The sequence below is a fragment of the Arachis hypogaea genome, chromosome 18 (genome assembly GCF_003086295.3).
Source record: "Arachis hypogaea cultivar Tifrunner chromosome 18, arahy.Tifrunner.gnm2.J5K5, whole genome shotgun sequence".
NCBI lineage: Eukaryota > Viridiplantae > Streptophyta > Magnoliopsida > Fabales > Fabaceae > Arachis > Arachis hypogaea.
In genome coordinates this window covers 17,430,556-17,502,644 of record NC_092053.1, presented here as the reverse complement: position 1 = coordinate 17,502,644, position 72,089 = coordinate 17,430,556, and the positions used below count along the sequence as shown (strand labels likewise).

Below are 72,089 nucleotides of genomic sequence, written 5' to 3'. Positions count from 1 at the left end.
TTATAATGGTTCAATATGCTTAATTGGATTTAGGGTAAATTATACTAACTTCCTTTTCCATGAGATAGGTGATTGGATTCCTTGATTTAGTGTTTAGGAGAGACTAGTGTATAATTTTGCAAATAGAATGGTGTTTGCATGTAATATTGCGTAGCTTGTGTGGAGTTCAGTGTAATTTAGACTAGTGAGGGCTTATAGTTATATATAGTTATTGTTTTCAGCTATAATATGGGTTTTGCTCGCTGATAATATGATATATGAGTGATGATTGATGAGGAACTAACTAATGACTTCCAACTAGCAAGTGTTGGTATTGTTGCGCATAATTTTAACCGAAATTGCTAGTTTTTGGACTTTTAGGGTACTTGTTTTCGACTCATTTGATGTTGGAGAAGGATTTTCTAGAAAGGGAACTTAAATATTTAATCATGTGATGCTTAATCCACTCATAATTACTCATTACTCATTAGTTCTGTTACTTACATATATGTGTTTTTAAATTTCAAATACCATCTTCAGCAGAGTTATCGTTTTGAATTTCTTATTATTCATACTTTATCAGTTAAAAATGAGTTGATTCAGGTGCTAAAATCTTTATCTGGCCTGCTTGGCTAATCCTTTTCTCTTTGACAATGTCAAATGTGTTGAATTTCTATATGTCTTTAATTTCAGGGCTTAACAAACGGACGACATCCGAACGCCTACTCCAAGAATTTTCTAAGTTTGGTGAAGTTGTTCGCAGTTTGTCCTCTTCTCATCTCTAAGTACTAAGTAGATATAACTTTCATAATGTTCTGCTTTTAACACTTTGACACCTCTGTTGTTTTTGTTTCAAGGATCTGCATAATTCATAATGGTTTCATCTGTGTTGTTTTCAGCTAGGGTGATGATCGATAGAACAGGTTGTTCTAAAGGGTACGGTTTTGTACAATATGCCACTATAGAAGAGGCTGCAAAGGGCATCGAAAACATGAATGGAAAGGTATGCTGGATTAAGCCTCTATGCTTAAACCTGCGATCTATGGGGGGATAATAAAGAATTTGTTGTTGATAACATCGTTGTTGCCTTACCTCGAATGAATGCATGCATATTTCATACAAATTAGGTTCCAATATGACATGTATTCGTGATACTAAGTGCTAATGAATGTGGCAACAGAACAATATCTAGAAGATGAAAAGGTCAAATGTCAACAATGCTTCCATCATTCATGAAAGCATGGCTTTAGACACTTTCAAAAATTTTTTGTAATGAGCTTTTTTTTTTCTAGCTAATTCATGCTGATGTGATCTAGGAGCTAAGTTCCTCTTGTTAATTGTTCTGCTAGGTTGATCTCGCATTTTGCTCTTAATTAGCTCTTTCTTTGTAAGCTTATTTCTCTGGGTGTTTGCTAATTATTGTTTCTCCATTCTCTACAGTTTTTGGATGGTTGGGTTATATTTGTAGAGTATGCCAAATCTATCCCAGAACCTAGACAGCAATGTCCCCGGCATCTCCGGCAGTAGAGGTCCGTAATTGGCTAAGACGATAAACAGGCCAAATCGTGGTGGTTTGTATTGGTGCTTCAAATTCTAATTAGAAGCATTAGTTTTTGTAAAAGTTTTAGATTGTTGTAGTTCAATGGTTCTCTTTGGATGGCGTGATGTTTCATAAATTTGATTTGTAATATCATTTGGTTGAGATGAGAGCCTAGCTAAGATGTTTTCATATTTTGATCTGCTAGTTTTTATATAATCTTATACGCACACACACGAGAAGAGGAAGAACACACACACACCATTATAACTTGTAAGCTGAATCTGTTTCTTATATTAGTGAGGACTTTGTTATTGAATTTTTTATATATTGAACTTATTAGTCTTAAAAATTGGGGCAAATCACAATAATAAGCCAAGGGGAGTAAAATTTTACACAATAATAAGCCAAGGGGAGTAAAATTTTACACGAATCAGCCAAAACGAAAATTGTTTCATGAATCCACCAATGTACGTTTATATGTAGTTTGAACCAGCTAAATTCGAACTCCATTCTTACATTGGGTTCGAATTATACACAAACACACGCACACACTACTTCGAACCAGGTGGGTTCGAATTATACACAAACACACGCACACACTAATTCGAACCAGGTGGGTTTGAATTACACAGTAATTTCTATGCTGTTAAAAAATTAATAATTTATTAAAAAAATTTTATTAAAAAATTTATTAAAAAAATTAATAATTTAAAAATTAAAAAATATATTTTTTATTTCATACATTGAAAAAAAGCTAACAAAATATTTAATTACGAGACTTCTTTAAAATATTTGTGATCTATCAATTCGAATTTCATACAATACTCTTTTTTTTTTCAAAGATAGTAGGTTATATTTCATTAATTATTGAAAAATGAAATACAAAGATGTCCAAAAGCAGGACAGCATAATGAAAAGTGGGGATTTCCCAAAAGTACTACACTGAAGGTATTCATTCATCCAACGGTGCGTGGTCGAAAAACGAAAAAAATCTTAAAAAGAAAGAATGATAAATCAAATTGAATGCAACTAAGAGCTTGCCTCATGGAGATGACGACCTAAACTGGGAGTTCTTTGGATTTCACGGAGCAACTTGACAGAGCTTGCTAGAATGGCAGACGGCATTGAAGTAGAACCTTCAAAAATCAACTGGTTGCGAGCTTTCCAGCAGTTCCAGCAAATGATGGCAAGTAATTGAGGATTACGGTCAGCATTCTTCAACGGGTTAAGCATCTTTGTTAATGCAATCCACCATGTCCAAAAGTCGTTAGGACTCTGAGGGGGAAGACAGTCACGAAGATAACTATGAGACCATACATCTTTAATTCTAGAGCAATCGATCAAACAATGAGTGACTGTTTCGGTTGCTTCATGACAGCAGGGGCATATTGGTGATATAGATGGGATGCGGTGATGAATCTGAGCAAGCACCGGGAGCCGGCCATGGAGAGCTTTCCAGATAAATAGCTTAATTTTGTGAGGCAAGTTCAACTTCCATAGATCAATCCACGGCTTTTTCTGTTGCATATAGTTAGGGCAAAGCTCTAGAGGCGGATGGTAAAATAAATAGCCAATTCTGTAACCTGAAACTGTATCATATTGTTTGGATTTGTTCAAATCCCATTGCAATTTGTCCCTACTCTGCTGAATTTTAACTGACAAAATCCTGTTTGCAACGTCTTGGGGAAATAATTCTTGAATAAGATTCTGATTCCAATTCCTATCTTCAGTAATTAGATCTTTAACTCTTGGAACCAACTCAGAGATAGCTTGTCTATTTGGCATGTCAGAAATCTTTAAAGGATACGGAGGAGGCAGCCAAGGATCCTCAAAGGTTCGGATATTCTCTCCAGTACCCACAGCCCAATTAAGACCTTTTTCAACAATCTTTCGGCCTTCCAGTATGCTCCTCCATCCCCAAGAAGGTAAGACTCCAATTTCTGCCGTTATAGCATTACCATTACTAAAGTATTTACCTCTTAGGATTTTGGATAATAAGGAAGTAGGCTGTGTTACAAGTTGCCAAAACTGTTTGCCTAAAAGCGCCAGATTTTGGATTCTGAGATCTTTAAATCCAAGGCCTCCTTCTTTTCGTGGGCGAGTCATAGTGGCCCAGCTAATCCAAGCCATCCGCCTTTCAGAACCTTTTTGTCCCCACCAGAACTGAGAAAGTAGAGAGTGAATTTCTGAGATTAAACCATCAGGCAACTTGAAGCAAGACAATGTATAAATAGGAATAGCTTCTCCCACTGCCTTAAGCAATACGTGTCTACCACCTGACGATAGAAGATTGCGCTTCCACTCTTGGATTCTTTTCCGAACCTTTTCTTTGATCATACTAAAAGAAGCCTTTTTCGATTTAGAGACTGTAGAAGGCAAACCAAGGTATTTATCTTGAGCCCCAATATGATTAATATTCATAGAGTTAGCCAGTAGTGTACGAGTAGTGGAGGGAGTGTTGTGGCTAAAGAATACAGCAAATTTATTAAGATTTATCCTCTGGCCACTGATGCTTTCATAAGAATTCAATAAATGCAGGATATTTGAACATGCTTCAGGATTAGCCTTACAGAATAAGATGGAATCATCAGCAAAGAGGAGGTGGTTGACCTTGGGACATCGCCTATGTATCTGAAGACCCTGAATTAGTCTGTTTTGTTCTGCCTTGTGTAGCAAGAAGGAGAGACCTTCTGCACAGAAAAGAAAAACATAGGGAGATAGAGGATCTCCTTGTCGAATACCTCTATTTGGTTTGAAGAAACCATAAGGTTGTCCTTCCACAATAACAGAATAAGAAACAGTTGTCACTAATTCTCGAATCCACATGATCCACCGGGAGTCAAAACCAAACTTCTCCAATATAAACCAAAGGAAGTGCCATTCCACCCTATCATATGCCTTACGCATATCTAGTTTTAGCGCCATTCCCTTTTTTTTGTTCTTCAAGTAATGCATACACTCGTGAGCAATTAGGATATTATCAGAGATTAATCTGCCTTTAATAAAAGCACTCTGCGTAGGACTAATTAGTCTATTCATCATACCCTGAAGTCTATGTACAAATACTTTGGAGATAATCTTGTAAAAGACTGAAGATAGGCTTATTGGTCTTACCTGAGTCATATCTTTAGCATCAGAAATCTTGGGAATAAGACAGATTTGAGTGTGATTAAAACCCTTCAAAATTCTGCCCCCTGAAAAGAAGCTCTTAACTGCTCGAAACACATCACCACTAAGTATGTTCCAGAAGCTTTGAAAAAATTTTGCTGTCATACCATCATCTCCTGGAGCACTTTGGGGATGAATGCTAAATGTTGCACGTTTCACTTCCTCCATAGTCACTGGTCTTTGAAGCCTACGGTTCATGTGAGCTGTAACCTTAGGTTCAAAATCAGTAAACAGAGGTTCAGGGTTCTCATGACAAGTGGAGAAAAAGATGTCCTTGAAATAGGATTCAGCCACAGAAGCAATACCAGCATTTGAAGTAGCCACTTCACCGTCACTGCCAGTTAGTTGCCAAATTCTATTCCTTCGGGTTCGATTTCTAAATTTCTGATGGAAGAAAGCTGTATTCTGATCGCCAGATTTGAGCCATTTGACTCTAGACTTATCTTTCCAATAAGATTCCTCATTTTACAATGCTTTTTTAAGTTTGTCCTCTATTTCTGAAATGATGTCGCCTCCATGAATTCCTGCTAAACGAAGTTCCTCTAATTCAGACTGTAGTAAATCAATCTCCACCTTCAAACTAGATCTGTATTCTTGCTGCCATCTGACAATCTTATGTCGACAACGCTTTAGTTTTTGAGCTAGGATATACATGGCTGAACCATCAATCTATTCGTGCCAAACCTCTTTAACAATCTGCCTTATTTCATCATTGGAACACCATCTTTCTTGGAATTTGAATCGGCGTTTAGATCTCTCAATTCTTGGATTAGAGTCTAAGAGAAGAGGGGAGTGATCCGAGCCTAATTCTGACAGTCTAAGAACCGTTGCATTGGGATAGAGTTGCTGCCAATCAACTCCTACCAGGAATCGGTCCAGTCTTTCCTGTATCAACTCATCACCTCTCCGTCTATTTGACCAAGTGAATGGTCTTCCGTCCATACCAATATCAATCAGAGAATTATCATCAATAAAACTGTTAAAGGTTTCGATAGAAGAAGGAGATTTAGCACCCCCACCTGCTTTCTCCAATTGACTAGAAATGGCATTAAAATCACCCATTAACACAACCTTACCATCAAACTGTTACGTGACTGAAGTTAATTCAGCAAACTGAGCCATTCTATGTTGATCATTTGAACTGAGATAGACACCTAGAACACCATAGGGATCATTAGAACCAGCTGTCAGAACTGATGCCGCAATGAAGAATCTACCATGCTGCAAAATCTAAACAGTGCAACCATCCCTCCATGCCATTGCCAAACCCCCTGATAATCCATCCGGATCCACAATAAACCATTCCTTGAAACCACAAGATCTTAATTTTCCTTCAACTTGTCGAGATTGATTTTTTGTTTCACAGATAAAACCAACCTCGGGGGAGTAGGATTTGCAAATCCCTTTAAGATTGTGGATTATCAGGGGTCTCCCCAAACCCCGACAATTCCACGAGAGCAGTTTCATATTTCTTTGGGTGCCACTTGAAGGCTGGCACCCTCCACCGTCATAGCATCAGAGACAATATCATTGAGACAAATTTTCTTTGAAATTTCTTCAGTACCATTACCTCCACTCCTCCGTTTGAAACCTATCACAGACTTTCTGGCAAGTTGTTTCAGGTTTGGCTTTTTCTTCTTCTTTTTAAGCTTGGATATGACGTTGTTATTGTGTTGGACATTATTCATGGGATAGGATATCTCCAATAAAGCATTAGAAGAAGAATTAGTATCAGTAGTCGTACCTGTGTTTTCTGATTCACCCTCATTTTCTTCTCTAGAACCCGAATTGGCAGCAATTTTTTCATTATTCTATTTTTTCTGATCATCTTGCACACATATTTTTGAGAAACTATCAAAAAGCCAAGCAGGTGGAGATTTTTTCTTCGGTTGAGCTGGAATAGAACCATCCCGAGGTTGGTTAGGATTGAAGGAAGCTCTCTTTTCAGTTAAACGCCTACCGACTTGATCTGCCTTAAGCCATTCACCAACTTTATCTTCCTTGATATTGTTTTGGGCAGAATCATCAATAAAACATTGGCAGTTCTTAGATTCATGCCCCAATTTTGCACAATAAATACAGAACACACCTATACGTTCATACCGTACTCCAATTTCCAGCATTTTCTGATTAGGATCAAGCAGTTTCAGTGTATCCCTCACTCTTTTATCACCGTTCAGTTCCACTTTAGCCTTCACTATGCGTGTATCTTTGCCTCTAACTTCAAATAGAGCAACATCTTCAATTTGACCAAGTCTCCCACCCAATTTTCGTCCAACCTCAAGTGTTTTGTATTGTTCAGGCAATCCCCAAAATTGTGCCCATACAGGAAAAGAAGAGATGTGATTATCCTTCATGTTTATTGACTGCTTCCATCTGCGAACATGAATGACAAAACTCTTGAATAACCAAGGTGAACCTCTCTCAATTTGAGTCACATCAGAGTCATTCTCAAAGAAGAAAAATTGAAACTGGTTCCTGGATTTTTTGACTACTCTGAATCCTTCTGGTTTATTCCATATTGCATAGAGAGCTCCTTCCATGGTACCTACGGAAAAGATCCGATCTGAGAAAATTCTTCCAGAAGAAACATCTTCATAAGCTAAAACGATCAAGTCATCCTCCTGATCACTATCAATTATATGAGAGTTTTGTGTCTCTGATTTGTTGCTCATGGTATAGAGAAAAACAGAATTGGTATATTTCAGAGAGAAATAAGATATATGGAATGGGTGAATTAGAAAACGAAATAAATTAAAAGAGGAATGAATTGGGAGAGAAAACGAAAATTAGGGAACTAAGTGGAAAAGAAATTAAGAGAAGAAAGTAGAAGAAAGACTTTGACGAAGAAAAGACAAAGAAAGGTGTAACAATGGAGGCGGCGCAGTGAAACCCTAGCAGAGCGTAAACGAACTCATGGGGCGCTGGATGAGGAGTACGTACTCCCGCTAAAAATTGGATAAAGTAATTAATGATATCTTACTTTTTTCATACAATACTCTTTTGTCCATTTTTAATAGCTCATGAGTATTTTTTAATAAATTCTTTTAATAAATTTATTTAAATTATACTACAAAAAATATTTTATCCTATGCAAAAAAATTTAAAAAAAATAGCTTAAAAAATGTTAGGAGTACTATAAAAATTTGTAATGTTCTAATAACTTAGGTAAATACATGCATGTAATCAAATTTTAAATAAAATACTCTACAGTCAATAATAATTTAGAAATGAAAGAAAATATTTTATTCCATACAAAACAATTAAAAAAAATTTATTCTAATACAAAATAATTTTTAAAAAATGACTTAAAAGATGTTATGAGTACTATAAAAGTTTGTAATATTCTAGTGATTTAGGTAAATACATGATAAAAATATTTTTTCTTTAAGATCTAAATTATTATTGACTATGTAGAGTATTTCTTTAATGTCCTAAGTCATTAGGATATTAAAAATTTTTATAGTACTCCTAAATTATATGGTGATTCGAATTATACTCTATATAAAAATTTGTAAAAATTTTTATAGTACTCCTAAATTATATGGTGATTCGAATTATACTCTATATAAAAATTTGTAATATCCTAATGACTTATGACATTAAAGAAATACTCTACATAGTCAATAATAATTTAGAAATTAAAAAAATATTTTTATCATGTATTTACCTAAATCACTAGAATATTACAAACTTTTATAGTACTCATAACATCTTTTAAGCTATTTTTTTAAAATTATTTTGTATTAGAATAAAATTTTTTTAATTATTTTGTATGGAATAAAATATTTTCTTTCATTTCTAAATTATTATTGACTATGTAGAGTATTTTATTTAAAATTTGAGTACATGCATGTATTTACCTAAGTTATTAGAATATTACAAATTTTTATAGTATTCCTAACATTTTTTAAGCCATTTTTTTAAATTGTTTTGCATAGGATAAAATATTTTTTGTAGTATAATTTAAATAAATTTATTAAAAAATTTTATTAAAAAATATTCATGAGCTATTAAAAATAGAAAAAAAGAGTATTGTATGGAATTCGAATTGATAGATCACAAATATTTTAAAGAAGTCTCGTAATTAAATATTTTGTTAGCTTTTTTTTAATGTATGAAATAAAATATATATTTTTTAATTTTTAAATTATTAATTTTTTTAATAAATTTTTAAATAAAATTCTTTTAATAAATTATTAATTTTTTAATAGCATAGGAATTATGTGTGTGTAATTCGAACCCACCTAGTTCGAATTATTGTGTGCGTGTGTTTGTGTATAATTCGAACTCACCTGATTTAAATTATGTAGAAATAGAGTTCGAATTTAACTAGTTCGAACTACATATAAACTTGTATTGATGAATTCATGAAGTAATTTTTATTTTAGCTGATTTGTGTAATTTTAGTCTGTCATTGACTTATATATATTTCTTACCCAAAAAAATTGTATATTATATTCCAGATGTTGAGTAAGTTTATTCCTTCTTTTTTCATACAACAAAGCCTTCCATAAACGGATGAACCAATGTATACACAACTTCGATTAGTATCATTATAACCGGCAAAACATTTGGATTCTCCCTTAACTTTTGTTAACGAGTAATGCATGATATCTAACATAGGGATGGCAACATGTATTCTACCTGCTGATATTTAATCTGATCCAACTCGGTCGAGTAGAGTTGTTAATCTAATTCGCAATGGGTATGGTAGAATTTTTGTGTACGTTGGGTCGGGTGCAGGTTGAGTCTCAACCCTACCCAACCAACCTATATCTTATATATGTATATGTTATACTTATATAAAAATATGTTTCAAGTAGATGTTAACCAAAGATTTCTTATTAAATGCGAAAAATTCTTAAGAGAAGATCATTAATTGATAATTTAATACTTTTTCTTTACATAAAAGTTAGATCCATTTTAAATTATTATCAAATTATATAATAATATTGTATCTTTTTGGTAATCCGTGAATAAAATCGAATACCCACAGATTAAAAATGGGTAGAGCTAGGGTTGGATCCAAATTCTATCCTATTCATTACCACCCCTAATCTAATTAACAAGAGATGTGTGATTTATTTTAATTTTATTTCATATATTATATAATATATTGTATCAATTTACTTATTTTTATTCAGAAGATGTGGTGAGATTTACATGTGAAAAGTTGTACAATCTATTCGTTGACAAAAGTAGGAGTAAATTACTATTCAGAGATTATTTAAGTTTGACAAACAAACTATACTAAATATAGAAAGATGTATTCAGAAAAAAACTTAAAAGTTAAATTTTGACGTGCTTTTTTTCAAAATTGTTTAAAAAATATGCGATGATGTATAGAAAATACATGAATACTAGAAGTTCCAGCATTTTATGCAAAAATCATTCTGAGAGTAGTAGTAGCTACCAATAAATGGTTAGCACAAGACAAAAAGTAAAAACTTAGGGTGCCAGCGCATAAATCAAATTCAATGCTAGACACATCAAATATTTATGAGGCAAGTACATTACTTGGATTAAGTGATGATTGAACGCTCCCTTTCCATTTAGCAATGTGCCAGCACTATCGTTGTTGCTTTCATATCTAGCTGCATACTTTGAACCCGGGCCATTCCACGAGTCATTTTCTTAATTTTGTGCTTCAGTGAAACGGCTACGTGAAGTTGTCATGAGCCCTTGATTTAACACAGAAAATACAACATAACAACAACAACATGGTAGATGGAATCTTTCGTGTGAAAATTTTCTGTTGAAATTTCTTGCATAATCTTTATTAGATCTTCTTCATTAATACTCAAACTTTTGTTTTTTGTTTAGTCAGCTTGGATAAGCAACTTATTTATTTTTTTTTGAAAAATAAGTTTATTTAAGTTTTTTAAACAAAAATGCTTATTTTAAAAGGACAATGATTAAAAAACTTTTTATTATAAAAAAGTCACTATTTTTAACTTTTTCATAAGCATTTTAAATGACTTTTTAAAAGATCACAAATTAATTTTAAAAATTGTACTAAATATTAATGTTGTGATTTTTTAAAAATTACAAAGAAATTATTTATGAACCTATCCAAATTGATTAATGCATGAGAATTACTAAGAGAATAAGTTATTTTTGCAATCAATTCCAACAATTTTTTTTCTTCTTATAACTCTTCTCCTTCTTCTTTTTTCAACTAAAACTTTAGTTATCAATTTTTAAAATTATTAGACCAATTTAATTAAATTTAATTGCTAAAATGACTTGGTCAAATAGCATCATCCTTATAGTATTTGCCACAATTTGTATCTAAATGCATCACATTTTCAAATGTATTTTGAAAAACAAAATGACATTTACCTTACGGGGTAACATTTTAATTAGTAAAGGTATGCGGCCTCGATCTTTGGTTCTCATTAGGGGGTATTCCAGATTTGATCTGGTCTAAAATTTGATTCGGACACAGAGAATATTTTTTTGGATTATGTTGTGAGTAAATTTGATCCAATTTAAAATCATATTTTATTATTAAAATATATACTTTGCACTGAAATTAATAATAAAATATGATATATTTTTATACTTTAATTAATATTTATTTATATTATATGATATTATTTTTATTTTAAAATAATTTATTTTCATATAACTATTATATAATACTTATTAAAATCAATCTTCAAAGGTTAGATTTATTAATTTATTATATAAAATTTTTAAAATTATATACACTTAAGTATGTATGAATAATCCACCTAATTTAACCTGGTTTATTTGGGTTAATTTAAGAATAAATTTGATGTTTTAAAATAAATCCATTTAGCTTAAATTTTGGTTTGATCTCAAACGTGTGTGGACCAAACTTGCATTAAATTATTTTAATTTGTGGAGTAGATGCGACTCCTTTAATAAAGTTTGACTCAGACTTTTTGACTCTGTGTCGAAACATTGCATAGAATGAATAACTTTATTATCATTGGCACAATCTTATAAATAGAATTTCTCAAGTGTTTGAATAAAAACAGGATCAAACTGAAACATTAACTCGAAGTGAAGTTAAAACTTGAAAGAAACAAGTAAATACTGGAAAAATAGTGAAATAACGAATAATATTTAAAAAATTGAAAGACGATCGCTTGTATTTTAAGTACGTACTTATTATGCTATATCTTCCATTAGATTCATTAATTTGTAAATTGTGTCTAAGTTTCCAAATCTAAATCTAATGAGTCGACGAATTCTCAAGAAAAGTACTCAAAAACCTCTTTCGATCTTATTTATAGGTCAAAATCATTTTATACCTTCTGAGATTACTTTAAATTTTATTCATGATGTCCTATCTTCTTGTGCTCTAGCTCGAACAGAATCTAATAAAATATTTAAATCGAGTCCAGTTTTAATTAAATTTAGCTTAAATTGGTTATGTGTATCTTTAATTATTTCTCATTATCTTAATATTATCTACTAGATAGTCTAACGTGTATATCAAATAAGGATCCGACTCCTCTAAAGTTATATTGTCACTTTAAAAAAAAATATATCATTAATCATTTTTGGATTAAGATAATATAGATCACAGATAATAAATGTTACAAATTTAAAGGTGATTAAAATATCACTTTACTACTTTACTAACATTGTCACTTTAGATAATTTTTTTCCGCCAAACATATATTTATCTTTGATTTGTATTATAAAGATTTGACTCTTGTTTTTTAGTATTTGGTAAATTTAAGTATATAAGGATTAAACAAAGATCAATTCTGCAACGAAATATTATGATTTTATTTGATTCATGTAATTGACTCATCCAATAGAATAATGCGTTGTTATAGTTGATTCTTGAGGATTCACACATAGATGCAATTCCATACAATGACAAGTGACAAGGGACAGACATAAACAATTAATACTAAATGCACAAATGGGCCAAAATGAAGAAAGGCCTATGAAATCAATTCCGGAATGTACCAATGGTGTGAGACCAATACCCTATTGCGAAGGCAAACTCAAGAGAGAAGATTCAAGTTAGTGAGAGCTACGAAACACTGGATATTTTTCCACTTAAGTGCTTTGTCACCATATTTGGTCGTTATTATGTGGTGAAGTGGAGCCTAACGAAGAATGACATTAAGCCATGAAATTGAATGCGGTTTCGTTTCTCAGCAGCTTCTAAGAATAAGACACAATTTCGCCTGCTATTTCTGTGTGGGCCTGTTGGGCCCAGAGTTGCCAATTTTCTTCCATAACACTAGGAAACAATAGAGTTTTCTGGATTGCAAAATTTGCTACTGACATATACCATATGATATTTGTGGTCGATATTGGGTTATGATTTATTTATGAATGTGCTACTTACTACCAGTCTACCAGGCACCAGCAGCCGGTACAGGTGGGAAAGTAGGAAACACGACACTTCACTTTTTCTTTTTTGTGTGGGGAAAGAATCTTTTTTTTTTCTCCCTTATTTTAATTTATTGACTTCTTATTTTCTTCATAGTGAAAATTTTCTTACATCAATAACAAATAAATTTAAAATGGCTCACGATAATTAAACTAAAAGGAATAATTTAAATAAAATACACTCATGAAGACTCAAGAATTCACAATAGTAATAAAAGAATATTATACATCATAGAACTTAATTTTAATTATTTTATTAGTTTTTATAATTTTACTAAATTTATAATTAGATTCTTATACTTTAAAAATTTTCAATAGTTCTTACATTAATTTTAGTTTATAATTAAATTTTTGTGGATCCAAAAAATATTTATATTGACAAAATATTCTTCTCCAAATTAATCAAGATTCACATTTAAGGACTAAATTCCTAATGGTTAATCTCCTTTCATATCCAAAAAGGCCAAAAAGGCAAAAACCCCTCCCTCCTTTCTCTTCACATTTTGACGATACAGATCCCTCCATCCATTCTTCTCTGCTTCAGCCTTCACGCTCTATCTTGGACAAAACATGCCTCCCTCAGTTCTTGCCTACTTCATGCTTATCTTTTTGTCTGTGTTTGTCGTTGTTAAAGACCCACTTTGCCTTCTTGTAGTTAATGAAAATTTTTTAATTATAAAATTAAAATTAATGTAAAGACTTAATTTAAAATTTTTAAAATATAAAAATTTAATTACAAATTTAATTTAGATCGTGCATATTTTTTGTCTCTCTTTTCTTTTATTTTTTTTCTCTCTCTTCTTCTTTTTTTCTTAGTCTCATTCTTTCTTTTTTTTTTTTTTTAGAAATTTAAATTTGAAATTTAAATCTAGATTAAATAATCTCTTTGTAGTATTTTTCTCTTTTTTGTGGTGTATTGATTTCTTTATGCATGTTTTGAATATGTTTTTGTAGGTACGAGATAAAATATAACAAAGATCTTTTTATCTGTAAAAATATTTATAGCTTTAGACAATATTTAGACAGATTTTAAGAAAAAGAAAAGATATATTTCTGTATTGCAACCCTTTTTGTATAGATTTAGAAATAAAAAAAATTGTATCTGTTTCTCCTGTATAAAAAAAATTTATTGAATTTTGTGTCTTTTTTCATACTATAGTTTAACATAGAATTTATTTATTTTCTTGTTTTTTTTTTTTTGGTGACTGAAATAAATTAAACAAAGAAAAACAAAAGAAACAAAACAAGGAACTGCTTAAATAGAGGGACAGTCCCGTTTAAGACTACTCTTAAACTCCTCCCAAGGTGAAAGAAGCTCCACATACGAAAGTTGTAACTTCATCGCCATCTTTGCCATAGTATCTGCCACCGTGTTTGCATCTCTCATAATCAAACGAAAGTCAACACGCCAATTCCAATGCATGATATCTCTTATTTTGAGCACCAGTGGATCAATAAACCCAAAACCATCTTGAGTAACAAGATTAAATGCTTCCACACAATCTGTCTCACAAATAACATCTCGTTGACCCACATCCCAAGCTAAGAGATATCCTCTCCAAATAGCAAACAATTCTCCTTGAAGAATACTATTACTCTCAATCATTCCTAAACACCCCCTTTGCCAGCTCCCATTACAATCTCTAATAACACAAGCAAAACCAACACTATCACCCGAACCAAAATAACTAGCATCACAATTAATCTTAAAAGTACCAATGGATGGGGGATTCCAAAAACCATTTAGAGTAGAGGGAAGGGACATACGTTGTAATTCAAAAATATTTCTAAGCTCCTTTTCTAAAGTTAATGCCAGACAAATGACTTTTTCCGGAGGCCAAGTTTCGTGGGGATTAAAGATGTCGTTATTCCTTGCTCGCCATATCCACCAAAGTCCCGAAAAGAACTTGAACGGGTGCTCTCTGCTATGATACAAGAACCAGTTCTTCAAATCTAAAGGATGACAAGGAATATCCAACCTTTGCCAGACAAGCTGAGCTTTTGGACAATCCCGAATACAATGTATAACCGATTCCTGGCTAGAAAGACATCTTGGACACCTATCCGATGACGACATCCCTCTTCTAAAGCGAAAACTTGCAGTAGGAAGAGCCTCCTTAAGACACAACCAAGCCAAAAACTTATGCTTTTCCGGAACAAGCTGACGCCAAAGCCAAAGCCAATTCTCCCTCTCCTCCCAACCAAACAGCTGCTTACACAACCACAAGTAACCATTGCGTGAGTCATAGACTTTGGCAGCAGACCCACTCCAATACCAACCCACTTCCGGACCTGCTTGTTCATCTGGATTGTAAGAGAGAATATTATCTTTCAGATTTTGAGATAAAGGAGAATAAAGAGTATCCAAATGCCACCTACCAACCGACCAAATATCCTGTATCCGGAGATTCGAATCAGAAATGTGGACATAATCCATCTCATTAGATAACCGTCCTTCTCTCCTCCAGCTAGAAAACCAAAAATTCTGGTTCAAATCTCCAATACACCAAGCAAACCCATCCTTCAACACTTTCCAAGCCTTGCAAAGACACCTCCAAATGGGAGAGTCCTTGTTCTTAGGATAACTAAAACAGTCATATAGAGATGATCGGTATTTGGCATCCAATAATTGGACCCATAGCTTGTTTGGCTGCTGGAAAAAAGTCCAAACTAGCTTCCCAAGAAGAGCAATATTTACACAATAAGGATCTCTAATCCCCAAACCTCCATATTTTTTTGGAGTAACTAGTACCTTCCAACTAACAAGATTCAATCCTCTTCCATCAACTTGTCCTTTCCAAAGAAAATTCCTCATCATAGACTCCAATTTACTAATGATTCCTTTGGGAAAAATAGAGACCTGCATCTGGTACGTGGGAATAGCAGCGGCAACAGAATTAACCAAGCAGAGTCTACCAGCCCGATTGAGTAAACTCCCTTTCCAGCTTGCTAGCCTACTCCGAATCTTATCCAGGACACCATTGAAAGCTGAACGAGTCACCCTAGAATGGCTAAGGGTAACTCCAAGATACTTGCCCAAATCCTGGACAAATCTGATAGAGGATACCCCAGTGAAAACCTCTTTCCTTGTTGCAGAGACATTCTTGGAGCAAAGCGCTTTAGACTTCTCCACATTAATCTTCATCCCAGATGCTTTGCAAAAAGTCTCTAAAACCAACATCACATTTTGCACTTGTCTCTTTGTAGCTTTACAGAATAGAAGCAAGTCATCCGCAAATATTAAATGGGATATTCTTGGTCCCCCTCTAGAAATAGCAACCGGCTCCCACAAGCCCAAATCAACCTGATGACTAATAAAGCATGCCAGTCGCTCCATACACAACACAAAAAGATAGGGTGACATAGGGTCTCCTTGTCTAAGACCTCGGCTAGGAGTAAAGCCATTCAGACGACTCCCATTCCAAAGAATAGATAAGGAAGAAGCAGTGACACAATTCATAATCAAATTAAGTGTAGGAATAGGAAAACCAAAGCTCTTAAGCAGTGACGGACCCAGAAAATTTATGGTAAGGGGGCAAAAATAATTCACATTATTATCAAAAGATATATTAATTTAAATTTAAAAAGAGCTCTTTTATAAAAGCATTACTACTCGCACTATCAGATTTCATAAGATAATAATAGAGATAAAAAACAGCATCTTATGAAATACTATATTCCAATTAATTGCTAAATTCATCAAACCAATCAGCATTAAATTTACCAAAAAAAGTCCCAAAATATGTTTGTAGAAAATTATATTCTCTTGGTTGACAATGATCTTTTCACAAATAAATTTGTCTAATTTCATCTCTGTCATTTATATCATAATTTAAAATTTTGGGTCGTTGTTCAGGATCAACTATGAAACTTTTTACATTGAATTTTAAAAACTTTTTTTTATTAGAAGAGACTAATGAAGTGACTTCAGATTCTAGTGGTAGCTTTCTTTTAAAATATTTTTCCATTATTATTTCTAAAAATAAAAAATATATATTCTAAATTAGTAAATTGATCGATTCACTTTAGAAATTTATATGCAACATAATTATATATAATAGAATAGAATGAAAGATAAACAAATAAATAATAAGGATCACTAAATCAAAAATAAAATAAAATATATAAATTCATGAAGAGAATATAAAAATAGATTAATACCTAAACTATAATTGTTTGAATTAAAATTTGCAATCGAAAATATGAAAAGAGAAACAATAAAATTGAAAAAAAACATAAAATCATAGAGAGCTGTATAAAACAAAATAGAGAATTTAAAATTTACCTGTTGATGAAGACAAGATGACCACTAAACAAGGAATAGAAAAAAAATGTTGAAAATATGAAACTAAGAAGAGAGTTTAAGAGAATAAATGAGTGACGACTAGGATTTGAGAATGAGAGAAGACTAAATTTAATTAGGTTAACTCATAATCAAAATGATAGCAAGATAAAATGGATTCAAGGTTTTAAATAATTAGTTTAATTTATTTGTAATGGGATCATTTAAAATTTAAAATGGGGGCATATTATATATGTATATATTTTTTTTTGTTTAAAAAAATTAAATGAGAGTGGGGGCAAGTGCCCCCCCATGGTTCCATGTAGGTCCGTGCCTGCTCTTAAGGGTATGAGCTAAAAACCTCCAGTCAACTCTGTCATAAGCTTTCTCCAGATCAATCTTAAAGGCCAGTGTGCCTTTCTTTGATTTAGTCTTCTTCATAAAGTGGAGGACTTCTTGAGCAATAATGATGTTGTCAGGAGTTCCTCGTCCCGGAATAAATCCTCCTTGAAGCGGGCCAACAATCTCCGCAAGATGAGGACGAAGCCTATTAACAAGGACCTTCGTGATGATCTTGTAAACTACATTGCAGAGACTAATCGGCCTGAAATCTTTCATAGATACCGGTGATTCAACCTTTGGAATGAGAACCAGTAAAGTCTCCAACATTCTCGGATCAAGAGTAACACCGGAGAATGCCTGCTTAACCATCTTCCAAACATCAAGACCAATGATCTCCCAATATTCTTTGAAGAAGAAAGCTTGAAACCCATCCGGACCTGGAGCTTTAAAAGAGTTCATGTGAAAAACAGCTGTTTTGACTTCCTCCATAGTAACTGGTGCCGTAAGATTATTGCAAGCTTCCTCATTCAGAGAAGGAAGAGGCACATCACCAAGGCAACCCAAATCAACATCATCCAAATGACAGAATAAGCTTTTATAGAAAGACTCTGCTTCTTGACTCAGAACCTCTGGATCAGTTTCCCACACTCCATCCTTGAGAAAAAGGCCATGAATCTTATTATGCTTCCTTCGCGCAAGAGTTTGAATATGAAAGAATCTTGTATTCCTATCCCCGAACCTTACCCACTGCTCTCTGGACTTTTGGAACCATAGGAGCTCTTCTTGCACTAGAGTATTATTATAATCATCAAGCAACTGTTGCTCTTTCTGACGCAAATAAATACTATCCACCACTTCCAAACGCTTTTGTAAATAATTAATCTGCTGCTCTAATTCACATTTCTTAACAAAAATGTTACCAAATACCTTCGAGTTAAACTCTAGTGAATTCTTCTGTACTTCTGAAAGCTTGCCATGAATTCCTCTATTACCAGACCACCATGACTGATTCACAATATCTTTATACCCAGGATGAGTAGCCCAAGCAGCAACAAATCGGAAAGGTCGATTCCCTTTAGGCTGAGGACGACCTTTACAACGCACCAGAATAGGGCAATGATCAGACTGAAGCCTATTTAAAACTTCTGCATAAGCCTCTGGAAAGATAGATAACCAACTACTATTTATACAGACTCGATCAAGCTTTTTTGCCACATCAACATAATTTTTCACCCTCCTGTACCAAGAAAACTGCCTCCCGATAGTCTTCAGATCAAACAAACCACTATCCCCTAATGAAGTAGCAAACATGTCTGCTCTTTGATGAGAAAATTGACAGCCCTTAGATTCATGAGAAAATTTGACTTCATTAAAATCACCAAGAACAATCCAAGGTCCTTGAAAAACCATGGATTGTGCAACAAGATAATCCCAAAGAAGAACCCTTTTATTAAATTGAGGACTGCCATAAATACCACTACACCTCCAAATTAAATTATCAAAGTGAACCTCAACAGTAACACCTTGATCAAAAGCATCAATGAACTTACAACAAACACCCTTCATAGAGGATAGAAACCAAATACCTCCCTTATGCCCCTCTGCCTCTACTATACCAACAGAGTGATACCCCAACCTTTCCCAAAATAATTTTAAATGCTGAAAAGGGGAGTGAGTTTCAACCACAATAAAGAAAACAGGTCTAAATTTCCTAACAAGTTCCTTACAATGCACCCGGGCTAACTTATTAGAAGCACCCCTAATATTCCAAACAATCATATTTAAACTATCCATAAATAATAGGGACAGAATAAATAAGAACATAAACTCTAAACAGAATCACCAACCTCAATAGGTGGTTTGTCCTGCGGTACTGGCACACTCTGATCCTCAATAATTGCCACCTTTGGACCCCCTGACACTGCATTTGCCATGCTTCCATCTACTAAGGTTTCCTCCGTTGTGCCACCATTTTTATCAACTGGCGAGTTCTGCAAGGAGGAAGGCCGAGGACGCTTCCGTAGAGAAATTCCACGACGTACAGGAGTTCTGCGCGATGGAGATGGCGCAATTTCATGTTTTTCTTGCTTCCCCATCCTAATGCCAGTTGATTTGCCTCCATCACCATGCAAATTGGGCCTTGGAATCCTTCTCGAACCAAACTTGTGCTGCTTTCCATCTTGGTCCTTCAAACCTGATGACTGGCCCATTGTAAATTTTTTCTTACGCAGCACTTGTTGCCAGCCCTCTCCATCATCCATGCATGCCTCATTAACAAGACCATCAGACACGTGAGGAGCCAATGATTCCGTAACCACATCCTTCCCTTTAACAACTCCTAATTTCTCACCCAAATCACGAGCTTCTGATTCAGCCTCTTTTTGAATCTCATGATTGTTGTGTGGCACTAGTGTTGGGGCTTCATTATTTTTTCCATCACCAAAGGAATTTATGTTTCCTTCCAAGGACTCCTTCTCCATGCACAGCGATTTATCATGCCCATACCGTGCACAAGTAGCACAAATCAACTGTAAACTCTCGTACTCCACTTCATAAGTCACACCCTCCACTATAATATGTTTGATTACAGGCAACTCAAGATTAATTTGAACACAAGCTCGGGCATATTTTCCTCTTTCTGCAAGCTTAGTAGCCAAATCTACTTTCACCGGAATCCCAATTGCAGAAGCAATTCGCAGCATTGCTTGTTCCTGGTAGCACCAAATTGGAAGTCCCGAGACTCGAATCCATACCAGCGTTGATCCAAAGGATTTTTCGCATGGCCTAAAATCCACATCCCATGGCTTTACTGCAACATAGTGACCGTCTATCAACCACGGGCCACCAAGAATGACTTTCTCACGATCCCCAGCAATATCAAATTTAACCAAAAAATATCCAAATCCCACATCCAACAAATCAAACCCTCCTTTGATGCGCCATACTATCCGGAGCTTATGCATGAGAGCCGTGTAGCCATAATACTTATCCAGCACCTTGATCACGATGGCTTCCTTATAAGGTTCAGCTAGACAGCTCTTTGCCTCCTTGGTAAAACTGACACTTGGTGGACGAGAATCACCCTGCTTACCTGTCACCGTCGCGATACCATCCTCAGATAAAGACCCTACTAATGCAAAGGCCTTAGACTTTTCTGCACCAATGACTTTATCTCTAAAAGAGACCTTGGATGGCTTTCCTAACCCCTCTCGAGAAGAACCCTCCTTAACACCGGATGCACACCCACCCACGCTCTCCCTCTTATCTCTTCCGATGGCATGGCCATCTTCCTCACCGTGTTTCACCCTCAACCGCTCGCCCCCGCTTTCTCCTTCTCTCATTCTCTTTGAGTACGGAGTACGTACTCTTTCTCTGCTAGGGTTTTTTCTTTTATTTATTTTCTTGTTTAAATATAGATCTAATATTTTTTCTGTAATATGTAAGTGTTGTTTGACTATTTTTTTTAAATAAAAGTTTTTTTCTATTAAAAAAAACGATTGTTTCATGAGAGAATTTAGGATAAGGCAGCATAACTGATTTTTTTTTATGGAGGACAAAAATATTTTGATATTATGTTAAAATTTATGATACTGTATTTTAATAGCTAATTTTTATATAAAACAAATAAAATATTTTTAAAGATGAAATAAAATTTTTAAGCAAACTAATAAGCCAAATCTTAACCATTTCTTGATATTCTCCAAGATTGGCTGGTTATCATTTTTAGCTAAAAGAACTTCCACATCCTCTTTGGCTTTTATAATAATTCAGCAAAATAAAACTTGAGTCCCTGATGGTCATTGAATTATTGACGCATATAAAAGGTTAGGTCAATTTTTCATTAAAGTTGTGTGTCCGTAGTATCATTTTCTCTTTTCAATTACCAAACAAAAGCATTTTATTATTGGCTGAATTTTTTTAATAGATTATATTTTAGTTGAGAGAGATATGCCACGGATATTAAATAGCAAGTGGTTTTTTCAGAGATTTGATCTTGCCTTCAGCAATTATTCACGTCACGTCATTTAGATTATGAGTTATGCTATACATACAAATCTTTTTGGTTTATAAGACTTATAAGTTGGGTTAATTATAAATTTAACAAAAATTACGTTCACCCACAAAAGCATGCTAACATATGCATCACGTTTCCAAAGCACTCTTTTACCATTATGAGTGACTCTTTTTTTTTATTATTATTTTTTCTTTGTATTTTTTCTCCTCCTCTTCTTTCTTCTTATTCTCCTTTTTCTTTGTATTTCTCCTTTTTTTTTCCGCATGTTTCATCTTTATCGTCGTACTAGTATTTTTATCCGTAATATTATTACGGGAATATAAATCTTTTAAAATTACGTAAGTCCTGGTATTATAGATTATGACACGAAAAATTTATAGTATTAAACTACTTTTATAAAATGGTATTAAGGGACAAAAGTCCCCGTCGGCTAAGAAGACCAGAATCTTAAACAAAATTAAATAATAATTTTTTTAGTTATTATTTTCAAATGAAAGAGTTTCATTTTTTTACTTAATTTTAACATTCGTTATCTAAAATTTAAAAGAATTTAACGTGTATATTTTTATATTTGATTAGGTATTAAGTTTGTTGCACAAATAGAAATAATTAATTTTTATACTTGTTATTTAAAAATAATATTTTTTTATATATATAAAAATATAATTAGATATTAATATAAAAAAATTATATTTATAATTATAAAATTAACTCATTTTTTTTAAAACAAATGAATCTTGATTCTAACTTTTAATCACTAACATTAGTATTTTTTTTAAAATTATATGTAATAAATATTTAAAAGAAAAAAGTAAAAACATATATTAAAAAGATAAGCAGCAAAAATTTAAATTTAAATAAAATATATGTATATAATAATATTTTTTATTTAAATTATATTATGTTGTTAATTTTATTTTTTGTAGAACATAAAGGTAGAAAAAAATAGAAAATGAGAGAAAAGAGTGAGAAAGATAAAGAAGAAGAATGAGAGAGGGAGTTTGTTAATTTTGGAAGTCAAGAAAATTTTTTATTTTAATTATAATAAAAATATCTAGTGACAAATTTTAATTTGTCAAATTACTAATATAAAATATAAAATATCAATTATAAATTACATATAGAGTAGGAAGGATAGAGAGAAATAGAAAAAAAGAGAGGTAGATAAGAAAATATAAGAAGGATGTTTACTAATTTTAGAGGAAAATATTTTCTCTAAATTTTAATAAGAGAGTGTCGTATGACCCATTTTAGTTATTAAATTAGTTAGTAATATATAAATATAATATAAAATATAGCTATATTTCAATTTTAGTATTTTAATTTAATTTAAATACAATCAGCGAATTATATTGTATATTTTGATTGTCAAATTCGTAATTAGTCATTAATAATGATAATGATATATAAGAGAGATAGAATGAGTGAAGGAATGAGAGAGATAGAGAAAGAAAGAAAGAAGAGGGGAGAGTTTTTTAATTTTGAAGGGAATGATTTGATTTCAATTGCAATGAAGGTGTAACATGTGGCACATTTTGGCTTTAAAATTAGTAATATATAATATAGCTATATTTTAATTTTAGTATTTTAATTTTAATTTTAATTTAATTTAAATACAATTAGAGAATGTTGTGCTGTATATTTTGATTGTCAAATTCGTAATTAGTCATTGATAATGATATATAAGAGAGATAGAGTGAGTGAAGAAATGAGAGAGATAGAGAAAGGAAGAGAGAAGAGAGGAGAGTTCTTTGATTTTGGAGGAAAAGATTTGATTTCAATTGCAATGAGAGAGTGACATGTGGCACATTTTGGCCTTAAAATTAGAGATATATAATAGATATAGTGCATGTTTGGGCGCCATTATTTTGTTAAAAAAAGATCTTTTTTCAATGAAAAAAGATCTTTTTTTATTTTTTAATGTGTTTGGCAAATTTCTAGTAGTAAAAGTAAAAGCACTAGTAAAATAAAAAAAAGATCTTTTTTGAGAAGCTGTAATTTACATCTTTTTTTAAAAGATCTTTTTTTCTTAAAAAAAGATGTTTTTCATGTAATAAATAAACAAAAAAGTACTTTTATATTGTTATACCCAAACGTAATTGATTGATAAAAAGACCTTTTTACATGAGATATCCAAACATAAAATTACTTTTACTTCTCTATAAGATCTTTTAAAAAAAGATAACTCGAAAAAAGATCTTTTTTAAAAAGCTCACCCAAACAAGCCCATAATATAATAGATAATAGATTTTAATTTTAATTTAATTTAAATACAAATAGAGAATGTTATGTTGTATATTTTAATTGTCGAATTCGTAATTAGTCATTGATAATGATATATAAGAGAGATAGAGTGAGTGAAGAAATGAGAGAGATAGAGAAAGGAAGAGAGAAGAAGGGAGAGTTCTTTAATTTTGGAGGGAAAGATTTGATTTCAATTGTAATGAGAGAGTGACATGTGACACATTTTGGCCTTAAAATTAGAGATATATAATAGATTTTATTTTAATTTAATTTAAATACAATTAGAGAATATTATGTTGTATATTTTGATTGTCGAATTCGTAATTAATCATTGATAATGATATATAAGAGAGATAGAGTGAGTGAAGAAATGAGAGAGATAGAGAAAGGAAGAGAGAAGATGGGAGAGTTCTTTAATTTTGGAGGAAAAGATTTGATTTCAATTGTAATGAGAGAGTGACATGTGGCACATTTTGGCCTTAAAATTAGAAATATATAATAGATTTTATTTTAATTTAATTTAAATATAATTAGAGAATGTTATGTTGTATATTTTGATTGTCGAATTCGTAATTAGTCTCGACAATAATATCTAAGAGAGATAGAGTGAGTGAAGAAATGAGAGAGATATAGAAAGGAAGAGAGAAGAAGGGAGAGTTCCTTAATTTTGGAGGGAAATATTTGATTTCAATTGTAATGAGAGAGTGACATGTGGCATATTTTGGCCTTAAAATTAGAGATATATAATAGATTTCTCCTCCTTCTTCTTTTGATTTTTCAACATTATGTATTTTTTTCTTTGTTTGATTTTTTCCTCCCAAAAAGAATTATGAAAATATGAAATAAGAAGATGAAGAAGAAGCAGCAGCAGAAGATGAAAAGGAGGAAGATAAAGAGTTTTGAATTATTCAAAACTTATAAGAATAAAAATACACCCAAATATCTTCGTTTTACACTCAAATATCTTCGTGTTACACCTAAATATTTTCGTTTTACACCCAAATTTACTGCAAATACAAAAATGAGTTATGCTGCGTGTATACTAAAATCAGCCACCAGTATAAAATACATACTGGAATACAAATATACATTGAAAATAAATTAAAGCACACATGTATTTATACACAAATATATTGGTGGCTAATTTTTGTGTACAAATAGCATTTTGGTACAGAAAATATTTTCTCTAATGCTGCATTTTTTCTTCTTCTTTTCCTTATTTCTTTCTTTCTTTTAGTTAAATGAATATAAGTTCATCATCTTTCAAATAATTTTGCAGCATTATGTGTTTCTTCTTCTTCTTTGTTTGATTTTTTTTTTGTTTTTATTCTTATTAAGAGAGTAAAACAAAACGAAAAAGATGAATAAGAAAAAAAAGAAGATGGTGATGATGATGAAAAAAAGTAGCAGCAAAAGATGAAGAGGAGAAAAAAGAAGAGTTTTAAATTATGCAAAATTTATCAGAATAAAAATATACCCAAATATCTTTGTTTTACACCCAAATATCTTCGTGTTATACCCAAATTTACTGCAAATACAGAAAAATATTTCTTCTAATGCTATATTTTTTCTTTTGAATTGAACCACACCTCAGCCACTTAATTGGATTCAAAAACAAAAATTAATTTTATTCTGATTCAATTGACAATCTGAACTTGAATTATTCATTATATTCAACAACGAGATAATTGGTGATGGAGGAGAAGGAGAAAAAGAAAAAAAGAAAAGAAAATTCAATGAAAAAAGAAGGAGGAAGAGGAGGAATAGGAAGAGGTGGTGTTGATGTCGACGATAACAAAGAAGAAGAATAACGAAAAAGAAGAAAAAGAAGAACGTGCAGTAACATGAGGAAGAAGAAGAAGAAAAACGTGCGAGCATTGATTGAAAAATCTGTTAAAGAGGAGTGTAAAACATATATGCCATAAGAAATACGTTTTAGGAGTAAGTAAATTTTAAAATTGTATAGCAAAAAAACTTGTATATGAAGATTAATTCTTAGATTATATATATATAAAATAGGCTTGGAAGATGATAATAAGGAGTGCATTATTTTTTAAAAATTAATTTGTTATTAAAAAATAAAATATAACACAATAACTCTAAATTATAAATTATAAATCTTTAATTTTAAATTTAAATTATTAATATAAATATAATGAATAAAAAATAAATTTTGTTTAATTAATAAAAAATACAGCACTTCTATTTATTAAGAAACGTTAGTTTAATGATGAGCTGGTATAGACATACAATATAATGTTTTCAAATAGAATTATTGATTCAATTTTAGAATAAAATGTATTAAGAAATTAAATTAGTTTGAGTATACTTTTCCTAGTGACGAGGAGAGAAAATAAATAAAAAGAATAAAAAGAAAAAGGAAAAGGAAACAATACTTATATTAGATAAACCTTTTTTTTCCCCTTAAAATAAGATTTCGTATGATATATAAGTTAGCTTTTATAAATAATCTTTTTGTCAAATATTCTGATTATGTAGGTCTTTCTAGTTATGCCACCTTTGCTCTTACTAATATTGTACTTTTTTGGAAGACAAAAATACTATATCTTCGTATTGTTATTGTCAACACACACATTAAGGAAGCACTCCACTATAACAACATTAATGAAATTCAAGCTTATTTTTGCAACACTGGCCCCATATATATGACCAGATTTAATTTTATCAAAAGTCACAACCCGCTCCACTATTGATTAATTAGTTGATTTTGTTAGCGAATCAACATATTTCAACTAATAAAGTAGTGAACGAAAAAAAAAAATTAAACAAGTGAAAAATAATTTTAAAGAAAAAATATATATTAATTAAAAAAAAAAGTTGGTTCTCAATTTTTTAATCTATATCCGGTCCAATAATAGTGCTTCTATTTGAATTAAGCATGTTAATAACATAACAACTAATTAGTGATGCCAATTGTCTAGTAATCTAATTTTCAGTCTTGTATAGATTTAGATTAAGATCGAAGAGAAAATGGCTTGCTTATTAAACAATTGTAGGTGAACAAAGCTTTGTAATTGAGAATTAGACATTATTAATTAGATATACGATTTTTTTAGGGTCAACGGGGCTGCGAGGAACACAGTGACCTAGCCATCTTTGTAATTGAGCAGTTTTAATTAATGGACAAGAGAATAAAAACAGAGAGATTTTTATTATAGTTATTATTTGCTGTTTTTTTTTGGGGGTTGTGGTTTTGTTTGAGGCCATGACAACAAAGTGCACCTCGTGGAGATTTATTTATGCACCCACTTGTAGACTTTATTACTACTAACAAGTTGAGATGCATGAAGGATTTGCACTTTCATTATTTTGCTAAATGTTTTTTAATAGATATGGTTTGATTTGCCACTTTTAAGAATGATGTTAGGATAGGCGAGACCTTAGCATAATGTAAATATGGTTTAATCTAAAGTGATTAGTCTAATGAAAAATATATGTGATAATTATATTATCGGAAATGTTTGGTAACCAAAGAAAATCAGCCAAAAACAATCATAATTTGCCTTATTTAACATTCATTAATTGTTGCGATAATTAATTAATGCTAAATAAGACAAGTTCTGGCTATTTTTTTTGTCTACCTAATATTATCCATTATTAGATGATTTGATATATTTTATTAAATATAATTAATTAAATTATCAAACCGTTTATAATATCATTTTTATATGAATTTTTTTTTTTAGATTATTCGGTATATATTCGACCTAAAAAAAGAGAAACAGAACTAATCTATAACCATTATGTATCTCTTTTGATATCGTCATTAAGGATAACATAACCTCCACAAGGTGGTTTCAAACAAAAAAACAAAAAACAACTTAATTTAACAAACAATACATTAAAAACAAATTAAAATACAGTAGAGCAACAACCAGTAATTCTTTTGACCACAAATGTTATCATTGAACCCATTACTAACTCAAATTGTTCAGGCCATATCTATACAAATCTATTTACCTTTAAATGTCCACATCCTACCTGTTGTATTGAAGTTGATTAGCATATTATACCTTTTTTATATTATCAAAGTTAACTTGTTATTTTTTATGGTGATACTCCCATGAAGATATTATAATTGTCTTCATGTGATGATTTTTCTTTTTGACCCTTAGATAATGGAGTGTAGGGTTAGATTTTGATATGTTATAAAAGTGTTGTTTTTATTTGAAGTGTGGCCAAATCAATAAATCACACTTTTATACAAAGCATCTTCATAAAAAGATATTTTTTGCATCTTCATTTGAGTAGCTCCCATTTTTTATAGTGTCTACCTATTCAGTACTTTAACCTAGTATCGTCTTCCTTCAAACTACCCACTCGATCTAATTTCTTTCATTTTCCAATTATCATTCCTTTCCATTGTTGTTGATGATTAAATCTTTGCTTTTCTTCATTTCTTCATGTATTAATTTCACATTCTTGAGGATTTGACCTTCATTCCCTCCTATATTTTTTAGGAATTTCTGGTCCCATGCATTATTCTACTTCTTATTTTCCTATTAGCCAAGCTACTGTACCTTTGTTCTTTATCATTACGGTAGGGGTGTTCATAAATTGGGTGAAACTGAATTTGATATGATTTAAATTCGACCCAAAATATATACCGGACCTATTTTTTATACCCAAATTCGGTTTTAAACTCGATAAAACCTATATACTTTCGGGCCAGAATTATACCGGATAAAAACCGGGCCGTTAACATTACTTTCTTATAAGCTAGCATGTGAAAATATCTAAATTTCCAAAACTCCAACTATTATTTGACATGATAAAATTCACTTAGAAAAATATAACAAGAACCAACTATTCTCTAAAATTAAAGCATAACCACAATCAATATTAATATTGTCTAATAACACCAAATATTTAAATCAATACAAATAACACAATATTATACATTAGTCTAGTTAGTCTTATACATTTTAAACATAAAACATTAATTTATAATATTATAATGATTAATAACACAAGGTTTACAATACTTAAATTTCATATAAGAATATGTATCATATCCATCACTAACAACACAAAATATTAATCGTATATGATGATCGGACCACCGAACCGTATTCGGATGACCCAAACTATGGCTCGGACCCAACCCAAAATAATGACTGAGTTTATTTTTGAGATCCTTACTCGATTCTAGACCTAGTAAAATTACACTAAATTAACCCCTAAATTGTTCGAAACCGAGCCGAGCCGAGCCGGCCATGCTCACCCCTACACTATGGTTATATCTTCTTTTATGTATGCTTCTTTCAACAAATATTAGAACTCCATTTGAATCCCTTTTAATGGAGCATTCCTTAATGAAATTTTATGTGTTATTTTATTTCTCCTATTAAACAACATAATCTGTCTTTCTTATCAGTCAATTATTCGATCCTCCTGTTATATAAAAATTTAAATATGATCTATATACAGCACAACACCATCATGTGTATTTTCTTTGATATTTATATATGTTGTAATTTATTCATTTCTTTGTTATTTGTATCTTTTTTCTCTTTTTCTTCGTTGATTTATTAAGGTCTTAAATTTTTTTTATTTATTATCAACACTTGCTTCTTTTTTCTCAAACACTCTCATATTTTTACGGATTAAGTATAATTTTGACCGAAAATTTTATTCGTCTCTAATTTTTTCTTGTATTTGAATTCATTTCTAAAGTTTAATTTGATTTTAAAATCGTCCTTCAAACAATTATACTCTCACTTACTGATATCACCAATAAAAGCATCAAGCACTCCTTAGCGATTGTGAACACCGTTGAGCAACCCATGGCTTATATACTCCACCCATTCAATCAAAAATAAAATTGTCTTTAAATTTTTTGTTTGAAAGACGATTTTAAAGTTAAGTTAAATCCTAAGAACGAATTCGAATAAAAAAAATTAAAAACGGATAAAATTTTCGACCTATATTTTATTTTTAAAATAGTACTTTACTCTATCTTTACAACTTAAAATTATTCATATAATAGCAAAAAATTATCTTGACAGTCATCGTAAAATTTATCATCTTAATCAAAACATAGCAAAACGGAAAAGGAGACTCTAATTAGATTGGCAAGGTTCAAACATTTGCCCTTGTTTTATATATATATGTCACTGCTGTTCATCAGTACTTTCACTTCCACCTTTAATCAACAAATACACAATCATAAATATCCATAAAATTTATCCCCACAAATATCTCATGATTTTCTTAAGTTTTCGAATTTGTAAAATGAAAAACATATGAGCATTAAAATTATTCTATGCCTACTGCCTAGGCTATGGCCTATGGGGCTTGTGGGGAGAGAGCAGTGACATATTTAAGCCAAAAAAGCCAAAATAACATATTATCGGATATACATACAAAATAAAGGGACCCAAAACCGGACAACGGCGGCTTCAGGAATCAATCTCTTTGTACACTTTAGGTGAGGGCTCTTTGGCAAATGGCAATTTGCTATAGCCTTAACGGATTATTATTATTATTCTTTGTTTAATTCCATCATCATCATCCACTCATTTCTTTAACCAGAAGAATTACACAATGAATGAACTTTTATTTGGATGGCAATGTGAAAATAAATAGAGAAATTCATTGAAAAAGTTTCAAATTTGATTTTTGAGTCCGAAGGAAGACGTTGGAATGTCTTTTCGAATTTTCGCTAATGAATTGGGTCTTTTTAGTACGATCAAAATTCAAATATAGATATTTTTATATTGAATTGAATAATTAAAATTAATTAAAAAATTTAATATATTTAATCAATTTATTATTTAACAATTTTTAATTATTAACTTTATAAAAAAATTTTAATTTTTTGTATAAGTCTTGATAGAAAAATTAATTATTTGCGAATAACATCTACTCATCTCACATAAGATTAAATATCTTCTGTAGACAATATTAAAGTATTATATTAAAAACTATTTTGAAGTGAATACTTAAAAAATAATTGTCTAACATTATCTTGTAGTATTAAATAGACATGAATAGATATTAATATTAACGCAAAATTAAATGATTCTTCTAATACCGCATATATATAAAAAGCTTTTTTTCTTATCAACAAGTAATCATAATTACTATTTAATTATTATTTAACATATAAAACTAAAAATATTTTAGGGAAGGTGTTGGCAAATCAAAATCACGCTCAGCACGTGGGCTCATGGCCCATAAAAGCCCCCACATTGAAGCCCCACAGCGGGCCAGTTCAATGCTCAACACAACACAAACCCAAAACACTCGCTAACCACTAACCAGTAACTACCACGACGCGAGAGGGTGCCGGCACTTGAAAGTAATGGCACAGCTCGTAATTAACACCATAACCAAAGGGTAAATTCTCAGCACGCAACGGATAACGACGAATCTCATCCCCTCGGACAGTTATGTTCATTATTAAGCGCTTGTTATAAAGTCCCAAATTCAGTCACTCACAAGTCACAACTCACAACACAGAAACATAGTCATACGTAGCTATATGCTAAACAGAATAAATAGAAACTGTTTTTGTTTTTTCTTTTAATTTTTCCACTAAAAATTCTATAGCATTAGGAACGTACCATTATTAGTTCCTTTTCCTGTTTCTTTTTCTTGGATTTTATATATTTTTATTTTTATTTTTTTCAATGAGGTTTTTGTTGGACTTTGTTTATTGCTGCGGCACTTCGAATCTTAGATCCGAGGATTCTGGTTACTCTACGAAACCGTTGGTTCCGCCGCCGTCGCAGAATTTTCGCCGCAAAAAGCGAGGGGCGCCGGATTGGCGACCCTCGCTGGGATCGATTTCCGAGGACATCGCGGCGGCGCCGCGCGAGAGGGGAGGGCCGGGGGCTGGAAGGGATGTTAGGAGGAGGAGTGGCGGTGGCGCCGCTGTGGCTCCGGCAGTGAGGGTTCAGCGGCGTTATTACAGTGACGATGGAGATTATGATTACAGGTAAGCGGAGAAAAAATATTATTAAATTAATTATTTACTATTATTCATTAATAACTATGATTAAAAGTGTAACTGAACAAAATTATTGGAGGTTTGAATTTAAGTTACTTCTTGTTCATACAAACATTTAATTCAGCTATTTATAGTCTATTATATTAAAACTTAAAAGTCTTACAAATGTATCTACAGTTCCACACGATTGAAAAGAAATGGAAAATTAACTACTCTTTAACAGTAATTCATAAAACTTGAATTTAAAAGAAAAAATAAAATGGGTATTTTTTCTTAAAAAAAAAGATATGAAGTGAAAAAAAAAGGGAAAAAACAATTATCGTATATTACTGAAAAAAAAAGTCAGCACCGAACATCGTTTTTAGTATTTTATTTTATTTTATACGCTAAAGAAAAATTAGGAGCTGAAGGAATAGTTTACGTGAGTATTTGATCCTCCTAGCCATTGGGTTATTGTTAGGCCACAGGGGAAAAGGATTAGATAGGCTGCTTGTAAGTTTAGCATTGTGGAATTTGGGGAGGAAAATTGGAACATTAATTGTAATTATGTATGTTCACTTCTACGCTGTTTGAATTTGGTTTATGTTGGCAACTTGGCATATGGCTCATAATTCAAACTCGGTTCTAATGTTATTTTGTGTAATTCGCAGACGAAACACCATGCCCACGATTATGCCAGCATTCTCTCCAACGCCCTTCATGTTCTGATGGACAATTCATATACAATTGTATCTATTGGATTGAAAAGTATATATTGATATATATGGTCTAGGAGTAAATAGCTAGAAACTAAAAATGTTTAGAAAAATGATGTATTTATGAATGGTTATTGTATGATGTGAATGAAAATACGTTTTTATGTATAACACAAAATGTTGTATTCGTACATCTAAGGGGCAAAATGGCCTGAATAAGCAGGGATTTTATGTCGAGATTAAGGTTGAAGGTGGTCTAGGTTTTGAAGACCTAAGAATTTAAAATCTAGCATTACTAGTTAAACAATGCTAAAAAATATCAACGCAATCTCAGTCCTTATTAGCTAGGATACTAAAAAAAATATTATCAGTACAGGAATGTTTTAAATGCAGAATCAGGGAATACACCTTTTTAGGGTTGAAAGAGTTTGCTGGAAGATCGAAAAGTACTAGAAAAAGGTTTATATTGAAATGTTGGTACTGGTGACTCCATCAACCCGTTCCGAGACCCGTGGCTTGGTCCGAATCAGCCTTTCTTTCCTCCTAACCTCGGAATCAGATATCTCATCAGGCCAGAAAACACATAAAATCGGGAAATAATTTAGCAACACTTTTCAACAGAAGTAGCATAGATGATTTTATCAATAAACTTAACCAATTGAGAATATCAACTCTACTGGACAAAAATAAAGAGTAGGAAGTACAAAGTGAGCTCAGGCTACCAGATTGCTTACCTTTTCTTCCACCTTTCAATTGAGTTTTCTCGAATTGGATGAAGCATAAAGAGACCTGGAGAGACTTGTGGAAGCTTCCCCTGCAGCCAAAAATTAAAATCTTTCTTTGGAAGAGCCTCCCTGAAAAGCTGCATGTGCTCCAAAAACCTCCACCGCCGCATCCAAACAATCTCCCCCATTTGCCGCCATTGTAATCAAGCCCAGGAAACCATTAATCATTGTCTCTTTGAATGTGTGAAGACTAATGAGACATGGAGAAGAAGCACCATACCTAGAAATGTTATATGCAATGGCTCAACCTCCTTCTGCAAAGCTGGTCTCGTGCAACATCGCTCTTCAAGAGCAATCATCTCAACAAGCGAACCTTTATGGAGTGGAAAATTTTAAGCTGGAAAATGTGGAAAGCTCGCAACATGTTCATCTTCGAGCAGGAATCCATAACCGCGGAGCAGTCCCTGATGTCATGTGGAAAGCTATTGGCAATTCTTCCTTCAAATCCTTAATCGAAGCTCTTTCCTCTTCTTCTAGTTCTATTAATTTCACCTCTCTCTTACCACGGTTAGTTTTTGATTGGTATGCCTTTTGGGAGATCCTTTTTTTCTAGTAATATGTTGTATTCGTACATATTGTATTCGTACATCTAATGGGAAAAACAAAACAAAATTCACTAATAGAGAGATCGTTTGTCAACCGATTCAATTGATCGACTAATTATTGCACAGAACGTCTATAAAAATTGGCCAACCTCTGGTTTGCGCTATTCGATCGATCCCAATTGTTTCGTTGGGGATTATTGACAAACAGTTATCAATCACCTGCTTGACTCCGTGAATAACCAACCTATTTCTTTTTTTTTTTTTTTGTGATAAATGATTAGCCAAAAAAACACCCGAAAAAAAAACAATTCGAAAATAGTAACAACAACCATCTACCTCCTAATGAGATCTTCCCCTGAGTCCTAAGAATCAAGACTTAGAGCTATCCTTCATTAAAGACGAAGGCACTCAAGATGTAATGCGTGTTGCTGCTGACTCACAGAGAGACGCCGATTGAAAAGTCGCCGGAGATAAGAGACCGCCATCTATGATTCTGGGCTATTGGAAGGGCTCTACAACACGAGGCTCCTCCACCAGAACGTCCTTCAGCATAGAAAGCTGTCTAAAGCGGAAAAGAAGCTACCAGGACAGATACGCTGCACGACCTGCTACCTAAAATGGCATGAGCTCCATTAGGACCACTACCACCTCTGTTTGCTACGAAGGTAGTTTGGAGACCTCATTGCTGGAGCTATAACCATGGATATTGAAGATGTTGACGATAAACAATAGGCTCCTGCGCTTGAAACCCTCTCCTGGTTGATGATATGTGATACATGGGGAGGGGGTTGCTGCTCCAATTACTTGGAAGTGCATCTTTGCTCTTCATCCTTGCCACTGTGTGTGCCAACAAATTCTCTCTCTTGGACCCCATACGAACCCGTAGAGAGGTAGATTCCTCGTGATGGAGGTGATGTCGCGCATAATAAGGTCAACTTCCCACATCTTCATTCCTTCTTTAATTGCCTGAATCAATTAAGGTTATCTACTTCAATGGCTATCTTCCCCAAATTTAAATTTTCACTTAGAATGATAGCTTCTTTTAAGGCTATAGCTTCATCCATTAGCAGTTATTTGGCTTTGATTGTGATTAAACATCCCTCCAACATTCTAATATTGTTGTCTCTGATCATCGCCATTATCGCTCCCTATTTGGCCTCTTTGAGGAAAGAAATATCAGTGTTAATTTTAATCCACTCCTTCAATGGAGCTCTCCACTTTTCATTTCTTCTAGATTTGGTTGCGTTGTGGCTATAATTGCATCTTTGTTCTCTGCTTTCTAAATTTTACAGTAGAGAATAGTAGAATTAGGCTTTGGTTTGCTGTTGTTCAAACTTGTTGCGTTTCTTAATTTCTAAATTGACCACATCACTAGTTTTAGGTTGTTCCATCTATCCACTTGGTCCTATTTATTCTCCTCTTGTAGTTGCCTAAAAGCCAGTCTCCTAATAATCTCATTGAAGTTGGGATTGGGATGCATTGGATCTGCACCCCAAACCATGTTACCTCTAGTCCACTCACAAAGCAGTAAGGAATAATTAGTTGTCTCAAATTTCTGCAAGCATAAACGACAAAGGAGATTATCAGTAACCTTCTTTTTGTATAAATTTGTGGTTTAATTATTCTGTCGGTCCTTATAATTTTATTGATTTTTCAATTAGGTCTCTATATTTTTTCTTTTCGATTAAGTCTTTATATCATATCAAATTTTGTAATTAAGTCTCTGCCGTGACAAAAATATTAGAATTACGGAATCTTTCATTAACTAAAACAAATATACTTAACATTTAACTAAATCTTTTGTATATTTTGTATATTTTGAGGGACTCTCATATCCCAAATTCCTTTCCAGAGGTCTGTCAGATTCATGGTTAAACTCGACCTGGTTTCCATACCTTCGTTTCTTTCTCTCTTAGCTACATGGTACACGATTTTTACTGTATACTCCCCATCCTTTCTAAACGGCCAATTAAGCTGGTCCTCCACTTTGTATAGAATCTTGTTTTTGATGAAAGGTGAAAACAACTCTTGAATTCTTCTCAAGTTCCATCCTTCCTCTAGATTTAGAAGCTTTGACACTTTAGTATATGTTGGGTTTTCTCCTCCCATCGACATGTCCAAACTATGCATCCAATTATCTTCCAATCTTCAGACTCCACTTGATTGAATTATAAATATTTTTCAGGGATCAGATATCCATTTTTCTGACGAATGGATAAGGTATACCGACACAATGGTATTTTGATACAACCCGAAAGGTTAAAAAAAATTTACTGAATATCTCCCGATACATATATTTGTTGTGGGGAACGAAGAATAATCTGGAAGTCGGAGAATTTAGCGCATCGATCTAGTCGAGGGGATAGTGTTTCCAGTCAATCTAGTACTAGTACTTTTAGTTACAGTGGGTTAGTCCTATGCACTATCTATTGTTTACCATGAAAGCCATGAGGAGAATACAAAATTTTCTTCCAATCCCTAGACTCTTTCTTTCGTAAAGCTTGGCTTTGGAGCGTATACCATATTGATTGAATCCAATCATGACTTTATGTTTGTGTTGTACTACCTAGCTCTTTCTTATTGAAAATTCCTTTCTTAGAGGATACTTTTCCAAGTCTATGTGGAATGTTTATGGTTTTTAACTTCCCAAAAGTCCTATTTCATAAAATATATGGCCTTTAAAAAATTTTTTCTAAAGAGCTTTGGGATTATTAGCAATTTTCTATGTTTGCTTGGCTAACTGAGCCGTGTTCTGGTGAATAAAATTTTTAAAGGCCATACTTCCCTCCTTTTTATATGCACATAGTTTATTCCAACTCTTTCAATTCCTGTATCTTTCTCTAATGTTTTCCACTATAACTTTGCTATTTTAGCACAGAGATTTTTGCTAAAAAATTTTGGAAATCTGAAGACACTCATGGCATACAAGGGAATAAATAGCTTGGTTTAACCGATTTTATCAACACCTCTTTCCTCGTCTGATTCACAAGTCTCTACTTCCACCACTCAACTTTCTCTTCAACTTTTTTCACTATCCAATCTAACCAACAAATTTCAATTATTTTTCCATAGAACAACCTTGAACTTTGAAGGTTTTTTTTTATTAGTCGTGAATGGGCTGGCTAGACCAACTCGACCCAACAAGCTACCCGAAGCAACCCCACCTGAAACAGCACTTGCTGGTTGTTGTAGGGTCATCTTCTTCACCCAGAATGTCACTTCACTACGCTCTTCCTCTTCTATGCCATGTCACTAGTTATTCATCGCTCAACATTGGAGGATCTCCTTGACCCACGAGAGCATTTTTTCCCAATCCCTGAGGCCCATAAGGGCTTTTGGCCCTTTAGTTTTTTTTTTTTTTAAATAAAAGTGGTCCCTTATTCTCATATTTTACATAACTAGAACTAAGACGTGGTCTGGTTGAGGTATATAATGAAAGATAGATATAAAGAACTAGACATTAAAGATAAAGACACAAAATATCTGTGTCTATATATTGTGTTTTTATATTGTGTGTGGCAAAATTAATGAATAAGGCACACAAATATTCAAAAGATTAAATTATCTTCAATTTAACTACCAACTTCACTACTACTACATACCTACCTCTCCAAATACTATTACCACCACTTTTTTTTATTTCTTCTAATCTCATCTCAAACCACCAATCTCGATCAATTTTATTCAAACAAATAAATTTAATTAAAGTAAAATAAAAAGATTTATCAAATATAAATAAAAAAATTAAATATTCAAATTTTCTATTAAAAAAAGTAGAGAACAAGAGGGAGATAGAAAGAAGAAGATGAAAGCAAAAAAGAGAGGAAGAGGTAGGGAACTAGGAGAAGAAGACAGTAGGAAAGAAAACGACGGAGACAATCATTTGGAGGAAGAGTAGTAGAGCTGGAATCGGAAGAGACAAATCGAGAGAAATGGAAAAGTTGAATTTGGAAGGCAGAGTTTGATTTGGAAAATGTGGAGGAGAGACGGATTAGATCTAAAAGAAGAAGAGTGTGGTGAGACAGAGTGCGACCTCAATATGTAAGTTAGCGTCCTGTTCCTATGCCAACGAGTCCATGAGTAGGCAAAAAAACACAGGGCGAATAGGAGATCAAATGGCAAAGTTAGAAGGAGAAGAAGAAACAACATTTGAATTTTCATTAGTAAAGGCAGAGAAAGGCGGGAGAAAGATGATAATGACTAATTGAATGTACCTTTTATGTTGTTTGTGAGATTATTTGTAACCAACTCACTTTTGGGTATAGGATAAATTATGACATAATGTTCTCAAATGCTTAAACTTGGGAGGGATTATTTTGTTTTTTGTTTTATTTTAATGTATGTTCCTGCTTTATTTTAAACTTTATTTGTTGGTACATTCTCTACGTTAAGAGTGTATGGAGAATTTTTAATTTACCAAATATATATATATAGTAAAAACTTTTGTAAATATTCATTAAATTTAAATATCAACCCTAATTTTAATAGACTAATTATTAGTATCTTAATTACTCCAATTTTTTATATAGAACGGAATTTAGTATAAGACAAAAAATTAAAGAAAGGAATTCTTCTATTTTAATTTAATTTTTTGATGTAATAGTTAAAAAAAATTTACCTCTCCTATTCACATCTAAGTTTTTCAAAAAAACCTAAAAAAATTTTAAATTTATAAAAATTAAGAAAAAAAAGTAGTTATAAGATTTTAGAAATTTTTATATTTTTTAGGTTTAAAAATCCTAACTCATAAATTCACTAAAATAAAAATGGGTTAAATCATAATTGGGCCTAAAACAAATAAAACAAAATAAAATAAAATAAATATAAAATAAGTGTTAAAATAAATACTAATAAAGTGACGCCTATTTGATTTTACTATACTAACCAGAATCTTCAATAAAACTTGTAAATAGTAGGACATTTGATTTTTCATAATTGTTAACCATTGTTTTGACCAATTCTTAATGCTTCTCCTGAACAAATGATTTAGCCATGTTTGCAAAACCTTCTTTTATTTCTTAGTTGTTGCTCTTGTAATTAGACCAATTGATATATGATAGTTTTCAGTTTGTCCCACAACGCTCGCACCATTCCCTCGCTCCTGAAAAAGATTCGTCCTCGAATCAGCATCCAAATAAAAAGAGATAAGTCAGAGACATTAAAAATAGCAGACACATTATACTCACCTGGATGGTCAATCTTGTAAGTATTGTCGTTGACCTTTTCGAACACTTGAAATGAACCATCACCCCTAAGGTCTAACTTAGATTTTCTTTGAGTAGAAAATTTGTTCTTTCTCAAATGAATCCATACTGATCAGTCACCAGGTACAAAGACAAGGTATCTTCAACCTTTATTCACCCATTGAGCTGTCAACCTGTTTTTCTTTTCAATCAATTCACGTGCTTTTAAGTGCATTGCCTTAACCTTTTCAACTTTACTTTCAACATCCAAGCTAACAAGATCACTCAAACGCTAAGATAATAAGTTCAAAACCGTCAAAGGATTAAAACCATAAACAAATTCAAAAAGAGAAAAACTTATAGAAGAATGAATTATTCTATTATAAGCAAACTCAATAAAAGGTAAACAATCTTCCCAAGTTTTCATACTTTTACGGACAACAGCATGTAATAAGGTTTCTAATGTTCTATTTACTACTTCAGTTTGACCATCAGTTTGAAGATGACAAGTAGTAGAATATAATAATTTTGTTCCCAACTTACTCCATAGCACTTTCTAAAAATGACTCAAAATTTTTACATCTCGATCAGAAATAATAGTATGGGAAACACCATGTAAGCGCACAATCTCTTTAAAAAAATATCAACAATATTTGTGCCATCATCAGTTTTATAACATGCAATGTGATGAGTTTGGAAAACTCTAAATTAACATATGTGATGACTAAACATTATTAATTTAATTAATTGTAAAGATATTAATTCATATATAGTAATTAAATTAATTTTTGCTATGCAGACTTGACATTTGGCCGAAAATAAAAGAAAATGTTGCAAGCCCAAAGTGTTTTATAAATACATTCAGCATTGATGCAAAAATGCTTTGATTATTGTGGCTGAATTATTATTCTTGTTATTGGGCCAAAATTGATCCTGATTAGCCCAAATCAACTTTGATGGAAAAAGATTCAATGCTTGGTCCGAAACTTATTGAAAGAAAGTAATTTGGCTTCATGCTTTCAACGGATTCCATTTCTTATTGTGGGATGGATTTCAAAATTTAATTTGTTAGCATTGAAAATATAAATGAGAGAGAAAGTATGATTGACATGATTGATTGGTTTAATGCAACACGCCACTCAGCAAGGGAAGTAAAAGCAATTCCATTTCAATTAATTTGTTTTATTTCAATTAATTGCTTTTCTTCTAACTCTATCTTCTCTCTCATCCTTTCTTCTTCTCTTTCGGTCATTACCCAGCAACCATGGAAGCTACACCTAGCCACCGAAAAGAAGATGGTGCAAGCAACAAGACCATCACAATGATGGCAAGAAAAAGTAAACATAAAGTATGCTGTGACTAAGATTCTCATTCACTTATGGTAAGATTTTGTGAAGAGATCTTGGCTCCTCCATACCAAAAATGGAAGTGAAGATTTCGGTCAAAGAAGAAGATCCTTGGAGAGGATGGCTTGTCTCTGATTCTGCCCAGCCACCACAGAAGGTAGCTAGAGTGGCTACGTGATGGAGAAGGCAGAGATTGGAGCAGATGAAGCTACCATCATCATGAAGCATCAAGGGCCAGAAGTTCATCTTGGAGAGCAAGACAAGGATGAAGGACTCGGATTGATGAAGAAAGGTGACCAAGGAAGGACTAGAGGTAATTGCATGTTGGGTTTTGCATGAGTTATCTCTTCTCTCTCCCTGGCCGAACCGGTTCAAGTTGAAGAAGAAGAAGATTGGCTTGGTTTGTTTAGTTTCAACCTTGAAGGCTTCTCCCTATAAGTAAGGGTGAACAGTCAGGGTTTGATTCAAGGAGTGAGAGTGCAAAGCACAGGGTTCTCAGAGCTACCTAAGTTAACAGAATTTCTTCTCCTTCAATGTTCTTCATTTTGTAATTTTCTGTTTAATTTTGTCATGTCTTGAGTCTCATGGAAAAAGGCAAACAGTGAGGTTTGTATGAAAAAGCCATAGAGCAGAAAAAGGCAGAGAGTGAAAAATTAAAAGAAAAAGCCATAGATGTCCTTAGAGGTCCTTTATACATCTGTATTGTGTTTCATGATTCTGTGGGAATCCCTTTGTAAGTTGGGTTAGCACTTTTCAGTTGAAAGCTTGGCAATGACCAAGTCAAGTTCAGTTTGGGTTTAGATTCTGGACTTGTCCCGGATAGGAAGGGTAGTTCCTAGGGAGAATTGGTGTTTGTAATCAAGGATGATTATAGTGAAATTCCATCATTGTTGTGATGGAGACTGGATGTAAGCTACCTTGCACTTAGCAGCTGAACCAGGATATATCTTGGTGTAATTCTCTCTTTCTTCTACTCCATTTCTGTTTCTGCTGCACAGGAGATAAAACTGAAAATATCTCGTGCTGACTGACGAGACAAAAAGAAAAGTCTCGTGGCTGGGGACGAGACAAAAGAAAAAGTCTCGTGGCTAGTTACGAGATAAAAAAGACAAAAAGTTTCCAGAAGTAGTTTCAAAGGCCAGCAAGTATTATCAAGCAAAAAAAGGGGGGAGGGGGGGGCTAAGATTCAACCCCCCTTCTCTTAGCCACTAATTACCATCAATTGGTATCAGAGCTTGGTCTCAAAGAGATCAAGCTTTGCAGCTTGGAGAAAAGATCCTGATGGCAGAAAACAGTGGCTCAAATATGGTGTCATACAACCTGACTGAAGGACAATCAAGCAACAGACCTCCTCTTTTCAATGGAAAAAACTATACCTATTGGAAGGAGAGAATGAAGATCATCCTTGAAGGTCCTCAATATCCAACCGTCACAAGTGCCGAAGGAGTTGTCACTCCTAAACCAGAATCAAGCTGGACCGAAGAAGACAGAAAGAAGGTTGAACTCAACGTCAAGGCTATCAACTTACTCAACTGTGCTATCAGCTTCGAGGAGTACCGACGTGTATCACGATGCACAACGGCAAAGAAAATCTGAGACAAACTCCTAGTTACTCATGAAGGAACCACCATTGTAAAAAAGACCAGGATAGATATGTTAAATAGAGAATATGAAATATTTGCAATGAAGGAAGGAGAATCCATTGATGAGCTGTTTGAGTGCTTCAACACCATTATTGTTGGCTTGGATGTTATGGGAATCAAGTATCCTGAATCTGTGCTAGTGAGAAGAGTGTTGAGATGTCTCACAAAAGAGTGGGAAACAAAAGCTTTAATTATTTCTGAGAGTAGTGGTCTTGACTCCATGACTTATGATGATTTGAGAGGAAATTTACTTGCTTTTGAAAGCACCTATTTGAAAAAAGATTAAAAAAAAAAGGAATAACTTTCTCATCTGTTACTAACCCTCTGGATGATGAATCCAGTGATAACTCATCTGAAAATGAATTTGTGTTGTTTGCAAAAAAATTCAGGAAAATGGTGAAGCTCAAGGAGAGAGGCAAAGGAGGCAGCTCAAGAAAACAGAAGAAAGATTTCAACAAGGTGACTTGCTACAACTGTAAAGAAACGGGGCACTTCAAATCTGACTGCCCTAAGTTAAAGAAGGAAGAAAAGCCGAAGAAAGGAAAGAAAAAGGGACTGATGGCATCATGGGAAGATCTTGAAAATGACTCTGAAGGCGATGAAAAATCTGAAACAAAGTCTCAACCATGCCTTATGGCTGACCACGTTGAGTAGGTAATCATTCCCAACCCTGACACTGAATCTCTTCATCTTATGATAGATCATCTTTCAAAAAAAATAAGATGCTTTTTTGCTGGATAATCAAGAACTTGAACAACAAATTATCATCCTTAAAGCAAAAAATGGATTTCTAAAAGAAAAGTTAAGGGAGACCGAAACTGCTTGTGATCTTGTTGAAGAAAATAAGCAGTTAAAAGCCCAACTTAGGAGCTGTGAAAGTGATTATTCGGTTGTTGCATATGTTGATTGTTTTAAAAGGAATGAAGAGTTGCTTAAAGAGGTCAAAAGGCTTAAAGAAGACTTAGCCAAGTTCACACAAAGTTCTGAAAATTTGAATCAAATCTTGGCTAGCCAAAAACCTCTTTATGATAAATCTGGCTTGGGGTTCTATAAATCTATTGAAAAATCTCATTTTGAAAACATTGCTTCATCTTCCAATGATACAAGATTTCAAAACTCAAGAAGCTTTAACAAAACAGCAACTCCAAGATTTTGTAGATTATGTAACTGAAATGGACACTTTCCCATACAATGCTCTTTTGGTGAAAGGATGATAGGTGATAAAGTTTACAAGGTTGTTTTTTATTATAATGGCTTAGGACATAAGAGATGGTTTAACGTGAAAGGATCCAAGAAAATTTGGCTACCTAAGGTCACTTGAGCTTGTTTTGTAGGTATGCCTAGCATCCAAACAGAAGGAAAATATGTGGTATATAGACAGCGGATGCTCTAGGCATATGATCAGAAAGACAACCTTCTTCATAAAGCTTGATGAATATGATAGAGGATTTGTCACTTTTGGTGATGATGCTAAAGGAAAGATTGTGGCTGTTGGAAAAGTTGGTAAAAGCTTTTCATCTTGTATAAATGATGTTCTTCTTGTAAATGGTTTGAAACATAATTTACTTAGTGTTAGCCAATTTGTGATTTAGGTTTTGAAGTTATTTTTAGAAAGTTTGTGTGTTTGGTTGTGTGTAAAAAATCTGGGGATATTTTATTTGAAGCTAAAAGGTGCAATAATGTGTATGGATTAACTCTTGAGGACTTGAAAGAACAAAATGTAACATGTTTTACCTCTCTTGAATCTGAAAAATAGCTATGGCATAGAAAGTTGGGTCATGCTAGCATGTACCAAATTTCTAAGCTAGTTAAGAAAAATCTGGTTAGACGAATTCCAAATATCAAATTTGATAAGGATCTTACTTGTGATGCTTGCCAATTGGGCAAACAAGTAAAATCCTCTTTTAAACCAAAAGATGAAATTTCAACTAAAAGGCCATTAGAGATGTTACACATTGATCTTTTTGGTCCAACAAGAACTCAAAGTTTAGGAGGTAAACACTATGGTCTTGTGGTGGTAGATAATTACTCTAGATTTGGTTGGGTACTTTTTTTTGCTCATAAAAATGATGCTTTTTCATGCTTTTTCAACTCTTTGCAAGAAAATTCAAAATGAAAAAGATTTAAAAATTGCCCATTTGAGAAGTGATCACGGAAGAGAATTTGAAAACCAAGACTTTGAAAAATTCTGTGATGACTTTGGAATTGCTCATAACTTTTCATGCCCTAGAACCCCTCAACAAAATGGGGCGGTTGAGAGAAGGAATAGAAGCCTTCAAGAGATGACTAGGGCCATGCTTTGTGAGAATGAGATTCCTAAATTTCTATGGGCTGAAGCTGTAAATACAGCTTGTTATATTTTGAATAGGACAATTATTAGAAAAGGGTTGAAGAAAACTCCTTATGAGCTATGGAAAGGAACCCCTCCAAATCTTAAGTATTTTTATGTTTTTGGATGCAAATGCTTTGTACTTAACAATAAAGAAAACCTTGGTAAATTTGATCCAAAATCCTATGAAGGGATGTTTGTTGGATACTCCACCACTAGCAAGGCCTATAGGATTTATCTCAAAGAACATAGGACCATAGAGAAATCCATACATGTTACTTTTTATGATTCTAATTCAATTCCCAATGCTGTGTTAGATAATGATACAGATTGTGAAGATGTTGTCAATAAAGGAACCAATGAAGAAAATTCCAAATCTGCTCAAAATGAAGAATCTGCCAGTCCAGTTTTGTCTCGTCAGATTGGAGGAGACATTTTCATTTTGTCTCCTAAGCAGGCACGAGAAACTAAAACAGTGAGACCACCAGAAGCTCATCAAAGCTCAACACTACTCCGGAAGCCTAGAGAATGGAAGTCTATGAAGGGTTATTCTCATGACTTTATCATTGGTGATCCCTCTCAAGGTGTAACAACAAGATCCTCAACCAAAAGGCAATCCAAACCAAGCAATTTTGCCCTCTTGTCACAAATGGAGCCCAACAATGTCAAACAAGCTCTTAAAGATCCATCATGGGTCAAAACAATGCAAGAAGAGCTTGCTCAATTCGACAAGAATGAGGTTTGGACACTAGTACCTCATCCGGATAGTAAGAAAGTTACGGGTACTAAGTGGGTGTTTAAAAATAAACTTAGTGAAGATAGACAAGTTGTTCGTAACAAGGCTAGATTAGTGGCCCAAGGTTACGATCAAGAAGAGGGTATACATTTTGATGAGTCTTTTGCACCGGTAGCTAGAATGGAAGCAATTAGGTTGCTTCTTGCCTATGCTGCCCATAAGGGTTTCAAAATGTTTCAAATGGATGTTAAATGTGCTTTCCTTAATGGCTTTATTTGATAGAGAATTGTATGTGGTACAACCCCCCGGTTTCGAACATAAAGATTTCCCAAATCATGTTTTTAAACTATCTAAGGCTCTTTATGGTCTTAGACAAGCTCCAAGAGCTTGGTATGAAAGGCTTAATGTCTTCTTGTTGGAAAATTAATTTCAAAGGGGGTACCACCGATACTACTTTATTTATTAAAGCATCTAATGATGATATTCTCCTAGTTCAAGTTTATGTGGATGACATTGTATTTGGTTCGGCCAATGAGTCCTTGTGTGAAGAGTTTGGAAAACTCATGACTAGTGAGTTTCAGATGAGTTTAATGGGAGAGCTTACTTTCTTTCTTGGCCTCCAAATTAAACAAACTCCTAGTGGTACCTTTATTCACCAAGGAAAGTATGTAAAAGAACTTATAAAAAAAATTGGTCTAGAAAGTTCCAAACCAATAGGAACACCAATGCATCCTAACACAAAACTTGAAAAGGATGATGATGGCCAAGATGTGGATAAAACAAGGTATAGAGGAATGATAGGTTCACTCATGTACCTTACCTCTTCTAGACCGGACATTGTTCAAAGTGTGGGTGTATGTTCAATGTTTCAATCTCACCCAAAAGAATCCCATCTTTCAGCCGTTAAGCGCATCATTAGATACATTAAGGGAACTAGTGACTATGGCTTGTGGTATCCTAAATCTGATGACTTTTGTGCAGTTGGGTTTTGTGATGCAGATTATGCGGGAGATAGGGTGGATAGACGGAGTACATCTGGCATGTGTTGCTTCCTTGGAAGCTCACTCAACATGTGGTCAAGCAAAAAGTAAGCCACAGTGGCTCTATCCACAGTCGAAGCTGAATATATTTCTGCATCTGCATGGTGCTCACAATTAATTTGGTTAAAAATGCAGTTGGAAGATTACAAATTAAAGATCAATACTATACCTTATTTTGTGATAATATGAGTGCTATAAACATTTCAAAAAATTCTGTTCTGCACTCAAGAACCAAGCACATTGAGATAAAATATCATTTCATTAGAGAACATGTGCAAAAGGGTACTATTGATATTCAATTTGTGAAATCTGAAGACTAACTTGCTGACATTTTTACAAAACTCCTCTGTGAAGATAGATTCTGCACTTTGAGAAAAATTTTGGGAATGATTGATTTAAGTTCTATTGATAACTTGTGAAATTTTGATTCTGCTCAGTTTTATCTCGTAGGAATGGACGAGATAAAAATAAGAGTGTGTTGGAAGGGCTGTAATCTAGGGGGAGACAGCGCCAAAAATTAATTCTCATGGGCCCCACCAAATTTCCTTGACCCCACTCTGACCGTTTTGTTAGTTTCCTTTTTGTGCACATCAAAATCTTTTTGTTGTCTCATCAAATCTTGATTGGAAGTGGTTATTGTCAAATTAAATCCTTCTCCTCAACTAATCCTTTGATTCTAGGAAACCACTTTTCAATTTATTTCAAATAAAAGAGAAACTCCCTTGGGTATTAACCGCCACTTAATGGTCATTTAATTCCCTCTAATTCTCTCTCCACTCTACATTTAATGCTTTCCTAACCTCTCTCCTCCCTCACTCCATTCGGTTTCTATTCAACTCCCTCATCTTCCACTTCTCGATTTTCACTACCATGAAAAAGAAAACTGCCCCTAGAAAAAGCGAACGGATTCTCTTCTCTCAAAAACCGTCCACACCACAATCTCATACCCATATCCATATTCACTCTACATCATCATCCTCTCCCTCACCTCCCTCGAAGCAAACTGACACCATGAGAAGGAAGGTCATAGCCACAAAAACCTCTTCAAGAAAGAAGAAAGAGAGAGTTCCTGTGGAGGAAGAGGAAGAATCTCACACATCTCCCATTCCGTCTCCACCACCATCTCCACCGAAGAAAGCCACGCCTGGGAAGAGTGCTCAGAAATCAAAAGGATTCACTCTGCACAACACCAAGGAACCATCAAACCTGGAATCCTTGGATTTCAAGAACAAATTTAGCAAAACACACTCTCACTATGATCCTGCGAGATTCAACTCCTGCGCTTCATATGAATTTCACAAAGAGGTTCTGGAAAAGTGTCATCTTTGTGCAACCTATCTTGTCAACCTTGACTCTCTCACCAACAAAGGGATAAATGTATCTTCTCTTTTTGAACTGCTTCAATGGACTCCATTGCTTCACATTCAAAAACCGGTTTACCCTGGCTTAGTTCATGAATTCTATGCCAACATGAGACTGATTGATGGCACCATCTATTCATATGTGAAGCGAGTTCACATCACTCTTGACACCGCAACTAGTGGGACGGCCTTGGGCTACAAAGAGGAAGGGCCGAGAGCATACATGGCCGAAAAGTGGGACTCACAGGTCGGCGTCACCTATAAAGTTGTTCTTCAAAACATTTGTGAGAATCTCTCTGGCTTGGATTGCACTACTCCTACCCACAAAGCCTTCGGACCAACCAACTCTCTGCTTCACAGAATTATCACCCACATCCTGACTCCTCAAAGCGGCTCCCATAATAGAGTAACACTCTCTGACTCCCTCATCATTTTTGTACTTGTTACATCTACTCTTATATCTTTTGGCTATCTTATGATCCGACACATGTGGGAATCGGTAAAGAGCACCAAAAAGGCAAATCTGCCCTATGGTATGTTCTTAACCAGCACCTTTGAATTTTTTAAATTGATCTCCTGAATGAGGCTGTAGAAAACAAAGTGTCTATGATCAAAGGAGGTGGAGCCGTTAAGGGAACCAAGGGCAAGAAATCTGTGGCTTCGGAGAGTGACTATGAGAGTCGGCCCGAATCTTCCAAGACGATTGAATCTACCAAAGAAATTCTCACAGAATTTTCAAATATGTCCGAGCTCATGATACAATTCCATAAAGCAGGACGCAAGTTAGCCTATGAAAATGAGAAAGCTTGGATAAGATGAAGGATAAAATCAGTTTGATGCTGGAGAGTCTTGAGGAGGATCTGGGAGATGCTAGTGAGGAAGGAGCTCAGGAATCTGATCTTCATTTATCTGATGATTAATCTGTTTCCTTTAGTATTTGATATTGGCATGTTTAGGCTCTATTTGATACTATATTTTGTTTGGTTGGATACTGTTAGTACTATAACTCTGTGATACTCTGTGGATACTTTTGAAAAATATTTTGCATATTCTGTTTGCTATGTCAAATTCCTTTTGCAGGTGTCCCTTGATGCCAAAAGAGAGAGGAATTGGTTCTGAAAATTGAAACTGAAAAACAGGAGAACTGGAAACTGGAAAAACAAGGGATGAAATTCTTTTGAGAATTCATGATCACCCTTGTTGAAATGATACAGTTGATGCTTGATAATGCATGTTGATAATGCATTTGTTTTATCCTGTGAATGCTGCTGTTGTTTGATATTTATCTTGGTAAAATGCTTGGTTGATTATAATTGTGATGCATTTGTTTTACCTTGATATAATGATTGCTGTTTTGGATTTATTTTTGGCAGTTCCTTTAAGTTGAGAAATATGAAGTTTACTATGGTTTGAGATGATCATGAATGATTAGAAAACTTTCTTTTGCTATGATCAATCTGCCTTGATTTGATTAGAAAGTATTCAGGAAACATCATGCTATTTGTTTTTGTATGATTGAGCAGAAAATCAAATTATTGATAACAAATGAGTTTTGATTATCATTCATTTCTGCTCATAAATCAAGCCATTCAACATTGCATATTGAATATGTTGAATAACATTGTTGCCTTACGCTTGATAAAAATTGTTACATGTATGAAGCTTCCCTTGGTAAAATAAGCATACATTAAGGGGGAGCCATGTGACAATTAGAAAGGGAGAGAATTTCAAATATTCAAAGGGAGTATTCTATACTTTAATCTCTAATTTCTTTCCATTTCAATTTTAATAATATTTTGTCATCAAGGGGGAGATTGATAAGTTTGGAAAACTCTAAATTAACATATGTGATGACTAAACATTATTAATTTAATTAATTGCAAAGATATTAATTCATATATAGTGATTAAATTAATTTTTGCTATGCAGACTTGACATTGGGCCGAAAATAAAAGAAAATGTTGCAAGCCCAAAGTGTTTTATAAATACATTCAGCATTGATGCAAAAATACTTTGATTATTGTGGCTGAATTATTATTCTTGTTATTGGGCCAGAATTGATCCTAATTAGCCCAAATCAACTTTGATGGAAAAAGATCCAATACTTGGTCCGAAACCTATTGAAAGAAAGCAATTTGGCTTCATGCTTCCAACGGATTCCATTTCTTATTGTGGGATGAATTTCAAAATTTAATTTGTTAGCATTGAAAATATAAATGAGAGAGAAAGTATGATTGACATGATTGATTGGTTTAATGCAACATGCCACTCAGCAAGGGAAGTAAAAGCAATTCCATTTCAATTAATTACTTTTCTTCTAACTCTATCTTCTCTCTCATCCTTCCTTCTTCTCTTTCGGTCATTACCCAGCAACCATGGAAGCTACACCTAGCCACCGAAAAGAAGATGGTGCAAGCAACAAGACCATCACAATGATGGCAAGAAAAAGTAAACATAAAATATGCTGTGACTAAGATTCTCATTCACTTGTGGGAAGATTTTGTGAAGAGATCTTGGCTCCTCCATACCAAAAATAAAAGTGAAGATTTCGGTCAGAGAAGAAGATCCTTGGAGAGGATGGCTTGTCTTTGATTCTGCCCAGCCACCACAGAAGGTAGCTAGAGTGGCTACGTGATGGAGAAGGTAGAGATTGGAGCAGATGAAGCTACCATCATCATGAAGCATCAAGGGCCAGAAGTTCATCTTGGAGAGCAAGACAAGGATGAAGGGCTCAGATTGATGAAGAAAGGTGACCAAGGAAGGACTAGAGGTAATTGCATGTTGGGTTTTGCATGAGTTATCTCTTCTCTCTCCCTGGCCGAACCGGTTCAAGTTGAAGAAGAAGAAGATTGGCTTGGTTTGTTTGGTTTCAACCTTAAAGGCTTCTCCCTATAAGTAAGGGTGAACAGTCAGGGTTTGATTCAAGGAGTGAGAGTGCAAAGCACAGGGTTCTCAGAGCTACCTAAGCTAACATAATTTCTTCTCCTTCATTGTTCTTCATTTTGTAATTTTCTGTTTAATTTTGTCATGTCTTGAGTCTCATGGAAAAAGGCAAACAGTGAGGTTTGTATGAAAAAGCCATAGAGCAGAAAAAGGCAGAGAGTGCAAAATTAAAAGAAAAAGCCATAGATGTCCTTAGAGGTCCTTTGTACATCTGTGTTGTGTTTCATGATTCTGTGGAAATCCCCTTGTAAGTTGGGTTAGTACTTTACAGTTGAAAGCTTGGTAGTGACCAAGTCAAGTTCAGTTTGGGTTTAGATTCTGGACTTGTCTCAGATACGAAGGGTAGTTCCTAGGGAGAATTGGTGTTTGTAATCAAGGATGATTATAGTGAAATTCCATCATTGTTGTGATGGAGACTGGATGTAGGCTGCCTTGCACTTAGCAGCTGAACCAGGATATATCTTGGTGTAATTCTCTCTTTCTTCTACTCCATTTCTGTTTCTGCTGCCCAGGAGATAAAACTGAAAATATCTCGTGCTGACTGACGAGACAAAAAGAAAAGTCTCGTGGCTGGGAACGAGACAAAAGAAAAAGTTTCGTGGCTAGTTACGAGATAAAAAGACAAAAAGTTTCCAGAAGTAGTTTCAAAGGCCAGCGAGTATTATCAAGCAAAAAAAGGGGGGCTAAGATTCAACCCCCCTTCTCTTAGCCACTGATTACCATCACAATGAAATGAGTCATTTTACTAAACCTGTCTACCACAACAAAAATGTTATCTCTGCCTTTTTTAGTTCTAGGCAAACCAAGAATAAAATTTATAAAAATATTAATCCACAGCTATACAGGAATGGGTAAGAGAATATACAAACTGTGTGGTAATGACTTAAATTTAGCTTGTTTACAAACAATGTATTTAGCAAAAAATTTTTTAACATCCTTACGCATGTGCTGCCAATAAAAATGTTCAGACAATACATCCAAAGTCTTATGCATACTAAAATAACCCATCAAACCCCCACTATGTGATTCTAGAATAAGTAAATTTCTAACAAATTAAGTAGGTACACAAATTCTATTACCACGAAACAGAAAACTTTTATACCTATAAAATTTGTTAAATGCACCATGTTCAGTTATTCACAAGAGGCATAAATAGCAGAAAATTCATAATCAGTTGCATATAACTCTTTTAAAAACTCAAATCCTAACAACGTAGAAGTAAGTATAGTAATCAAAGCATACCTCCTAAATAAAGCATCAACAACTACATTTTCTTTACTTTGTTTAAAGGCAATTACATATGGAAAGGTCTCAATAAATTTCACCCATTTAGCATGTCTTTTATCAAGTTTATCTTGTTCTTTTAAGTGCTTCAAGGATCCGTGTGAATCACGAACTTTTTAGATAGCAAGTAATGTTTCCAAACCTCCAATGCGTGAACCAAGACATACAATTCTTTGTCACAAGTTGAATATGTGCATCAAGTGAAATTCAAATTTTCACTAAAGTAGGCAATATGCTGCTTTTCCCAAAAGCATCACATTCGATCTCAAAAGTTTTATTAAAGTTAGGCAAAATAAGAATATGAGCAGCATAAATAATCTTTTAGAGTATGAAATGTGATTTTTTGTTCTTTTTCATTTAAACCCAACATCTTTTTTTATAACTTTTGTGAGAGGTGCAGTAATTATAGAAAAAAATTTTACAAATCGCCTTTAAAATTTAGCTAAACCATGAAAACTTTTTACCTCAGAAGCATTCTTAAGTGTTGTCTATTCTCGAATAGCCTTCACACTTTTCTCATTAACTTCAATTCCACTCGCACTCACAACAAAACCAAGAAACACAACTCTATCAATACAAAATTTACACTTTTTAAGATTGACATATAATTTATCTTTTCGAAGCACTTCCAAAATAGATGAAACATGTGACAAGTGGTCATCAAAATAAGTGCTATAAATGAGAAAATCATGAAAATAAACAACAAATTTACCCAAAAATTCTTGCGAAACATAGTTTATGAGACACATAAAGGTACTAGGTGCAGTATTTAATCCAAAAGGCATTATTAACCATTCATATAACCCATATTTTGTTTTAAATCCAGTCTTTTATTCGTTGTTTGATTTTATTCTAATTTGATGATACCCACTTTTCAAATCAATTTTAGTGAATATGCATGCACCATGTAATTCATCAAGCATGTTATCTAATCTAGGAATAGGGTAACGATATTTTACTATAATCTTATTAACTACACGACAATTCGTACACATCCATCAAGTATCATCCTTCTTCAAAACCAATAAAATTGGTATAGCACATGGACTCAGACTCTCTTGGATGTGATCTTTGACTAATAATTTTTTCACTTGTCTTTAAAGTTCCTTGGTCTCCTTAGGGTTACTCTTATATGATGGTCTATTAGAAATGCTAACTCTAAGAATAAAATTAATTTAGTGTTCAATCCCTCATAAAAGGGGCAAACTACTTGGCACATTAATAAAAAAGAATCTGTAAATTCCTGCAACAAAAACAAAACTATTTGGCAACTTTAGGTTAAGTTCATTGTCAGATAATAAAGTGTCTCGAAACCGAACCATAATCATAGCTTTCTTGCCTACTAAAGCACTCTTCAAATCTCTCTCTTTTGCAAAGAAATATAATTTTCTCCCAACTCTCTTAGTTTTTTCTGTATTCGCACTATTCTTATGACATGCACTTTTGTCTTTCTTTTCACTCACCTTTGGGCCTTTTGCTAAATTCTTTTCTCTCAAATTTTCTTTTACCTCACAGCCCATTTTTCTCTTGATATCTTGTTGAAGCTTCAATTGATCAAGGTAAAACTCTTAGGTGATAATGGAGCAAGAGTGATCTTAAGACCATTAAAATCAAAAGGGAGACCGGTTCATATAGCCATCATGGAATGCTCGATGGTCAAACTATCAAGGTCTCCCTAATAACAAATGATAAGCCTACATTGACACCACGTCACACAATACCTCATCAATATACTTCTCAACAGAAAACATAACTGTCACCTGCTTGTCAACCTTTATATCACCACTGTCATTCAACCACTACAATGTATATAGTTTAGGATGTCAAACACATGTAAAGTCTAATTTCTCCACTATAGGTGTACTAACCACATTAGTCCACCTTCCTCCATCAATAATCAAACTACATACTTTTTCACCCACTAAATATCTAGTATGAAAAAAAATTTAGTGTTATTTTAGGTTATCTTTTTTCACCTGCAAATTCAAAGCACGTCTAACAACAAGAGATTCACTGTGGACTGCATACTCAACATTACCATCAGAACAATCCCCCAAATATGACTTACTATCAGGATCAGAGTTATCACCTTGATCAGAATTAGACACAATATCACCTCTTCTAATAACCATCCTCCTCCTATTTGAGCAATTACTAGCACAATGACCCAAATCATGACACTTGAAGCATTTAATATCTCTATGCCTAAAGTTAGCAGAAAAATAAGAGTTAGAATTACCTTTCTTCTTTATAGCATCAAACAACTTCTACTTGGATTTGGCACCCTTAGTCTTCATTGTGTCATCACCACGAGACTTAGTATGAACCCACTTTGAATTAGCATGAGATAATTTCTTTGGTGCTCGCGTTTGTTGTTGTCTCTCCACTTCATTACCATACTTGCTAAATCCTCCATCTCCACATAATGATGTAACACCACCACATCAGCAATAACTCTATTCAAACCACCTATAAATCATGTCATAGTAACTTCGGTATCCTCTTCTATATTGGTAGTGATCATAAGAATCTCTGTCTCTTTATGGTAGTCTTCAACGGACTTGAAGTCTTGAGTCAACCGATGTAACTTCTGATGCACTTTCTTGTAGTAATACGAAGGCATAAATCTCTTTTTCATGAGACACTTCATAAGATCCCAAGTTTTTATAGGGTGAACGTCATTCTGCCGTCTTGTCTTCACTAGTTCATTCCACAAAAACAAGGCATAATCAGAAAACGCAACTGCTGTCAAGCAAAATTTTTTTTTACCTTTGAGTAATTATGACGAGTAAAAATTCTTTTCACCTTGCGTTCGCACTCCAAATAAGCTTCAGGATCATTTTTTCTTTGAATGGTGGTATTTGCATCTTGATGGCATTGATATTGCTATCTTAACTTTGGTGTCGAGGTGTTGCAGTCCCATCAGAATCTTCATCAGAATATACTTAATTCTGATGTCGATTTCTAAAAGTTTTTTGTTTAGTACCCTTGGACAATGTATGCGTCACTTCATGCCTCCATTCTTTCAATTCATTCAAACGATTAATTAGGTGTTAAATGACCCTTTACATCATCTCCATATGAACTAGAGTTGTTTTTGAGTGAATCTTCATAGCAATAAACTGCAAAAAAGTTATAAAAAGAATTTTCAATCACTCTCACATAGGGACGGACCTAGAGGGGGGCGAGTAGTGGCCTCGACCCCCAAAATTTTAAAAAACTATACTTACATATGAGATATGTGTTTAAAAAATAAAAAAATATTATGTAATTTAATAATTTTATATGTATTATTTTTTATTATATAATGGGTTTATGTCTTAATTGTTTAATTCACTAATATTTTTTATTTAACTAATTAAATATTATACTCTCAAGTCTTTATACTTTCAAAATTAGTTTTTATATAATAATCTCTATATTTATTTTAAAAAAATTATTTTTTTATATTAACCTATTTAACATTTATATTATTATATTAATAATGACTTACGTAGTTATATTTTAGTAATCACATTATGTAATTTAGATATTCTTTTTTTATAAAAAATAATCATTTTTCTTCTAAATTTACATTGTTAAAAAAAATTGTATAAAGATATCTTATATCTTATATTCTATAAGAGTACTATGTCTTTCAAACAATTAATAATTGAGTAAAGTATCGTTTTTATCCCCAACGTTTGGGGTAAATCTTAAAGTTGTCCCTAATATTTCAATCATCTTATTTAAGTCCCTAACGTTTCAAAATTGACTCAATGTTGTCCGACCATTAGGGATCCATTAACAGAATTGATGGCGGGACAAAATTGAGACGATTTTGAAACGTTTGGGACTTAAATAGGACGAAAACGTTAGGGACAAAAATGATACATAAAAATAAATTTTAATTTAATTTTATCTTTCAATAATATTAATTTTTTACTGTACATAGTATTCAATTATTTTTTAATTACATCTAAATAAATTACATTTAATCACATTACTTTTATTTTAAATAAATTTATTTTTTATAATTTTAAAGAATTTTGATACATTAGAGATCACAAAAGGTATAATTTATATTTTATTGTATATATATATTATTTTTTTCTTTTCTACAAGTTTATATACTAGTCATTCTACAAACATTTCATGATAACTAAAAATCTTTAAGAGTAAAATTATAAAAAAATTAATTTATTTAAAATAAAAATAATATGATTAAATGTAATTTACTTAGATGTGATTAAAAAATAATTGAATACTATGTATAGTAAAAAATTGATATTATTGAAAGATAAAATTAAAATTTATTTCTATGTATCATTTTTGTCCCCAACGTTTTCGTCCTATTTAAGCCATAACGTTTCAAAATCGTTTCAATTTTGTCCCACTGTTAATTCTGTTAACGGATTCCTAACGGCAGGACAACATTGAGTCAGTTTTGAAACGTTAGGGACTTAAATAGGACGATTGAAATGTTAGGGACAACTTTGGGACTTACCCCAAACGTTGGGGACAAAAACGATACTTTACTCTTAATAATTTATAATTTATTTTTAAATTTTTTAAAATTTTTGAAAGAATTAATTTTAATTAATAAGATATATGATAATTTTTAACTAAACATACACACTATAACTTATTGGTATTTTATAATTTTATAATAATATTAAAAATAAAATTATGAAAAAAATTATAATTATAATTTTATATATATATATTGATAAATCTTTTAAAAAATTAACTCTGATAACTTTATGTTAATTATTTTTATAGAATAAAAAAAATTATCTAAAATTCGGATCCTCCATATTAAAATTTTTGGATCTGTCCCTGCTCTTTCACGTGTTTTATTCGATGATGAACACTCATATTTACTCTCAAAATGAATTTTTATCTTCTATTGAACTCACCACTCTTATTTTTTACCACTCTTAGATACCTTTGATTGTTGCACTTTATAAACCAAATAAAAAGTAGAAAAACTTGAATATTAAGATTAGAAGCAAATCACAAAAGTAAGTAGAACAATAAAATAAAATCCTAAAATATATCAAAAATAAAAATAAGAATAAAAATAATAAAACAAAATAAAATAAGAATAAAAATAAATAAAAAATATATCTAAATATATTTTTTTCTTTTCTTTTTTTTTTTGAATGCTTTTCTTTATGAAGCCAAAACGCGACTCTATTCTTTTATATATATTTATTGATTTTTGTTGTTGAAATCGAAACAGGTTTAGAAAAAAGAACAGTAGTAATAATAGAATCAGGGCAAAAATAACACTAACAACACAATTTAGACAAAAGGATGATTAAAAAAATAAAAAATAATGGATAGACCAGAGAGCATGAGAGAATGAAAAAAATAAATAAAAGACTAAACCACCAAAAATAACCATAAAAGATTGATTTGCTGACAAAAATAATCATGGAAAATCATAACTCTTCAGATACTTACAATTAATTTGTTCCATTTGTCAAAAATAGTCAAGTCTGATGTAACCTTAGCAGAGTGATATACGTGGACTGTTTACGTTGACGATTACATGCGTTGGTAGGCATGCGTGTATCATTTAGGGTCAATTTGAACTCTAATTCTTCTTTCTTCTTAGTTGGAACCTAATTTTTGCATGGTAAAATTATACCCGAACATAGACATCCAAGATAACTACAAGCGAAGAACCCTAATTTCTGAATTAATTTATGCTCATAGAATTTGAACAATGTCAAGGAGAGAGGTAACTACAAGCGAAGGAAGCAGATTTTCAGGAGCTTCACATTCGAAGATGAAGAAGAAGAAAATTATGGATGGAAGATGTCACTGTAGTGAGTATGTTGTCTTGTTGGAATCTTTGACGGTTACTAATCTTAAAAGATGGTTCATTCGTTGCCCCTTTTCGAAGGTATGAAACATTATTTATGATAATTAGACAAATATAGGGTTCCTCTGCACAACTCTTATTTGTGATGATCAGTTGTGTTGACCATCTTCGTAACCTTCTTTTTTTTCTAGGAGTTGGAGTCTTCTTTGCACAACTCTTTTTTCTCCCCTTTAAAGGAGATGCAACATTACCACCACCCTCTTCAATAATTTCTGCTTATTGGGTGCTCAGTGTATACACAAATCTTACTATCATTTTTTAATGCAGCTTCGTACATCTCTATTATATCTTTATCACTCCTCAATAACTTTAAACCACCGTTAAGCTCCATTCCAGGCACTAACCAATAGCATTCATTGATCATGGTGTATCCTATATCTCTAAGGAGGTCATTGATAAAAAACCCATTAAGAGTATCAACATTGACCCTTCGAATTTCAGATTTCTCTCCACCTACATACACAGTTTTTTCATCTTTTGTTCTCTCAAATTTTCCTCTGTGATATATCTCCAAAGTGATATGTAATGTAGCCATTTACGCAAAAGAATAAAAAATCCACCATTAGTGGCAGTCTCACAAACTCCAAGTTACTCAAACCCTAACCATCATGGTACCTAACTTCACTATCAATTTGGTTTCAAGAACAACAATTACCACAATATTCGAACCATAAAAAATTATACAGCTTAAATAGAGGAACAAGAATATAATGAAGTTACCACAAATTCAAACCCTATAAAAAATAACCACAACAACAAAAATAATTTTTTCACATTGAACGAACAACTCTTATAATTTAGAGGTTACAATCATTGAATGACTTAGTTCATAAAAGTATTACCTCATAGAGCCTTCAAGTGTGACAGAATTCGCCTCTAAACACGGTCCGTTGGAGAAGTAGCAACCTCCTTCTCTAATGTCGTCGCAAGAATGGAATCAGAGCACAATGGGATTACGCTAGAGAAGAAGAAGATGAAAAACTGCTCTGTTAGGGCCTGATTGATTTCGCGCTCAAAAAGGAGGGATAACACCTCTTTCTGTTCTTCTCATTTCAATGCTTGAAGGAGTAATAATTTTTTTTAAATAAACTAAATAAAATGCAATTTTAACAAAAAAAAAAAATAATCCACATAAGGTATTCTTTTGTCACGTTGCAATGTATGTGGACACATTGTATAATTTAACAACATTCTATTAACATTTGGTCACATTTGACAAAGGGAGCAAATCAATTGTGGGTATTTGAGGAGTTATGATCTTCCATAGTTACTTTTGTCAACGAATCAATCTTTTATAGTTACTTTTGGTGGTTTAGTCTTTTTATTTTTAACTTTTTACATATAAGAAAATATGATTAATTTGTGAAAAGAGGATTTATTTTTAAACGTTGAAAATAATAAAAATATGTTTTGTTGGTCTATTTTTAAAATTTATTTTTCAATGTTTTAGAATATAAAATTATATTTTTATTAAATGTACAATTTTAGTTATTTAGTTTTTTTATTAAGTTAATAATTTATTTTTATATAATATCAAATATTAAATAAATTACTATCTCAAAATAATTAATTGCATTCATATGAATTTACCATTAAAAAATAAGACTATAAAAGATTGATAGATCAAATAATCTATTATTTATTATAATTTTTTTAATTCAATTAAAACATATTCAATATTAAATAAAAGAATTCAACAAGTATATTTATTTAATTTTAAATTTTAGAACTAAATTGATCATATTTTTATCAGTTATTTTTTTACTACTTCTAGTACTATTTGCTGTACTTTGATATTTTAGTTGAACTTGAGAGACCTCATCTTATTTTTATACCTATATTAAAAAATCATGTTTTTTTTTATTGAAATTGATTAATAAAACTTTATTTAAAAAATTGATCATATTAAAAGTTTTATTTTAACTTTTTCAAAAAGATGTTTTTATAAGCGGATTAAAAAATAGAAGACCTCACAACAATACTTGATAGCAAAAAAGAGAGGAGTTGACATGTTAGAAAACTAATGGTAGAAGAATGAGGAGAAAAAAAAATCAGTGCATGAAATTGATGATAGAAGAGGGAGGAGAAAAATAATCAGTTCATGGAATTGACAGTAGAAGAGGGAGGAAAAAAAAATCAATGCATAAAAAGAGAAGTTGGAAAGATTCGAATGTTAAACTCAAAACTGAAAATCCAGTATTTTGAAATGAAAATGTTTTTAAAGATGAAAATTTTGAAAAAAAAAAAAAGTGTTTCCAACTTTGTTTTATTTTTTTAAAAAAAATATTTTCATTAAAAATATTTTCGAAATATTAAACCAATCATATTTTCATGCCTTGTTTTTATTCTCATTAAATTCTCAAACCAATCAGCACCTTAATATCCCATCTTATTTTACAACCAAAAAAAAATTTGAAAACATTTCAAATATATTATAGTTCTAACAAGTATTTCAATTTTGTTAGTCATTGATCTCAATCATAAAATTAATTTTAAACATTAATTTCAATTGTAAATTATATACATGATTGAGATCAATATCTAAAAGTATTGAACACCAAAAACCATGATATATTTGAAACGTTTCCTAAAAGATTATCTAGCCATACTAATCTCTAGCTCTTTCGAGCATTTTGGGCTTAATGATGATCTAATGTCCTAAAAATATTAAACACATTTTTATTATTGGCAAGAATCTTTCAACTTGGGGATGTAGCTCAAATGGTAGAGCGCTCGCTTTGCATGCGAGAGGCACGGGGTTCGATCCCCCGCATCTCCACCAAGTTTCATTACCGTTTACGCACGACCGACTATAATCTCTGATACTTTATACTTAATTTTGGCTGATGTTTCTTTTCTATCATGCATATAATTTAAACAAGACAAAGGCATGTACATTACAGATATAAAAAGTGACAAAAAAAAAAGTTACTTGCACTGTCTTTTTATTACATGAAAACCGGGTAATTGGCTGCTCATCATGGCACCAATTAGGTTGTAAGCAATAATATTTGTTCCATGACTTAAACAACATTTTTAAAATCACACACTTGCTGCCACCAATCCAGCAAATGTATCATATAATGGCTGGTTATGAGTCTCCGGCAAAAGAAATGCAAATGCTCCACCCACTATCCCGCTTACCGCAAACACTGCAAACGGCAACCACCCTCCCATAACCACCACAATCGGCGCCAATATCGCCCCCATTTCCGCTGCTTGATTAGTACACCCTAGCGCTGCGTTTCTCACTACCGTCGGAAACAACTCTGCCGTGTATATAAACAACAAATTATAAGTCCCAGCCATTCCAAATACACCCAAAATACCACACACCATTCTCACAATCTTCCAAATCCCAACATTCTTCATCAAACTACCCAACAAGCAAAAGAATCCACTAAACCACATTGTTCCTATCGTCAACGGCTTCCTTCCGTACCTTTCTAATAACACCGCCGTTATTCCAAACGCCGGCATCTCCGCAATCGCATTCAACGCTACGTTCATGTAAAGGTTGGTTTTCAAATTAACCACATTTAAGCTTATACCATAGTAAACCAAAGACCCTACAAAGTTGAGAACTATTGCAACGAGTAACCTTGTTCTTGTCATTGGGAATCGAATCACATCCACGATGGATCCAATTTGTGCAACTTTGTCCTCCATCAGAAATTCTTCTTCTTCTTCATTAGTTGATGATTCTTGGTCGAGTGCGAGGAAAACCCCACTGGGGAGGTGCCTCCCATTCGAGGAAGCAATCAATGCCATTATCTGTGTGGCCTCGGTTATTCTTCCTCGAACGAGGTACCATCTCGGGGACTCGGACAGAAAGGGAATGACAATGAAGACATACAAGAGAGAGGGGATGGAGGCGGCGATGTAGAGATGGCGCCACATATGGAAAATATAGGCGACAAGTGAGACGAGTGCGATTCCAGATGAGAAGAAGTAGAAGGTTGACATGCCGGCAGAACCACGCTTGGTGGGGCCGATTGGCTCAGTGGCAAGAACGAAGGCGCAGAGACCCACGCCACCGGAGCTGAAACCGGTGAGGAGGCGAAGGATGGTGTAGATCCAATAGTTAGGAGAAAATGCTGTTATGCAACCAAAGATGCCGTTTAGAGTACATGCCACTGTGAGTGAACCTTTTCTTCCTAGAAACGAATCCGAGAGATGACCAAATATTCCAGCTCCTGAAAATTATTACAATGTCAATGTATCATGTTTACATACATTTACTTTACCATACATGTTATGATAAACGAATAATCTCTCAGCAATAATCACTACCAAAAAGAAATGTATATCTTCTCATGCACCACACACACTACATGGATTTATTTTTTCTCCTGTGAGACTTGAACTTGGATGTGGTAATTGGGAGGAATATAATATGCCACTAAACAAAACCTCCAACCACAGTTACTGTTAAAATTTCTGAGATCCAAATAGAATTAGTGACAAAAACAATAAACACAAAATATCCAAATATGCTTTGGGCCTATTTTCTCATGTTTTTGTCCATACAGTTTCACTTTTTAGCTTATACCATCGCTATCACCAATTCACCATAATCATCTTCTTCATTATTATTACCATTATTTTGAATTTTAAAAATATTATTTATACATTAAAATTAATTATTTAATTTATTTTTTATATATATTTTATAAGCCTGGGCCTTCCATGCCAATCTCGTGGTTCACTCTTATTCTTGCGTTAGTCAAAATTTCCTTTTTGAAGATATATAGATTCATCAGAAAATGTTACATGTGGCGTCAATGCAATCTACATATAGTGATAAAATAAATAATCTTATCAAACCAAACACCACCTACTCATTATCCTATATGAATTTATAAAAAAAAAAGTACTATATTAAAATCTCTCGCAATATATTTATATGTAAATTATTTAATTTATTTTTAATATATTTGAATATATATTATAAAAATTTTTTTTAAGTATATTGATATACCAGTATTTTAATAAATTTTAATCATTAATCTTAATTATATATATTATATATTTTTTTATAACAAAAATCAATAATTAAAAATTATTAAAATACTAATATATCGGTACATTAATTTTTTTTACATTATATACTAATAATTAATTTTAATAACATTATTGATGAATTTAATTTAATAATCTTTAGAATTATATAACCACACACGTCGTGTTGTACTGATAAATTTAAATTAAAATTATTTAGCAGGTACGAATTGTCAAGTCACAATATAATGGTCCAAAAGTCGAACATCAATTTATATATATATATATATATATATATATATATATATATATATATATATATATATACTTATTTGATGACATATAATTTTTTATTAAAAATTTTATTTATAATGTATTGATAATATAAAAAAAATTTATACATATATTTAATTATATATTATTATCTCAATAAAATAGTTACTTTCATCAATCAACACGTAAATAATTTTCAAAATAAATAAACTTGATTAAACAATTTTATAAAATAATTTTTATTATTAATATATTAAAATTAAACTTATAAAAAATCATAAACAAATTATAATTGTTTTGTAGCCTTGTAGGATAATTCAATCAACTTCGTCTAATAATTTTTTTGAGTAGTAGTTTAGTTTAAACATTAGTTATTTTTATTAAAATTACAATATCAAATTAGCTGTCTTTATAAATTTTTTTACGGATTATTTTCAAAAAAAATTAATAATATTTAAAAGATAATAATAAATAACCTAAAAAGTTTAAAGTTATTTTATTTAATATTTTTTAATTATTATTAAAATAATAATATAATTTTAAATATAATAAATATATAATTATAGATTTATGTATATTAAATTATAAATATTATATTATCAAAAATTTTCACGCTTTAAAAAACCTTAAAAGAATAATAAGAGAGAGAACAAACCTATCATGCAGCCAGCAAAGAAAATGGACTGGACAAGACCAACCTTGAACTTATCACCGCAAATCAGTCCCCACTCCGACACGGTGGAGCTGCTGCGTCCTCCAACCCACTCCCACTCCCCCGGCCTCAGTTCGCACACACTTCCACCGCCCTCGCAATCTCTGCCAACACACCGCCACTCCGGAATGCGATCGGCGAACGGCATCACCATTATGTGGAAGGCGTAGAAGGTCCAAGCAAGGTTTGTGAGAACGAAGTGCTTCAGCTGCCACTTCCCGAACTCGCCACAGTGCTTCTGAAGCATCTCGTCGATGCTCAGCTTCTCCACCACCGCCTCACTATTCTTCTCCGCCGACATTTTTGCAGTAGCTTGTAATTGCTTCTCTTTATATGTGCCTTTCCGCCTCACTATTTCTTGCTTCTTATATACTTATATTATATAGATCAAACTTTGTTTTTCATCGTCATAATAATAAGTCTACTTTATATTAATCAATTAAAAAATATAAAGAATGGATGTCAGTTCATTTATTCAATATATATAAATAACGGTGATAATAATTAAATATATGTCACGTTTAAATTAAAAAAGAAGAATATTAGGAGACTACTATATTTTATTAATATAAGTTAATATTCAAAGTCAACACTTTATTATTTTTAATTATTAAAATTTAAAATTTAGTGTGTGTTTAGATTAAAGTTTATACGAAAAAATTTACATAAAATTAATTTTATAAAATTGATTTTGATCAAAGTGAATTAATATTAATGTGGTTTCTATTTGATAATTTTTATATTAAAATAGATTATAATAAACTAAATATTAATGTGGTTTCTATTTGATAATTATTTTTAAATAAAAAATTATTAAAAAAATATAAATTTAAATAATTATTTTAAATATTTAAATAAATTTTAATATTCTTTTTTTCTAATATTCTCGATACTTTTTAGTATTTTAATAAAATTAATAGAATTATAATACAAAACAAAAAATACAAAAAAAAAAAATTAACTCGCATTAAATAAATGAATTGACAATAACTCACATAGAATAAATGGGGCAGGTAGGCGAAAATTTTTGCCCTACCTGACCCCGCCCCTCCCTACAATAATTCGCATCGAACTCTCTTCATTTCTATCCGCGAGTAATAAAAAACTAAACCGCCCCTATATATATATATATATATATATATATATATATATATATATATATATATATATATATATATATATATATATATATTAAAAGTTCACTCCGGTGCGGGAGCGGGTAATTATTCACCCCAAGCAGGTAATGGCGGGGTAGATACCCACATATTCGAATAGTGTTGCCACCTCTAATGCTGGAAAAGTTTTTATTACGGATGATTTAAAAAAAATATTTAATTCTTTATATTTAGGGTTAAGTATGATTTTGATTCCTAAGGTATAGGCCAAAAAATTTTTTGGTCCCTAACCTTTTTTTACATACAAAATGGTCTTTAAGATTTAACTTGGTTTTAAAATTGTCTCTAAGGTTTAACTTGGTTTTAAATTTTTTGCGGCGAAAGCTAAAGGTGGATCGTGGACAACTTCTTCTTCTTCTTTCCTTTCTTCTTTTTCTTCTTCCCTTCCCCTTTCGCAGGAGCAGAAATACTCTCATTCTCTTATTTTTCTTTGTTTTTTATTTTATATTTTTTTTGTTATGAATAATTTGGTTCAAAATTTTAAGATTTAAGTAAAAATGACGATTTTAAAATTTGGTTTTAAATCTTAGAGACGATTTTATATAAAAAAAAAAAGGTTGGGGACGAAACAAATTTTTGACCTATACCTTAAAGACCAAAATCGTACTTAACTCTTATATTTATGTATAAGATATGAATTTCGCTCATCTAATAAGGTGAACATCCATATATACCTATATGTATATTGAAGATTTTTCATCATTTGGTCTTTTAATTTTTTTTTTTTTACTAATTGCAAAATTATCATTTTCTATTTTTCAACTTTCTAAACAAGTTCTACAATTTATTAATTTTGATTTCAAAATAAAAAATAACTATATAAATTTAAAAAAACCACATTTCTCTTTTATATTTAGCTTTTAGTATTTAATATCTTTTATTTTAAAGTACTTAAAATACAAATAAACAAGCACGTTGATTTACTACTAGTGTAAAAAAAAGAAAGAAAGAATTAAATTGTCATTAATTACATTATTTAATGAAATTTAGTACGTATTAGTATTAGAGTCTGTTGAGATAAAATGAGAAAAATTAAAAAAGTGGTATATAATAGAACAAATTCTGTGGTGTCCCCCTAATAATCTATTCGTAAAAATTAATGTGAATGGTTCTTTCTTCAATCAAATAGATAATGTTATCTGTGAAGGTGTTGTTTGTAATTACTTTGGTAGGATTGTCACGAATTTTTTTTATAATTTAGGAATATGTTCGATCATGCAAATTGAATTATAAAAAAAAAAATTAAAAGACCGCAGATTGTTATCGTTAATGAGCTCAATCATGTGATTATTGAGTCGAATTCTGATATGACCATTAATTTCGTTAAGCATGAGACTGTGTGCAGCATTCATGTGAAACCCTTCTTGAAGATATTACGATTTTCATGAAAAATTTTTTCAAATATATTGGAACCACATCCTTCAAAAAGCAAATTTAGTGGCAGATATTTTAACTAAAAAAAAATAAAATCTTCCTCATAAACTCTATATTTTTTATGTTCCCTCTCCAGATAGTATCCATGCACTCTTCTCCGACATTCTAAGTATCTTTAGATTGAAAGGTTGCAAGTAATATTTTTTTATTGATTTTTTTTTTTGTCAGTTTTCTGGGCCACAACTGGCCAGACTCACAGCAGAAAACCCGAATCCCAACCCAACCCGCTTCCTGACCCGAAATTCAAAACTACGATTCCCTCTTCACTTTGCCAGGAGACCAGCTTCTGCATTCTTCATTGCTGCGGCTTCCCTCTGCAACCCCGACGAGATGGACGGCATTTTGTTCCATACTCGAATCGGATCTCCGAACCCAGGTGCGCCTGATTTGTGTCTCCTTGCTCTTGTGTGTCACTGCCGACGCCTGAATCTCTACCGTCCCCTTCTTTGCTCCATCACTATCTCAGTTACTCGTGCACCTTCCAATGGATCCTTGCTTCTCGGTGATGATAATTTCGAAGCAAGGACTCCGCCATTCCTATCCTCACCTGCCACGCCAGCCACTTCTATTGGAGCCACTCTGCCCTCGGGTTTTAGAGCATAATCACCCCTTGGATCTCACTGTTATAATAACAGAGAGAGTTGCCGGAGAAAAGTTTATCACTTGAAATTTTTTCGCGAATCTGCTTCACTGTCGCTGCCCCCCATACATCTTTTTCTTCCATGACACTGGTGGCCATGCCTCTGTCGCGATAGTGCAACCGACCTGCTTGTGAGTTAGTTGATGAAGTAGAAATTTCTGGAAATGATTGTTGGAGCTTCTCAAGTTGGTGATCCTATTGATGGGCCTTAACTTCTCTATAGTTTGTCTTTACTGTTCTTTAACATTAAATCCTCTCCTTGGTTTCACAGGCTACCCTCTGATTTGGTAAAGGAGCAGCACCACCAAGTCTATTTTGGTATGGCAGGCTTATAGCTCACTCAACACACTCTGACTCTAGCTTCACTTATTACAATGCTTGCAATTTCCGGTGGGGGGTTAAATCTCCATTGGTTACCTAAGCTTCCCATCGATGTTCTGGTTGTGATCTCATGAGCTAGTCTGTTTCCCTCTCTCGGCGTCCAGGTAAACCCTATATCCTGCAAATCATTCGAAAGTATTAGAATATCTTTGAGTATTGCATCAATTTCCCAAATTTTTCCTTTTGATTTTACTGCTTGGACAAGAATTAGGCTATCTGATTCTATAATAGTCTTTCCAAGCATTAAGTTTTTGGCCATAATGATAGCTTTCCTGAGTGCAGTTGCCTCTGCTATTAGGTTTGACTTAGCTTTGAAACTTGAAGCAGATCTTGTAATGATACTTCCCATGTTATCTCTGATTATTGCAGCTGAAGCTGCTTCACCCATTTCTCTACAAAAGGACGCATCTATATTTATTTTTAGCCAATCTTTCGGTGGAGGTCTCCAGGTAACTTGCTTTCCTCTTCTATTATTCTTGTGTTATTGTATATCTTGCTGTGTGTCTCTGGTTTGTCTGAAATCTGCCTCCATTCTCTTTGCCATGATTATAGTTGCTTTAGGATTGATTTCATTGTTTTGAAAGACAAAGTGGTTTTTGAATTTTCAAACCGTCCAACATAAGAAATCTAAACTGGCTATTTCATCCTCTGCCTGTCTTTCACCTCCCACTCTAAGTTTTTGAATCATCCAAAGGAACCATTCTCCAAAAGAGGACACCGAGATTGGCGTCGGTATGCATTGAAGTTGTGAGCTGAACCAAACTATTCTGGTCTAAGGACACAATAAAAGAGCATGCTCCACTGTTTCCTCTACCTCTAAACATATCCTATAGTTAGGATTTTTTGCAATCTTTCTTTTAGTCAGATTGGAATTAACTGCTATTATGTTTTGAGCTACCTTCCAGAGAAAAAATTTTATTTTTTGTGGAATTTGCGTTCTCCAAATCTCCTTCCAAAGAGCTTTAAGATCTGTGCTTATTGATGCCTTCTCTCCCTTTTCCTTTCTTTTCTCCTCTTTTACTGCATAATACACTGTCTTGACTGTGTAATCTCCATCCATCTTATATGGCCAAATTAAACTATCCATCTTATTCACTAAGCTGACAGGAGTTCTTAGTATTCTTTTAGACAAGTAAATCGGAAAAAGGTTGTGAACTTTATTAGCATCCCATCCTTGTCCTCCAGCTAACAACTCTTTAACTTTCATTCTTCTCGCATTCTCTGGCGCTTTCAATCTGTGTTTTCCTTCAACCTAATTGTCCCCCTAAACCTCTACTTCAAATCTATCTCCAATGCTCCAGCTTCCTTTTCGTCTAAGAAAATTCCTGCCTTCTAAAATGCTTCTCCAGACCCATGATGCACATCTATGCGCTCTAGCTTCCCAAAAACTGTTGTTGGAAAAATATACTGCCTTTAAGATTCTCACCCATATGGCTTCCGGATTATTTAAAATCCTCCAAGCCTGTTTTGCTAAATGGGCTATATTTTGTAATTTAAAATCTTTAAAACCTAAGCCTCTATCCTCTTTACTTCTTGAAATTTTTGCCAAACTTTTCCAATGAATACCACTCTCTTTTCCTGAGGATGTCCACCAAAATTTTTTCACTCTTACACTAAGTCTCCTACAGAAGTTTTTAGAAAATTTCACAACATTCATGGTATAGGTTGGAATCGCTTGAATCACTGATTTTATAAGAACCTCTTTTCCAGCTTGGTTCAACAAATTCTCCTTCCATCCTTTCATTTTGTTCATAACCTTCTCCTCTATCCATTCCAAAGCTTTGTTCTTTGATCTTCCTCATCTAGCTGGTAGTCCAAGGTACTTTTCAGGATTCTCCCAAGCTGTCATACCTAAGATCTCCTCTATACTGACCCAAGTTTGAATAGGAATAAGATTTCCAAAAGAAATGCCTGATTTCTCCAAATTTATTCGCTGACCCGAGGCTTCAGTGTATTGATTAAGTCCTTGAATAATCTTATAAACCTCCTTTTCCTTAGCTTCAGCAAAAATAATGCAATTATCAGCAAAAAGTAAGTGTGTTATAGATGGGGCTGTTGGTGCAAGTTTAATGCCAGAGATTAGATTTTTCTGTTGAGCTTCATTCATTAGGATAGTAAAGACCTCTGCCGCCATTATAAAAAGATAGAGTGATAACAGATCCCCTGCCGCAAGCCTCTCTGAGGTTTAATCTAGTTGGACATGTTACCAATTATTTTTATCTTATAATTTGCACTCTTCACACATCCCATCATCAACTTCACCCACTTTTCATTAAAGCCGAAGGCCTTGAGCACCTCTTCAAGAAAATTCCATTCAAGTCTATCATAAGCTTTATTCATATCTAGCTTAATTGCCATTTCATTGGCTCTATCCTTCCCTTTTTTTTCAACCTGTGAAAGGCTTCTTGAACAATGATTATATTATCATGAATAAGCCTTCCACCAACAAAAGCACTTTGTATTGGGGACACTATCTTGTCCAAGATCTTCTGCACCCTTACCACAATCAGCCTAGATATTATCTTGTATATAAAATTGCAACAACTTATAGGCCTTAGCTGATTAAGGTTTTCTGGATTATTTGTTTTTGGAATAAGAATAAGAGTGGTTTCACTGATTTTCTCAGGCATAATAGCTTCCTCAAAAAAATTTTCACAACTACACATACCTCTTCTTTCACAGTTTTCCAATGCTTTTGGTAAAACATCCCGTTGAGTCCATCTGGTCCTGGGGCCTTTAAACTCCCCAAACTAAAGGTTGTAGCTCTTATTTCATCATCCCTTATGTTTTCTAGGATCTCTTCATTCATCTCATTGGTTACCTTTCTCGGTATTTTCGTGATGCACTCCTGTAAACTTCCTCTCTTTTTAGAAGTGAACAACTTGAAAAAATGTTCTTCAGCCAGCTTTAATATTTCATCGCCTCCTTGGATCCATTGTCCTACTGAATTCTTTAATCTTTCTATTCTATTCCTATCTCTCCTCTGAATGGTAGTTGCGTAAAAAAATTTAGTATTCTTATCTCCCCATTTAAGCCATTTTAAACTTGACCGTTGTCCCCAATATTTTTCTTCTTTCCTCCATATTTCTGAAATTCTTCTTTTTATCTGATTTATCTGTTGCTGTTTATTTTCTTCCAAGCTAAAATTCTGTAGTTTTCTGAGCTCCTCCTTCATCTTCAAAATTTTCTTGTCAACCCTTTTAAAGGTGGTTCTGCTTCATTTTCTTAGCTCCTCCTTGCAATTCTTCATCCTTTGGATAATGTTAGTCCAAGCAGTTCCTCTTGTGATCTCTTTATTCCATCCCCTATTAATAACATTGTGACATTTCTCATAATCTTTCTAAAAAGTCTCATACTTAAAAAGCGTACTCGTTTTATTCGTCGGGTTGGTAGCCAGCTTTAATGGATAATGATCTGAGCTTATCGCTGGTAGGGCTTCAAAAATAGCATGTTGAAGCTTCTCCCTCCACTACCAATTTGCTAGGGCTCAATAAAGTCTTTTCCTAGTTATGAACCCATTTCTTGGGTTACTAAACCAAGTAAATTTGTTTCCTTTAAGTTCCAAATCCATGAGACTATTTTCATTTACGAACTTTCTGAACTCTTCAAGTTGCTCTCTAGGCTTTGGGTGTAAACCTACCTTCTCCTCTTGTGTTAGAACATCATTAAAGTCCCCAATGTATATTTGTGCTTCCTCCTGATCTCAGTTATTGGCTATTAAATTTCACCATAACTTCTTCTTGCTTCTGAAAATTGGATTACCATACACAAAAACACATTTCCAAAATTCACCATTGTTTATACTTATCCTAGTCTTAATAAAATTATCACACCACGACAAAATATTAATGTTTACATTCGATTTCCACAAAATACATAGACCTCCGGACAAGTTCCAGGATTCTACACAAAGGGATTTATCAAAACATAACTTCCTTCTAATAGAATTAATTCTACCTTCCTTAGCTCTAGTTTCCATAAAAAAAAACTACTGACGGCTTGCTTAATTTGCAAATATTTTTTAATTCAGCCATTATCGAGGATGCCGCTACTCCTCGACAATTCCAACTTAAAATATTCATGGCTGAATTTGGGGCATGTTTAGCCCTGCCTCCTCAACCTTGTTGTTGTTACCTGCATCCCAATTCTTTGTTCCTTCCTCAGTTCTATCCCATTCTGCTGCCCCTTCCTCATAATTCTTGATTTTCTTGCTGATTTACACAGGATCCTTCTTATTATCTTTCTCACAGGCTACTCCAGCTATCTGCAGTATGCGTCTATCCTCTCTCTTCCTTTTAAGTTTCAAACTTTGTTGCATACAATTAGCTAGCTCAATTTCCCACCCTGATGTCGCTCTGTTATTTTCCACCGTCTTCCCTGCTCCCTCTTCGTCGTCGCTTGCTAGTTCAACATAATACATGTCTCCACTCTCTGCTTTGTACTCTTGCTTGTATTTCTCTTTCTTGCTTTCTTCCCTGTTCTCACTCAACTTCTCCTTGTTGCTCCTATAACTCTAGCGTATGTGTATCATCTCGGAATTATTATATAATGCCAGAGTTGTTTTTTGAGTCTGTACTTCTCTATTGCTTCCATTTGTCTGGTTGTTGCGAATCAACACTTCATGTTCTGTTATCTTTGGAAGGGCTTCATAGCTTGCTTCAGCTCCGTGATGTTCCTTCTGATCTTGACTCTTTATTTCTCTCCGAGTTAACTCTTTCCTAACCCAATTAGTTGGACCTTCAATGTTGGCTCCCTTCCAGCCTGTTTGCTTTGTTGGA

General features: G+C 32.9%; 3 protein-coding genes, 1 long non-coding RNA gene and 1 other non-coding gene across 5 annotated transcripts in view; 3 read left to right on the top strand and 2 right to left on the bottom strand.

Moving 5' to 3' along the window:
- LOC112771383 (organelle RRM domain-containing protein 2, mitochondrial) overlaps nucleotides 1-1,835 on the top strand; it is a 2,515-nt gene extending 680 nt beyond the window's left edge. Inside the window, exons 2-4 of the mRNA XM_025816113.3 lie at nucleotides 673-741; nucleotides 879-982; nucleotides 1,420-1,835. Coding sequence (XP_025671898.2) covers nucleotides 673-741; nucleotides 879-982; nucleotides 1,420-1,506 — 260 coding nt within the window. The 3' untranslated portion in view covers nucleotides 1,507-1,835. The remainder of the gene's footprint in view (nucleotides 1-672; nucleotides 742-878; nucleotides 983-1,419) is intronic.
- Nucleotides 1,836-31,187: 29,352 nt separating this feature from the next.
- On the top strand, nucleotides 31,188-32,806 carry LOC112772265 (uncharacterized). The gene is made up of 2 exons (XM_025817174.2): nucleotides 31,188-31,921; nucleotides 32,584-32,806. The coding sequence occupies exons 1-2, from the start codon at nucleotides 31,614-31,616 to the stop codon at nucleotides 32,639-32,641; spliced, it is 366 nt and encodes a 121-aa protein (XP_025672959.1). The 5' UTR covers nucleotides 31,188-31,613; the 3' UTR covers nucleotides 32,642-32,806.
- A 74-nt stretch (nucleotides 32,807-32,880) lies between these two features.
- LOC112772266 (uncharacterized) lies at nucleotides 32,881-34,135 on the bottom strand. Its single transcript, XR_003187441.3, has 2 exons — nucleotides 33,363-34,135; nucleotides 32,881-33,171 (listed from the first exon to the last, which is right to left on the bottom strand). It is a non-coding gene; the product is annotated as an uncharacterized lncRNA (long non-coding RNA).
- Nucleotides 34,136-60,401: 26,266 nt separating this feature from the next.
- Nucleotides 60,402-60,474, top strand: TRNAA-UGC (transfer RNA alanine (anticodon UGC)). The gene has a single exon. It is a non-coding gene; the product is annotated as a tRNA-Ala (tRNA).
- A 93-nt stretch (nucleotides 60,475-60,567) lies between these two features.
- On the bottom strand, nucleotides 60,568-64,131 carry LOC112771838 (organic cation/carnitine transporter 4). The gene is made up of 2 exons (XM_025816654.2): nucleotides 63,625-64,131; nucleotides 60,568-61,891 (listed from the first exon to the last, which is right to left on the bottom strand). Exons 1-2 carry the CDS (start codon nucleotides 63,980-63,982, stop codon nucleotides 60,738-60,740), a joined length of 1,512 nt encoding a protein of 503 aa, XP_025672439.1. The 5' UTR covers nucleotides 63,983-64,131; the 3' UTR covers nucleotides 60,568-60,737.
- Nucleotides 64,132-72,089: the final 7,958 nt, after the last annotated feature.

Bases quoted from the DNA above. Each gene is read 5' to 3' on its own strand.
- LOC112771838 (XM_025816654.2), bottom strand. From the start codon at position 63,982: ATGTCGGCGGAGAAGAATAGTGAGGCGGTGGTGGAGAAGCTGAGCATC. The intron at 61,892-63,624 runs GTTTGTTCTCTC...AATAATTTTCAG, and splicing joins CTTTGCTGGCTGCATGATAG to GAGCTGGAATATTTGGTCAT.
- LOC112772265 (XM_025817174.2), top strand. From the start codon at position 31,614: ATGAGGTTTTTGTTGGACTTTGTTTATTGCTGCGGCACTTCGAATCTT. The intron at 31,922-32,583 runs GTAAGCGGAGAA...TGTAATTCGCAG, and splicing joins GATGGAGATTATGATTACAG to ACGAAACACCATGCCCACGA.